Source organism: Manis javanica, chromosome X, assembly GCF_040802235.1.
Source record: "Manis javanica isolate MJ-LG chromosome X, MJ_LKY, whole genome shotgun sequence".
NCBI lineage: Eukaryota > Metazoa > Chordata > Mammalia > Pholidota > Manidae > Manis > Manis javanica.
Genome location: NC_133174.1, coordinates 106,236,032 through 106,308,120, shown reverse-complemented (window position 1 = coordinate 106,308,120; position 72,089 = coordinate 106,236,032). Strand labels below are relative to the sequence as shown.

The 72,089-nt window shown below is 40.5% G+C and overlaps 2 protein-coding genes across 2 annotated transcripts; one reads left to right on the top strand and one right to left on the bottom strand.

Moving 5' to 3' along the window:
- Positions 1–18,161: 18,161 nt before the first annotated feature.
- Positions 18,162–44,830, top strand: LOC108408825 (A-kinase anchor protein 17B). The gene is given in 7 exon segments (XM_017679083.3): positions 18,162–18,476; positions 24,221–24,324; positions 36,416–37,185; positions 38,635–38,765; positions 40,253–40,478; positions 42,104–43,545; positions 43,547–44,830. Coding segments are annotated over 5 exon segments (2,730 nt in total). The 5' UTR covers positions 18,162–18,476; positions 24,221–24,324; positions 36,416–36,432; the 3' UTR covers positions 43,725–44,830.
- Positions 44,831–51,600: 6,770 nt separating this feature from the next.
- PGRMC1 (progesterone receptor membrane component 1) lies at positions 51,601–59,426 on the bottom strand. The gene is made up of 3 exons (XM_017643234.3): positions 59,003–59,426; positions 55,550–55,705; positions 51,601–52,896 (listed from the first exon to the last, which is right to left on the bottom strand). The coding sequence occupies exons 1-3, from the start codon at positions 59,328–59,330 to the stop codon at positions 52,793–52,795; spliced, it is 588 nt and encodes a 195-aa protein (XP_017498723.3). The 5' UTR covers positions 59,331–59,426; the 3' UTR covers positions 51,601–52,792.
- Between the last annotated feature and the right edge of the window lie 12,663 nt (positions 59,427–72,089).

Here is a 72,089-nt window from a genome sequence, read left to right as displayed (position 1 = left end):
CCCTGCTGGCAGGAGAGAGGGAAAGTGTAGATCAAACTTCCCTAAGGTGTAGCTGGAGCTTGAAGGCTGTGGAGAGAAGGGAAGCTGAAAAATAAGTTGAAGGCAGGAATCAGTTTGGAGGTCTCTGTAAGAAAGGTATAAGATTACTACCTTGGGTTGCATGTATGTTAAATAAAATCGTATATGTAAACACACCTTAAAAATTGTAAACTCTACATAACTAAAAATATTTTTAACAGGCAATACAGGCATGTGGTAAAAATTCAGATGGCACAAAGAAATGGTATAAAGGGATAGACAGTGAAAAATAAGCCTCCTTCCTATCTTTGTCACCTGTTTGCTTTCCCAGAAACATCTGTTTCAGGTTTTTGTGTATCCCTCCAGAGATACCCTATTATTCTATGCATACACAAGTACATGTGTATATGTATATATACAAATATATATTCTCTCACAAATGATAGGATCTCATTCACATTGTTTTTTGTCTGTATTTGTTTTCACTTAACAATATGACTTGGAAATCACTCCTCATATTGATCAAATACTGTTCTTTTTTAATGTCTATATAGTATTTCCTTGTACTGCAATTTATTTAACCTATCCCCTCTGAAGGACATTTAGTTTGTTTCAGTGGCATCTGGTCTATCTTCTTAAAGTTCACTGCTGAACAGCAAAACCAGTCCCCAACAGAGTGTTACTGATAATGGTTTTTTTTTTTGTGTGTGTGTTTTTTTTTTTTTTTGCTTATTATACCAATTTACTTTTATTTGTATTTTTTCAGTAAGAGAAGTAATCTCAATATCCCCAAGACATTTAAAAACAACCTGGATTTTAATTATGCAATAAAGAGCTGCAGGTAAATCCTAGTATAAAATCACTTCTAAAGAACTGATTTGGCCTGGCCAAATAGGATCTACTAGGCTGGGCAGAGATTTCTACATATTCAGGCTCCAGCGTGGAAGGGAAGGGCAGAGCAAGATTTCAAGAACACTTCCCTGAAGGAGAAGAACCCAAGAGGTAGTGCAATGGAAAGGAAAAATTTCAGGGTCCAGAGTTAGAAGACTTGAGATCCAGCCCTGGTTTTGTCACTAACTAGCTGTATGGCCTTGGGTGAGTCACACCCTTAGAGGTTCAGTTTTCCTCACATGTTAAATAGGGAAAGAAATATCAAACTCATAATGCTGTTGTAAGAACTAGATGAACTAATAGTTTCATAAGGTGCTGTATAAATGTTAATTGTAAGTATTACCCGCAGGTACAGAGACATAAAACCAGAATAGCTAGAGCTTCAGTTAGAGTAGATACAGATACATGTACAAATCACAACCTGAAAACTAAAAGATGGGTTGAGAGAAAAAGAGGCCCTTCTCAGCTAGGGCTTAGCAAATATACTAATGCAGGACTTAACAAAGGGTAGGGTAACTCTTTTTCAAAAGTTCCTGTAGGTCTACAATTTAAGTGTCTATCCTTGTCACGAATTATTGGAAAGCATACTGCTTTTTTTAAATAAACAAATACTTTCTTCTTTCCCCTTTATAGTTCTCTGCATTACAACTCACCACCAAGGATATAAGCCCATAAGCGTCAGAGTGAAAGAGAGGATTTACATTTTGAGGAGACAATGCTGGGTATTTAGATATGCCAATACAGAGAAAGCCAGCAGATGTTTTTAAAGAGAATTGGACTGTTTGACGTTTCACTGCAAGGAGACCTAGAAAGAGTAGTAGGGAGGAAAACCAACTGGCACCCTGTGAGAAAAGGAAAGGAGAGGGTGAGGGAGAAAGACTAGAGTGTAAAATTGATGTAAGATTTTTGGAGAGTAATCTGGCTATGTATATATATGTATGATTGAAATGCACATACTCTGTCTTTCTGCCTCTCCTTCTTGAAAAATTCAGTCCTAAAGCCATTAGGTGAGGCACAGCCAGGTAGGCATCCATGGTGGGGAGTGTGGGAGGCCCAGGTTAGGGTGTCAGAGAGCAAGCAGGGTGAAAGGGGTGTCCCTGTGGAGGGGAGTCTGGTGTGAGCAATCAGAGTCCAAGCAGGTGGATGCAGGTATCCTCATGGAAGGGCAGGGTGGTATAGGGTCTCAGAGCCTGAAAGGGCTGACGAGGGCATCCCATGATGGAGTGGCATGGTGGAGAGGTGCTGGAGCCTGAGTGGGATGAGGAGGGTATCTATGTAGGAGCACCTGGTCATTGGGACTGAAAGGCTACAAGCAGGGAGAGCAGACATAATATCAGGGAGAGTGGCAGTAGAAGTGGAAGACTGATTACACTATTAGTTATCTATTTCTGGGTAACAGTGTACCCCAAAACTCAGTGGCTTAAAACAACAAACATTTATTATCTCAGTTTTTGTGTGTCAGGAATATGGGTGCAGTCTAGCTGGGTGCCTCCAGCTCAGTCTCTCACAAAGTGTTTCACAAACTACAATCTGAAGGCTCAACTGAAGGAGAATCTGCTTCCAAGCACAGTCATGTGGTTGTTAGCAGGGTTTAGTTCCTCATGGGCTGTTGACTGAGGGCCTCAGTTCCTCCATGGCTGTTGGCCAGGAGCCTCCCTCAGCTGCTTGCCACATGGGCCTTTCCACAGGGCAGCTAACTTCCACAAGAGCAAATGAGAGAGAGAGAGAGAAAGTGAACAAGAGAGGGTGAATTACACAAAAGTGAGCATCTTCTTAATCTTAGAAGTGAAATTCTATAACTTTTGCTGAATTGTGTCATTAGAGGTGATTCACTAGATCCAGCTCACACTCAAGGGGAGGTGATTACACAAGTGGATGAATACCACTAAGCAGGGAATGTTGAGGGCCATCTTGGAAAAAATGTTCATACTACCAAAAGTGATCTACAGATGTGACATAATTCCTATCAAAACCCAATAGTAATTTTCACAGAAATAGAAAAAAATCCTAAAACACATGGAACCACAAAAGGCCTTGAATGGCCAAAACAACCTTGAGAAAGAAGAAAAAAACTGGAGGCATCACATTTCCTGATTTCAAAATATATTACAAAGTGACAGTAGTTAAAACAATATAGTACTGGCATAAAAACAGACATACAGACCAATGGAAAAGAATAGAGAGCCCAGAAATAAACCCATGCATGTACAGTCAACAAAGGTGCGAAAAATACACAATGAGGAAAGGATAATGTCTTCAACAAATGGTGCTGGGAAAACTGGATTTGAAAATGGACCCTTATCCTACAGCATACACAAAAATCAACTCAGAATGGATTAAAGATGTAAATGTAAGACCAGAAGCAGTAGAACTCCCAGGAGAAAACAGGGGAAAAGCCTCATGACATTGGTCTTGTCAATGAGTTCATGGCTGTGACACCAAAAGCACAGGCAATGAAAGCAAAAATAAACAAATGAGATTCCACCAGTCTGAAAGACTTCTGCACAGCAAAGGAAACAATTAACAGAGTAAAATGTAACCTTCATAATGGGAGAAAATATTTGCAAACCATATATCTGACAAGGAGTTAATATCCAAAATATAGAAGAAACTCCTACAACTCAATAGCAAAAACACAAATAACCCAGTTAAAAAATGGGCAAATAGACGTTTCTTCAAAGAAGACATACAAATGGCCAACAGGTATATACAAAGGTGATGAACATTATTTTTTATGTATGTACTTATTTATTTTGGTGCCATTAATGTACAATTACATGAGGAGCATTGTGGTTACTAGACTCCCCCCATTATCAAGTCCCCACCACATACCCCATTACAGTTGCTGTCCATCAGTGTAGTAAGATGCTATAGAGTCACTACTTGTCTTCTTTGTGCTATACAGCCTTCCCCATATCCCACCCTCCATGTTATGTGTGCTAATTGTAATGTCCCTTTCCCCCTTCTCCCTCCCTTTCCACCCATCCTCCCCAGTCCCTTCCCTTTTGGTAACTGTTAGTCCATTCTTGGGTTCTGTGAGTCTGCTGCTGTTTTGTTCCTTCAGTTTTTTCTTTGTTCTTATACTCCACAGATGAGGAAATCATTTGATACTTGTCTTACTCTGCCCAGCTTATTTCACTGAGCATAATACCGTCTAGCTCCATCCATATTGTTGCAAACGGTAGGATTGTTTTCTTCTTATGGTTGAATAATATTCCATTGTGTATATGTACCACATCTTCTTTATCCATTCATCTACTGATGGACATTTAGGTTGCTTCCATGTCTTGGCTATTGTAAATAGTGCTGTGAAAAACATAGGGGTGCATCTGTCTTTTTCAAACTGAGCTGCTGCATTCTTAGGGTAAATTCCTAGGAGTGGAATTCCTGGGTCAAATGGTATTTCTATTTTTAGTTTTTTGAGGAACCTCCATACTGCTTTCCACAGTGGTTGAACTAGTTTACATTCCCACCAGCAGTGTAGGAGGGTTCCCCTTTCTCCACAACCTCACCAACATTTGTTGTTGTTTGCCTTTGGATGTTGGCTATCTGAATTTCTTCTTTGGAGAAGTGTCTGTTCAGATCCTCTGCCCATTTTTTAATTGGATTATTTGCTTTTTGTTTGTTGAGGTGCGTGAGCTCTTTTTTATTTGAACATTATTAATGATAAGAGAAATTCCAATAAAAATCACCTCAAGTGTGTTAGGATAGCTATTATCAAAAAAGGCAACAGATAACAAGTGCTGAGGATGTTGAGAAATTAGAACCCTGGTGTACTGTTGATGAGAATATAGAAGAGTGCAGCTACTATGGAGAACAATATGGAGATTCTTCAAAGATTTAGAACTAGAACTACCATATGATCCTGCAATCCCACTTCTGGGTATATATCCAAAAGAACTTAAGCAGGACGTCAAAGAGCTATCTGCACCACCATGTTCACTGCAGCATTACAACAGCTAAGATAGGGCAGCAACCCAAGTGACCATGGACAGATGAAGGCATAAAGAAAATGTGGTGTATATATACAATGGATGATTCTTCAGCCTTGAAAGATAATGAAATCCTGCCATTGTGACAGCATGCATGCACTTGAGGACATTATGCTAAGTGAAATAAACCACTCAGAGAAGAACAATTATTGCATGATTCCACTTATATGGGTTATCTAAAATAGTAAAATTCGGGGAAACAGAGAGTAGAATGGTGGTTGCCAGGGGTCCAGGGGAGGGGGAAATGCAGAGTTGCTGTTCCAGGTATGAAGTTTCAGTTATGTCAGAGGAATAAGTTCTAGCAATCTGCTGTACATCGTGCTTATAGTTAACAATACTATAATGTACACTTAAAAATCTGTTAAGAGGGTAGAGCTCATGTTAAGTGTTGTTACGACAATTAAAAAAGGAAGAAAAAAAGAATAGTACAGTGCTTAAGACGTCATCAAGACCTTTGGTTGAACGAGGCTCCATTTAAAGTAGGTCTCCTACCTTGAGCAAATTACCCTTTCTATGCCTCAGTTTCCTTTCTACCATGGGGATAAATCATGCCCATGTCACAGGGTATACTGAGAATGCAATTAAATTTTGGATGTAGAGCCGGTAGAACATGCTGAGCTTATGATAAGCAGTCAAGAAATGATAGTCATTATTAAAAAAGAAGAAGAAACCTCCCAGTACAGTTTCATATAGCGGGATTGATACAATGAGTAAATACATTAAGAATAATGGGAGTTCCTTTTCGTATTGTCATAAATTGTTATATATACAGAAAGAGAAAACTAGAATGAACCCTGTGGTGTTGGATGGGACATATCAGTGAATTCATGGTTAGCTAGCTGGTAGAAAGATGGATATAGATATAAAATATGTGTGTGTATAAGCATGTGAATAAAAATGTATAACTGAAGCCTCTGAGAGGGCTGGGGAGCAATAACACACCCATAGCAATATCTACACCTCATGCCCAGATTTGGCTTCTAAATACTATTTTCCACTAAACGGAACCACGGCTCCTCAGAAAAATGGCTGATTTCAGGACTGGATAAGTGAAAGTACAAGAAGAGCCTGGAGCATCGTCTGCCAAAAAGTAGGGAAGTGCTCAAAGAATGCTCGGGACACGTCACAGAGAATGCAAGGGACACAGAAGTCAGCTCGAAGAGGTCCCAGTGACCAAATCTAGGGCAACTTGAGCATCCAAGCAAACACTGGTAGTGCTGGATTATAACCCACTGAATGAAATAGGAAACCGTAAGTCTGTACTGATGTAAATAAGTGAATAAATTGCAAGTTTGATGAGAAATGGAAGAGTTACACAGTTTCAAAGCACTTCCCCTCAAAATACTTATTAATTACAAACAATAACTTCCCAGTAGAGAAGCCTGGCACATACCATTTTAGTCAACTAGTCAAAGTGAACATCACCAGTAGAGGGGCAATGCTGAATCATGCTCCACCTAACAGAATGCAGAGTGCAGTGTCACTTCTGTGACACCCTTGCCGGAGATGTGGAATCTGAATTTAATCATGAGGAAGCATCAGCCAAACCCAAATTGAAGGACATTCTCCAAAATAACTGGCCTGTAGTCTTTGAAAGTGCCAAGGTCTTGAAAATCAATGAAAGACCCAGGAAATATTCCAGAATGAAGAAGATGAAGGGGATGTGACAACTAAAAGCACTATATGGTTCTGAACTGGGTCCTCTTACTACATGAGACAGCTGATGAAACAACTGGTGAAGGGGCCCTAGGGCTAGATGTTAGTCATCTATTAGCGTGGATCTTCTGAGTTTGATGGTTGTGTCATAGATAAACAGGAAAATATCCTTGTTGGCAAAAAAAATCCCCAACCCACTAAATTGTTCATGGATTATGGGACAATGGGCTGGTAACTTACTCTCAAATGGTTCAGGAAGAAAAACCCAGGACATTCTATAGTGTTATTCCAACCCTTCTGTAAGTTTGTGATGGCTTCAAAATTTTAAAAAAGAGAAAAGAATGCCATGGTCTTGGAAGGTGAACACAGTCTGAGGAACTGTTTCAGATTAAAGGAGGCTGGAGGCTGGATAGAAATGACAAATGCAGTGTATGATCCTGAATTACATCCTGGAACTCCCCACCCCAGTTATTTTTGCTACAAAGAATATTATTGTATAACAGAGAATTATGAATATGGTCTACAGGTTAGGCAATTGTATTTTATCAAGATTAATTTCCTGATTTTAATATTTGTGCTGTGCTTATGTAAGCAATACTTTTTTCTGAAAGACACATGCTGAAGTATTCAGGATTAAAGGAACTTCATGGCTAAAATTCATTCCTATATACAATTTGGAAAAAAAAGGAATATGCATATAGGTTGGAAGGAAATGATAATGCAAATTAACAAGCTGTTAACAGTTGGGGAAACCGGATGAAAGGAATATGGATTTCTTGCAACTTTCCTGTAAGTCTGAAATTATTTTATAATAAAAAGTTACCAAAAATGCACATACAAGCCCTTGTCCTGGCAATTCCTCTGCTAAAATGTACCCAACATGCATATAAAGATATTCACACATGGATGCTCACTGAAGCATTATTTGAAAGAGCTGAAGACCAGAGTCCAATAAACTGTCCATTCACAGAGGTTTTTTCCTACCACGAAACACTATGTAGCTGTTAAAAACAAGGAGTAAATCACCTCATAAATCCCCTCACACGCCTTAGGATGGCTACTATAAGAACAAACAGAAAATAACAAGTGTTGATGAGGATGTGGAGAAATTAGAACCCTTGTGCACTGTTGGTGGGGATGTAAAATAGTGTAGTTGTGTGGAAACCAGTATAGAGGTTCTTTTAAAGTGAAATATAGGACTACCATATGATCCAGCAATCCCACTTCTGGGTATATATCCAAAATAATTGAAAGCAGGGTCTGGAAGAGATACATAAGAAGCTGTTAACAGCAGATACTTCCAAGAATGAGGCTGGGGGTTAAAGAGGGGAAAACTATTTCTATGTTTTCATTTTAAAGTCTTCTATACTGTTTTTTTAAACCACATGCATATATTATATTGACAATAAATGTTTAACATTTGAAGTAATGGATGACATTGAGTGCTTGCAATGTGCCAGACATCATTCTAAGCACGTGCACGGAGTAGCTCATTTAATCTGGAAAATTAGTCCATGAAGTAGGTCCCTTATTAGTATTATTGCCATCTTATAGATGGGCAACAGTCTCAGAGGGACTAAGTAACTTGGCCAAGGTCACACATGGTAAATTCACCTTGAGTCCAACTAAAGCAATCTAACTCTAAATCCTACCATTTTACCAGTACTCCATTCTGTCTATAAAAAGGAGTCACTCATCTTCCTTTTGTTAAAGATAAATGTATACATTTTTACTATAAACACAAAACATGTTCATCAAGTATAAAAAAAAAGTTAAAGTGAAATGGAAAATCTAACCCTCAATCTTGCCAGTGAAAGAGCAGCCTGTTAACCTTTTGGTTATGGCCATCCAGGCTTTAGTGTATGCACTAAATTTAAACCTAGTTGAGATTATATTGTACACACAATTTTGTGTTCTGTGTTTCTTCCTCTCCTATAATGTCATTTTTCTTTTAACACATCTGTGCTCAAGTCCTCATATAAATAGTCATAGTGTTTTTAGAGCTGGTAATGAGGGCCCCAGAAGCATTTTAGAGAAGAGACAGAGTAATAAAATCCTTGGAAAAGAAAAGCATGGAAAAAAAGATGGGAAGAGGAAAACATGGGTTTGCGATTACTAAGAAATGGCTTCCATTTGCTTGTTTGTGAATTTGAAAGTCTAGATTCTATTTTTTCCTTCTTTCAGTATCTGCATTATATTTTACACTATTGATGTTTGGACAGTTTTGTTGCTGTCATTATACCTAAGTGACTGTCTGGGGAACAGCAGAAACATTTTAGCAATGTTTCTAGGAATCTAATTTTAGGAAAACCAAAAGTAGATTATTGATGTTTTAAGCTACTTTTAAAAAAGATATAATGATGGTGAGTTCTAGAGTATTAGAATGTTAGACCAAAAGTATAGAGATTATCTAGCCCAATTCCTCCTCATTTTACAGATTGAGACACTGAGCCCCAGAGAAGTAAAATAAATCACTGTAGGCCACACAACTACTGAAGGCAAAGTCTGGACTAAATCTAGGTTTCCTGATTCCTAGGCCGCTGTTTTATAAAACTTCTGAAACCCTTTAGAATAGATTAATCCTTGTAAGAACTCAGTGAAGTAGGTTAGTGTTCTTTACTCTGACTTTAGAGCCATTTACTGGAAAAGTGATTAGATGTCTGTAATCCAAAACTGATTCTACTGTAATTAAACATGTTTTTAAATACTCCAAAAAGAACAGACTATTAAGTAGGCTTGTCATCCTAGGAATTAGCTTTCAATTTCTTGTGCAACCAGTTTAAAGATCATCATTTCTCACCTGGCATCTTTAATTCCTTTTATATTAGGCATAAAGCCTATATTTGCTTAGAAAGATTAAGCAAATATGTAGGCATTAGATTAGCTGCATCTCAGTGCTTCTGCAGTACAGACAAATGAATGAGTGGGGGGAGGTGTGTCATCACTGGACTTGCATAAATTATTAGAATGCATCCATTTGTCTGTTGGTTTTCCTTCCAAATGACTCCCTTAGGCTGCAGTTTCTTATCTGCCCTATTGCTATATGGAATAAGCAGGGGGTGCCCAATAGATCTCTTTATGTAATTTATTGTGGTAATAATTGTCTGAATATGATAAAATAGTTCACCAAAGTAGGCTTTAAATAAAGCTTGCACAGAAGATTCTTTAATCACTTCAGCAAATGAGTTGGAATCTTTAGTTCAAAATTTGAAATGAAGTGGTTGGATTATAGGCCTAGCGAGGAGGGAAGTTTGAATTCAGGGCTCCTTGTCTTCCTTCTAGTTATTCCCTGCTCTCCTGCCATCTGCTTGGGCATTCCACTGGAGCTTGGCCTTTCTTAAATGTTCCTCTAGTCCCCAAATTATTTCCTGCCACTATGATGATGACTAGGCGCTCAGTGTCCTGATCTCAGCTGGCAGCTGAAAGGAACCTTGAAAAGCCCCTCATTTGATTTTATTGATGGGGGAACTGATGCCTAGAGTGGCATGGTCACTTGCCAAGGTTAACAGCAGAGCTGGAATTAGAATACCCTGAGGAATGATGTAAGCAGATGAGTCTTAGCTTCCTCCCTTCAAGTGGAAGTCAAGAAATTTACTCAGGTTACTGTGAAGAACAAATACGACAAAACTGATGAGAACACTTTGAAAACTGGTATTTGTACAGGTACATTAATTGTTTTTTCTATTAAGCTATGCTGCTTCCCGTATGGTAAATGTTAATAACTAATAAATGTGAGCATGTGGTTCTTCCAGGTGGGATTTTCTTCTGAAAAGAGGAGGTCCTGAGCACACATCTAACCCTAGAGGAAATAACTGAACAGGGAAGCATTCTGGATGTCCCTCAAAGTACCTACCCATGTAGAACCATATATTTTAACAGTAAGAACAAAGCCTGCTTTTGGAGGCCAGGAAGCAAAGAACTCTGTAAAGAAAACTGCTCACACAGTAGTTCCAGCATCTAGGTGGGGTTTGATTAAATTAAGAGTCCCTTTCTAACACTGAGGTTCTGTAATTGTGTGATTCCAATGGATTCATTTTTACAATATACATTATTGTTTGAGTGCTCTATGGTGGAGGCTGAACAGCTAGAAATGAGTCTGGGCTGGTGAGGAAAAGTAACCAACGGTTTTATATACTATGGGGGGTGGGGATGGGATTCGATCTTATCCTGAAAGCAGTGGGGAGTGGAAAGGGAGTAGAAAAGGATTTGAAGCTGGGGTGGGCTTTTAGGTTGGGGCATAGCAAAAGAATTTTTAAAAAAAATTTATTTATTTATATATTTTTGAAGAACATTATGTTTATTAGGCTCTCCCCTACCCCAAGTCCCCCCCACAAACCCCATTACAGTCACTGTCCATCAGCATAGCAAGACCCTGTAGAATCACTACTTGTCTTCTGTGTTGCAAAGCCCTCCCCTTAACCCCACCCCCCACATTATACATGCTAATCATAATACCCCCTTTCTTCTTCCCAGCCCTTATCCCTCCCTACCCTCCCATTCTCCACAGTCTTTTTCCCTTTGGTAACTGTTAGTCCATTCTTGGGTTCTGTGATTCTGCTGCTGTTTTGTTCCTTCAGTTTTTCTTTTGTTCTTATACTCCACAGATGAGTGAAATCATTTGGTATTTGTCTTTCTCCATGTGGCTTATTTCACTGAGCATAATACCCTCTAGCTCCATCCATGTTGTTGCAAATGGTAAGATTTGTTTCCTTCTTATGGCTGAATAATATTCCATTGTGTATATGTACCACATCTTCTTTATCCATTCATCTACTGATGGACAATTAGGTTGCTTCTATTTCTCGGCTATTGTAAATAGTGCTGTGATAAACATAGGGGTGCATCTGTCTTTTTCAAACTGGAGTGCTGCATCCTTAGGGTAAATTCCTAGAAGTGGAATTCCTGGGTCAAATGGTAAGTCTATTTTGAGCATTTTGAGGAACGTCCATATTGCTTTCCACAATGGTTGAACTAATTTACATTCCCACCAGCAGTGCAGGAGGGTTCCCCTTTCTCCAACCTCGCCAACATTTGTTGTTGTTTGTCTTTTGGATGGTGGCCATCCTTACTGGTGTGAGGTGATATCTCATTGTGGTTTTAATATGCATTTCTCTGATGATTAGTGATGTGGAGCATCTTTTCATGTGTCTGTTGGCCATCTGAATTTCTTCTTTCGAGAAGTGTCTGTTCATCTCCTCTGCCCATTTTTTAATTGGATTATTTGCTTTTTGTTTGTTGAAGTGCGTGAGCTCTTTATATATTTTGGATGTCAAGCCTTTATTGGATCTGTCATTTACAAATATATTCTCCCATACTGTAGGGTACCTTTTTGTTCTATTGATGGTGTCCTTTGCTATACAGAAGCTTTTCAGCTTGATATAGTCCCCCTTGTTCATTTTTGCTTTTGTTTTCCTTGCCCGGGGAGATATATTCATGAAGAAGGCGTTAATGTTCACATCCAAAAGATTTTTGCCTATGTTTTTTTTCTAAGAGTTTTATGGTTTCATGACTTACATTCAGGACTTTGATCCATTTTGAATTTACTTTTGTGTATGGGGTTAGACAGTGATCCAGTTTCATTCTCTTACATGTAGCTGTCCAGTTTTGCCAACACCAGCTGTTGAAGAGGCTGTCATTTCCCCATTGTATGTCCATGGCTCCTTTATCATATATTAATTGACCATATGTGTTTGGGTTGATGTCTGGAGTCTCTAATCTGCTCCACTGGTTTGTGGCTCTGTTCTTGTGCCAGTACCAAATTGTCTTGATTACTATGGCTTTGTAGTAGAGCTTGAAGGTGGGGAGTGAGATCCCCGCCACTTTATTATTCTTTCTCAGGATTGCTTTGGTTATTCAGGGTCTTTGGTGTTTCCATGTGAATTTTTGAACTATTTGTTCCAGTTCGTTGAAAAATGTTGTTGGTAATTTGATAGTCATTGCATCAAATCTGTATATTGCTTTGGGCAGGATGGCCATTTTGACAATATTAATTCTTCCTAGCCAAGAGCATGGGATGAGTTTCCATTTGTTAGTGTCCACTTTAACTTCTCTTAAGAGTGTCTTCTAGTTTTCAGGGTATAGGTCTTTCACTTCTTTGGTCAGGTTTATTCCTAGGTATTTTATTCTTTTTGATGCTATTGTGAATGGAATTGTTTTCCTGATTTCTCTTTCTATTGGCTCATTGTTAGTGTATAGGAAAGCCACAGATTTCTGTTTGTTAATTTTGTATCCTGCAGCTTTGCTGTATTCTGATATCAGTTCTAGTAGTTTTGGAGTGGAGTCTTTAGGGTTTTTTATGTAGAATATCATGTCATCTGCAAATAGTGACAGTTTAACTTCTTCTTTACCAATCTGGATTCCTTGTATTTCTTTATTTTGTCTGATTGCCGTGGCTAGGACCTACAGTACTATGTTAAATAACAGTGGGGAGAGTGGGCATCCTGTCTTGTTCCCAATCTCAGAGGAAAAGCTTTCAGCTTCTCGCTGTTCAGTATGATGTTGGCTGTGGATTTATCGTATATGGTCTTTATTATGTTGAGGAACTTGCCTTCTATACCCATTTTGCTGGGAGTTTTTATCATGAATGGATGTTGAATTTTGTCGAATGCTTTTTCAGCATCTATGGAGATGATCATGTGGTTTTTGTCTTTCTTTTTGTTGATGTGGTGGATGATGTTGATGGATTTTTGAATGTTGTACCATCCTTGCATCCCTGGGATGAATCCCACTAGGTCGTGGTGTATGATCCTTTTGATATATTTTTGAATTCGGTTTGCTAATATTTTGTTGAGTATTTTTGCATCTATGTTCATCAGGGATATTGGTCTGTAATTTTCTATTTTGGTGGGGTCTTTGCCTGTTTTTGGTATTAGGGTGATGTTGGCTTCATAGAATGAATTTGGGAGTATTCCCTCCTCTTCTATTTTTTGGAAAACTTTAAGGAGAATGGGTATTAGATCTTCTCTGTATGTCTGATAAAATTCTGAGGTAAATCCATCTGGTCCAGGGGTCTTTTTCATGGGTAGTTTTTGATTACCGCTTCAATTTCTTTGCTGGTAATTGGTTTATTTAGATTTTGTGTTTCTTCCTTGGTGAGTCTTGGAAGGTTGTATTTTTCTAGGAAGTTGTCCATTTCTTCTAGTTTTTCCAGCTTCTTAGCATATAGGTTTTCATAGTAGTCTCTAATAATTCTTTGTATTTCTGTTGGGTCCGTCGTGATGTTTCCTTTCTCATTTCTGATTCTGTTGATGTGTGTTGATTCTCTTTTTCTCTTAATGCATCTGGCTAGAGGCTTATATATTTTATTTTCTCAAAAAACCAGCTCCTGGTTTCATTGATTTTTTCTATTGTTTTATTCTTCTCAATTTTGTTTATTTCTTCTCTGATCTTTATTATGTCCCTCCTTCTGTTGACTTTAGGCCTCATTTGTTCTTCTTTTTCCAATTTTGATAACTGTGTTGTTAGACTATTCATTTGGGTTTGTTCTTCCTTCTTTAAATATGCCTGGATTGCTATATACTTTCCTCTTAAGACTGCTTTCGCTGCATCCCGCTGAAGTTGGGGCTTTGTGTTGTTGTTGTCATTTATTTCCATATATTATTGCTGGATCTCCATTTTAATTTGGTCGTTGATCCATTGACTATTTAGAAGCGTGTTGTTAAGCCTCCATGTGTTTGTGAGCCTTTTTGCTTTCTTGGTACAATTTATTTCTAGTTTTATACCTTTGTGGTCTGAAAAGTTGGTTGATAGGATTTCAATCTTTTTGAATTTACTGAGGATCTTTTTGTGGCCTAGTATGTGGTCTATTCTGGAGAATGTTCCATGTGCACTTGAGAAGAATGTGTATCCTGTTGCTTTTGGGTGTAGAGTTCTATAGATGTCTATTAGGTCCATCTGTTCTAATGTGTTGTTCAGTGCCTCTGTGTCCTTACTTATTTTCTGTCTGGTGGATCCGTCCTTTGTAGTGAATGGTGTGTTGAAGTCTCCTAAAATGAATGCATTGCAGTCTATTTCCTCCTTTAGTTCTGTTAGTATTTGTTTCACATATGCTGGTGCTCCTGTGTTGGGTGCATATATATTTATAATGGTTATATCCTCTTGTTGGACTGAGCCCTTTATCATTATGTAATGTCCTTCTTTATCTATTGTTACTTTCTTTGTTTTGAAGTCTATTTTGTCTGATACTAGTACTGCAACACCTACTTTTTTCTCCCTATTGTTTGCATGAAATATCTTTTTCCATCCCTTGACTTTTAGTCTGTGCATGTCTTTGGGTTTGAGGTGAGTCTCTTGTAAGCAGCATATAGATGGGTCTTGTTTTTTTATCCATTCAGTGACTCTATGTCTTTTGATTGGTGCATTCAGTCCATTTACATTTAGGGTGATTATTGATAGGCATGTACTTATTGCCATTTCAGGCTTTAGATTCGTGGTTACCAAAGGTTCCAGGTTACTTACTATCTAAGAGTCTAACTTAACTCACTTAGTATGCTGTTACAAACACAATCTAAAGGTTCTTTTCTATTTCTCCTCCTTTTTCTTCCTCCTTCATTCTTTATATATTAGGTATCAGATTCTATACTTTTTCTCTATCCCTTGATTGGCTTTGGGGATAGTCAATTTAATTTTGCATTTGCCTTGCAATCAGCTGTTCCACCCTCCCTACCATAATTTTCCTATCTCTGACAACAGCTATCTACCCCTAGGAACACTTCCATCTATAGCAGTCCTCCAAAATAGACTGCAGAGATGGTTTGTGGGAGGTAAATTCTCTCAGCTTTTGCTTATCTGGAAATTGTTTAATCCCCCCTTCAAATTTAAATGATAATCTTGCTGGATGAAGTAATCTTGGTTCCAGGCCCTTCTGCTTCATGGCATTAAATACACCATGCCACTCCCTTCTGGCCAGTAAGGTTTCTGCTGAGAAGTCTGTTGTTAGTCTGATGGGCATTTCTTTGTATGTGATCTTATTTCTGCCTCTGGCTGCTTTTAGCAGTCTGTTCTTATCGTTGATCTTTCCCATTTTAATTACTATGTGTCTTGGTATTGCCTTCCTTGGCTCCCTTGTGTAGGGGGATCTGTGGATCTCCATGGCCTGAGAGACTATCTCCTTCTCCAGATTGGGGAAGTTTTCAGCAAGTACCTCCTCAAAGACAATTTCTATCCCTTTTTCTTTCTCCTTCTTCTGGTATCCCTATAATGTGAATATTGTTCTGCTTGGATTGGTCACATAGTTCTCTCAATATTCTTTCATTTTTAGAGATCCTTTTTTCTCTCTGTGCCTCAGCTTCTTTGTATTCCTCTTCTCTAGTTTCTATTTCATTTATTGTCTCCTCCACAGTATCCAACCTGCTTTTAATACCCTCCATTGTGTTCTTTAACGATTGGATCTCTGACCTGAATTCATTACTGAGTTCATGGATATCTTTCCGTACATCCATTAGGATGTTGATTATTTTTATTTCGAACTCCCTTTCAGGAAGAGTCATGAGGTCCATATCATTTAAATCTATCTCAGGAGTTGTATTAACAATTTTACTCTGGACAAGGTTCCTTTGGCGTTTCATGTTTGTATATGGTGCCCTCTAGTGTCCAGAAGCCCTATACTGGAGCTGCTGATCCCCTGAAGCAATGTCGGGGATTGCAGGGGAGCAGTACTGGTGCCTGGGGAGAGGAAAGAACTGTTCCCCACCTCCTGGCTCCTGTGCCTGTCTCCACTGCCTGAGCCAGTGGGCCGGGCACATAGGTATAAGTTTTTGTCCCAGAGCAGCCAGATATGGATCCCTGCTTTCCACAAGCAGCCAGAATCCCAGTCTCCCCAGGAACTCTGTCTGTATTAACTTTCCAACCCGACAGTCATGCAAATCTCATGAAAGCACTGTGAAATGTAGGTTTGTGCTCCCAGTGCAGATCTCCAGAGCTAGGTATTCAGCAGTCCCAAGCCTTCCACTCCCTCCCTGCTCCATTTGTCTTCCTCCCGCCGGCGAGCTGGGGTGGGGGAGGGGCTCATGTCCCCCGGAGCCACAGCTCTGGTACTCTTACCCCATTCGCTGATGTCTGCTCTTTTCTCCAGGTGTGTGCAGTCTGATGCCATCCTCTTTCCTGTTGCTCTCTCAGGATTAGTTGGTCCAATTAAAGTTTCTAATTGTATCCAGTTTTAGGAGGAAGCCTCTATCTCTCCTCTCACGCTGCCATCTTTATCCATCTGAGCAACAGAATTTTATTTGTGTTTTAGAGACAACCCTAACTTCTGGTGTAAAATGGATGAGAAGAGGAGCATTGGGAGGCCAGCAAGTGGGGTGCAGTCGTAAAGGTAAGGTGCCCAGTTGGGAGGCTTTTTGGCAGTAGTGCAAACAGGATGAGGGCCTTAGCAAGGCAGTGGTAGGACGAATTGGAGGGAGATTTAGGACAGAATGAACTGGCCACAGGTCTTGATAGAAGAGAGTGAAACTAGGACCCCACCACCACCACAGCAAAAGCAAAACCCAGTGACATTTACTAACTAATTAAATAGAAAACAGAGCCTTGCCAGAGCAGTAGCATTGAGAAATAGCCATGTGGTGGGCTGACAGTAAATCCAAAGTCGTCTTCCCTGTGATATGGTATGGCAGTCAGGGAAGTGAATGCCATCTTAGGGGGCTTGAGTAGAGAAGTCTAGTGTCTAGACAAGGGACATGACCATCCTGGTTTGCTCTGTGCACAGGAGTTAGGAGTTTGCGGGGAGGATAGACTGAGTTCCCACCTTCCATTTTCAAAGATATAAAGGAATTGGTATAACTTCAAAGAAGAGTCTTGAACCCAGGTTTTTGGAAGAAAAGAACCTGGAAGATCTAATGGGCCAGAAGATTTTTTTTCAAATTGTTGGATCACCACAGGAAGAGGGGCAACGCTGGCTTTGTGTGGCCTCGAGGAGCAGAAGTTACACGGGGCCTGTTTCACTCAATCTCAAGCCACCTAGGCAGAGACCCAAGCGGCGGTCAGTGGAGACAGTGAGTCGTCGTCCCTGGAAGTTGTCCAACCTGGAGGGCAGGGACTCCGTACATGGGACAAACAACAAAAACAAAACCCCAACACAAAACCCCAACACAAATAAAACAAAACAAACCAATAACGCAGGGAGACAGTCAGTGGATGACCTTCGCTGTCATCTTGCTGAAGGTATGATGTGTGAATTTCGGCCAAGCAGGTGTTAATTTCTCAGCAGTCCTGACTTGGATGAGGTGGACAACAGTACCTCTCTCGTTAGCTTTTTAATGCTCGTTTATTCAGAGGAAATAGGTCGCGTGGGGCCAGCTAACCAGTAAGTTGCAGTCTTTAAATCACTGTAACTTCATGCGGGGGTTGGGGGGTGGCGCCTGGGAAGAGCCTTTCAATCGTCAGGAGCAACCGCGCAAAGGGATAAACTTTGGCTCCTGCTTTGCCGCACGAGAGGGGCGGGGTTACTTGAATAGGTCCTCAGGGGAAGGCGATTGGCCTCTGGGGAGTCGAAGGGGCGGGATCAACCCATTGTTGCCATTGGTCCTGCGGGCAAGTTGAGGGACGGCAGCGAGGGGGCGGAGCCCGCGAGGGGAGGCAATTGGCTTGGCGAGAGTTCACTGAGGGGATCCCGCCGCCTGGAGGCGGGAGCCGGGACGCAGCTGTGAGGAGCTCGCGCGGGCCACAGGGGGGCGAGGGGCGCACGGGGCGTTGGCACGGGGGCGCGCGCCTGCGTCGCCGACTTCGATGCGGCGGGGACGGTTCTGCGCCCCGTGAGCTCGACGCGAGCCATTCAACAGCTGGCTTTGCGGGCCACTGTCTCGCGCAGCGACTGGATGTGTTGACTGTTGAGATTGCGGCGGCTGGAGAGAGGCGGCGGCAGTGGCAGTCCCGCTACCTCAGCGGAGACCAGAGTGAAGGGAGACGCGGCTCCTTAGGCTCCCGGTAAATGCCCCCCGCTCTGCTCGCCGAGAAGGCAGCTATGTCCCGCTGCGTCTCGGCCGGCTGGCCGCCCTGGCCTGTAGGGAGCTCTGGTATCTCTCACACAGGGCCACGTAGGCCCTCGGTAGGGACTGGGAAGGGGATGTGCAGGACTCAGGTCGCCCCGCCTGCCCCTGCAGAGTCAGGTTTTCCACAGATACGCCTAGGCTCTTCCTCCGGTCGTCTCCCTTCACGCTAGACCTTGCAGCATCTCCTCAGGTCCAGCGCCGCACTAGGGGGCGCTCTGGCAACCACTCCCGGGCTCCCTCAGGCAACTGCTCTGACAGAGGTCGCTCAAGGCATTCCCCTGGGCATATGCGGTTAGTGGTGTCCTGCTAATGGGAACTGAAGGTGCCCTCTACTGTTAGAGCCATATGCCAAGGGCCAAGATGTTTGGCTTTCTGCCGGTTCCTTCTGTTCTCGTTCAATTAATCATCAGCAGGGCTTCACTGCCCCCACCCCACAGTGACCCGGTCCTTGGGTTCAGGGACTTGTCGAGTCTCTCTTGAGGCTTCCAGCTCAGGTGGAATAAGACCATTTCTAACTGACAAGGAGGGCAGTGCTCGCCCACATGGCAAGGAGCATAGGGTCGTGAGCTTGGACTGGGGGGCATCGGGATGAGGGGAAGAAGCAAGTTGGAGAGGCCCAGGCTGTGGGAGAAACTGCCTCTTGAGTGCAGGGAAATCAGACAGGCTTGGTCCTTGGGACGAGAGTTGTCTTTATATGTGGTTTTCTGCTTTCTGCGATTTTACTTAAAGCCAGCACTACAGGAGAACTTTTGAATGTTGCTAACTCTGAGGAGTGACTTGTATTAGAACACTGGGTTCTAGCATGAGGGCTGGTTGCCCTTTGAACCTTTTCATTTTCTCTGTCTTTTCTAGATTGACAATAAGGTCCCAGAGATGATGCTCATTTTGTGCTGTTTTCCTGCCTGCCTCTGATCTAACTTTGAAACTTTACTCTATTGAAAGAGTGTAAACCTGGGCAGCATGATTGGTAGGGATTAGTCTTCATGCTGAGAAAACCCACTCTTTGGGATAATATAGTTGGGAACTCTCAAGCTCTGTTTTTTTGTTGTTGTCCTTTGCTTTTCAAAGAATGTGGCATTCCAGTAGCTCATTTTTCTGTGCCCTGTTTTTTGGTTTGAGAGGGAGTCACTCAAAGCATGGAGTAACTTGCACAAAGGTATTTTGACTCCTCTTGTTAAGCACAGAGAAAATGGAGGAATGGAACAGGCCTGCTGGTACTGGCCCCCAGAGGATCCCAGCTATCATGCATCTCAGAGGATGGGCAGGGCTGACTTGAGGTGGAGTAACATTGCAGGGACAGCACCTGCAGAGGCTATCTTGGCTCCTGTGGTGGGTTGTGGTCTTTCGATTTAGTCCTGGCCAAAGATCACCCACAGTGGGGCTCATTTCTCCGGGTTCCCCATCATACATTCATGTGAAGAGAGTGGCCTTTGACTGGCTTCATGTGTTACCTCCAGCATCAGGGGAGGCACAGAAACTAGAGAATTTGAAGGTGGTGGTGGAGTGTGTGTGTGTGCGAGAGAGAGAGAGAGAGAGAGAGAGAGAGAGAGAGAGAGAGAGGAGAGAGAGAGGGAGAGGGAGAGAGACTTTTGTTTTCACTGTCAAAGCAGCTCTCTGCCACTAAGACTGGCTACATGTTTATTTTCCCAGCACACCTTCCTGCTTTTGCTAGAGAGACGGACTTTTGCTGAGTTGTTTCAGAGCCAGGGTGGTGTTACTTGTGCCACTTTCTGATTTCATGTCCATTTGGGTCTCTGAGTTCTATGTTATATCCAACATGTTCCTGGAACTTTAAGAGCTTTAAAGCTAAGCTGTTATCTGAGGTAGACTAATGGCTGGGGCACAGTCTGAGCAAGTGTGGGCGCATGGAATCCAGTGGTGCTATGCTCAGGAAAGACAGTGTAAGGGCAGGAGCACTTTCAGGAGGAGAGGAAGATCAGCTGTAGGATCTAAGAGCTCACATTAATTGAGTACTTCCTGGGGGTTAGGTACTTTACTTGGCATTGTTTCCCTTAACCCTTGAAAAATTCTGTAAGGTAGGCATTATTTTCATCTTCTGAAGCTCAAAGAGGTTAGGTAAATCACCCAGCTGGTTAATAGCAGAGGTGGGATTTGAACCCAGGTCTGCTTGACACCAGGCCTTGAGCTCGAAAACATTTCACTATTTATTGTCACAGTGAAGGTTTCATGAAAGAGGTGGGATGTGCAAGGCTTTGAAGGGTGGGTGGGACTTACACACGGAGAGAGGACATTTGGCTGAAGGGATCAGCAGTTTTGAGTTTGAAGGAACTTAAGGAAAACTGGCCCAACTGGAATCGGGGATGGACAGGAATGGGGGATGGATGCAGGGGCACGATGAAATCTAAGACTGGTGAGGTGGGGTAGGCTCATAATGTGGAGAGCCTTGAAAGGAATTTGTGATTTGATGAAATGAGAATTAGGGAGATGGTGAGAATTTTTAAGCAAGGAAGAGCATAGCAAAACTAGTACCAAGCCCTTGGTGTGCCCTGCCTGGGTCTGTGAGTCTGTCTCTGCCTCACTGTTTTTTCAGAAACTTGCCCAGAGGTCAGCATATTTAACTCTTGCATTTGAATTTCCTGAACCCTTGGGGAGCACCAGGTGTATGCGACCAAACACATTCCTGGGTTCAGTGTGCAGAAGGACAAGCTAGGAGAGGGGCCCTGGGTCAACTTCAGCCTTAGGTCGTTGTGCTTCAGCCTACACAGTATTTTAAAAAGCCATTGAATACGAGGTTAACATTGAAAAGGCAAAAGATCTCAATAAAAATCTCTTGAAACACCAGAAGCATTGGTCTGTTTCACCTGCAGAAGGCAGAGCTTTGCAGTGCTGACTCCTTTAACTGGGGTCTGAGTGCTCCATGTTTCCCTAGTCCTGGGACTTATCAGACCCCGTGGGTCCCAGACCCCCACTCTAGGGAAACGAGGCCCCATTTGGGAAGATTCAATTTCAGGATTAGCTTCGTGTCTTACTGTGTAATTAGGGAATTGCTGGACATGCAGTAGATTCGACTCTGTGAAATGCAAATAATCTTACACACAGGGAATGCAGTAGACATTCGGGATGGGCTGATGGCCACGGACTGAGCATTATCCATGGGTGGTACCTTTCCCCTGGGCTGGAGTTGTAAAGCCTACTATGTATGCTAGGGTCTCCAAGAGACATTTTGCCAGGCCTTGTTGTTCTCCTTCACCCTTCACTGGGACTCAGAGTTTCTTTCTGTTGAATACTTGGTGTGTACAGGATGTGGGTCAAAATGATAAAAAGAGTTTAGGGGGGAAAAAACAACTCAGAAATAACTGCCTAAGAAGTAGTGTGTTACAAATGTTAACCTGGAAAGTCCCAGAAGGCACTCCATATGTACTAGATGAACAGGAATAAGCCATTTTTGTGTTGGCGTTGGGGGTGAAAACTTCTTTCATGTGTAGGTCTGTCCAGGCACTGCAGGACCTTCAGCAACTCTGGTTCTCTGCTTACCAAATGGCAGCGGTGCACCCCCCTATGCCAGTGACTGTGACAACCACAGTTAGCCGTGACTATCCCTGTCCCAGCACTCTTGAAGGGAGCAGTGCTAGCACATTTGAACAACACAGAAGCATGTTCCAAGGAACTCTAACACTCATTTCATGGAGAAGAGTGTTAAAACCATTATCACTTATCTGTAGCCCACAGTCTCCTATTTTTCTCATGGCACTCACCATTTTCTTCCTCAGATTCCAGTTAATTCTCCTAATTTCTTTTTCTTTCTAAACTCAGTTCTTTGAGGGTGACTCAGCACTGTCGCCCCCAAAGTGTTTTAAACATGGTAGATGTTTGGTAGGTACACTTGATTGATCTTGACATTCACTGATTAGTGGTAATAGCTCTAGGAGCCTGGAAGAATGAGCAAGTGTGCATTAGCATTTCACTATTGCTCTTTAGCTGCTATTATTACTATTTTCAATATGTAGGTAACACCTTTTTAAATGTAGTTGATGAGCAATCTCTGTTTCAGGTAAGGTCTAGCATTACTGGTGAGCCAAGCAGATGCAGTCCCTGCCCTCATGGAACTTACGCACTGGGGGGCCGGGGGGACAGATAAAAACATACTGACACATCATAGATTGGTCATTTCAGTGTTACAGTGAAAATAAAATGGGTTCATATGCTGCAATATGACAGGGGTGGGAACAGTACTATTTAAGATAGTGTTCAGGAAAGGTTTCTCTGAGGTGGTGACATTTAAGCCAAATCTGAAAAATGAGAAGGAGCCAGTTGTTAGAAAAATCTTGGGGAAGAGAGCACTTCAGCCAGAGGAAGGCACCAGTGCAAAGCCCTGGGGAGGGAACTTGATGCACTGGAGGAACTGTAAGAAGGTCATTATGACTGGGATGGAGAGAACAAGGACAGTAGTAGAGAACAAGGGTAAAAAGTGAGTTGAAAGAGGTGGGCAGGGACCGTATTTTGAGGGTTTGCAGTTTGGATTTTGTTCAAAGCATGTTGGGAAGACCCTGGAGAGTTTTGGAGGAGTGATGCAATCTGGCTTAAGGTTTGAAAAAATCATTTGACTGTTGTGTAGCATAGACTCTATGGGGGCAAGAATGGCAGAAGAGAGACTAGGTGAGCAGCTGTTGCAGAGTCCAGGTTAGAGATGATGGTGGCATGGACCTGGGGAGCAGCAGTGAAGGTGCAGATGGGTTTGAACATGTGGTACAGGTGGAGCCAAGGACTTGCTGAAGGGTTGGATCTGAGAGGAAGGGAAGAATTACTCCTGGTTTTGAGCCTGAGTACCTGGGAGAAGGCTCTACTTGGTGAGATGGAAATCACTGGGTTGAGGGGCAAGTTTGAGGTGGAGGGCAGGTGGGGGTTGGATGGAGATGAAGAGTTCTGTTGTACTTGTTAGGTTGAGATGCAAATGAAACGTTCAGCTTGGAGACATGGACTAGGCAGTTGAGTATCAGTGTAAAGTCTGGCTGGAGCCAACCGTTACCTTTTATTTAATTGAATAAAAATGAAATATAAATTAAAGCCACTTTAAGTTACCATTATATCCTGATAAAGGTAGCAGACAGAAAAATGATAATGATTTACTGTGAGCAGGGCTGCAAGGACTCAGGCATGTTAATACTGCTGATGGCATGATAAACCGCCAGTCTTTCAGGAGAGCAATTTGACAATACATAATGAGCCATATGAACTTATTCTGGTTGGAATAAGCAATTAATGCTGAAGTAATATGGTTTGGGGAAATCATTTTTTAAAAGATTTGTACAAAGATATCATAGTGATAGACTTTCTCACACTAGCAGTGTAGAGTGGTAGTGGTACTGTTTTGGAAAGAGAAGTGTTCTTTCAAAAAAATTGGAAAATGCAAATCCCCAGGAAGGGGGAATAGTTAACCAAATATGTAGCAACACTATAGAGTGTTTATAGACTTTCTCTCAATAGAGTTCCTACAGAAATTTGCTAAGCATGAAAAATGAGAAATGTGTTGACCCTGTCAATATCTGTAATTGTTATTAAACAGGTACAAAAACCAGATCATGATGGAATATAAGTACAACTGTGTACATCTCACATGCTGTTCGTGCCAAAAGTTGTAAACATACATTTATCTTATTATTATTATTATTTTTTACCATTTCATCTGCTTTTGACTTTGTACCTCTTTCTCTCTGGCAGTGTTCCCTGGTCAGGTTGCCACGACACGGTGGTCCACTATGAAGACTTCACATGAAGTGTGTCTTTTCCAATCTTCCCTCTCTTGATCACATTTTCTCTATAAGGTATTGTGTAATATTATATTCAAATAAGTTTACTTGGGATTTTAAAAAGGCTGGGAAATACTGCTGTTCTCAGAAATGGCTTAGTAGTGCACATCCAGGTCCCAAGTGAAGGCTGCTTTTCCCCTGTAGGTGGCGACTTGTGGGCAGGAATTTTGCAGGTAATATTCAGACTTGAAGATAAAACACTGGTGACTTCAGGATACACATTTCTCACAAATAATACTCTATTTAATGAGTACAGAAGATATTTAGCCACATTCCTTTAAGTCCCTGATAGCTTTTTTTTAATGTGACAAAGAGAAAGCAATGAGTCTACTTTAATAGCATTATAGTAAATTAATCCAAGGTATAAAGCAGTATTCCTGCTTGGAAGTGTCTGGAGAGAGGTGTCCTACAACAAAAATGTTTCTGGTACTAAAGGGACAAAAGACCAAAAGATTGGTGAGATGGGTCTGCCGACTGCTCTGTGCATATTTTAAAAAATAGCTTCCTCTCTATTAGTCATGTAATGACTTCTGCACTCACTAACATGCAGTTATGTAAATACATTTGCACAGCAAGGCCCAGCACAAACTATTTTGTAGGTTAATTAATCGATTAATTAATTAATTAATTTTTATTTTTATTTTATTTTGGTATCATTAATCTACAATTACATGAGCAATATTGTTTACTAGACTCCACCCATCACAAAGTCCCTCCCACAAACCCCATTACAGTCACTGTCCATCAGCATAGTAAGATGCTGTAGAATCACTACTTGTCTTCTCTGTGTTGCACAGCCCTCCCTGTGCTCCCCTCCTACATTATGTCTGCTAATAGTAATGCCCCTTTTTTTCCCCTTATCCCACCCTTCACACCCATCCTCCCCACTCACTTTCCCTTTGGTAACCACTAGTCCATTCTTGGGTTCTGTGAGTCTTCTGGTGTTTTGCTCCTTCAGTTTTTGTTCTGTTTTTATACTACACAGGTGAGTGAAATCATTTGGTACTTGTCTTTCTCTGGCTAGCTTATTTCACTGAACATAATACCCTCTAGCTCCATCCATGTTGTTGCAAATGGTAGGATTTCTTTTCTTCTTATGGCTGAATAATATTCCATCGTATGTATGTACCACATCTTCTTTATCCATTCATCTACTGATGGACACTTAGGTTGCTTCCATGTCTTGGCTATTGTAAATAGTGCTGCGATAAACATAGGGGTGCATATGTCTTTTTCAAACTGGGCTGCTGCATTCTTCGGGTAAATTCCTAGGAGTGGAATTCCTGGGTCAAATGGTATTTCTATTTTGAGCTTTTGGAGGAACCTCCATACTGCTTTCCACAATGGTTGAACTAATTTACATTCCCAGCAGCAGTGTAGGAGGGTTCCCCTTTCTCCACATCCTCGCCAACATTTGTTGTTGTTTGTCTTTTGGATATTGGCCATCCTAACTGGTGTGAGGCGATATTTCATTGTGGTTTTAATTTGCATTTCTCTGATGATTAGCGATGTGGAGCATCTTTTCATGTGTCTGTTGGCCATCTGAATTTCTTCTTTGGAGAAGTGTCTATTCATCTCCTCTGCCCATTTTTTAATTGGATTATTTGCTTTTTGTTTGTTGAGGTGCATGAGCTCTTTATATATTTTGGATGTCAACCCTTTATCGGATCTGTCATTTATGAATATATTCTCCCATACTGTAGGATGCCTTTTGTTCTATTGGTGGTGTCCTTTGCTGTACAGAAGCTTTACGCCTTGATATAGTCCCACTTGTTCATTTTTGCTTTTGTTTCCCTTGCCTGGGGAGATATGTTCATGAAGAAGTTGCTCATGTTTATGTCCAAGAGATTTTTGCCTATGTTTTTTTCTGAGAGTTTTATGGTTTCATAACTTACATTCTGGTCTTTGATCCATTTCAAATTTACTTTTGTGTATGGGGTTAGACAATGATCCAGTTTCATTCTCTTACAACTAGCTGCCCAGTTTTGCCAACACCAGCTGTTGAAGAGGCTGTTACTTCCCCATTGTATATCCATGGCTCCTTTAGTGTATATTAATTGATCATATATGGTTGGGTTAATATCTGGACTCTTTATTCTGTTCCACTAGTCTGTGGGTCTGTTCTTGTGCCAGTACCAAATTGTCTTGATTACTGTGGCTTTGTAGTACAGCTTGAAGTAGGGAAGCAAGATTCCCCCTGCTTTATTCTTCCTTCTCAGGATTGCTTTGGCTATTTGCGGTCTTTGGTGGTTCCATATGAATTTTAGAACTATTTGTTCCAGTTCGTTGAAGAATACTGTTGGTATTTTGATAGGGATTGCATTGAATCTGTAGTTTGCTTTAAGGAGGATGGCCATTTTGACAATATTAGCCAAGAGCATGGGATGAGTTTCCATTTGTTAGTGTCCTCTTTAATTTCTCTGAAGAGTGTCTTATAGTTTTCAGGGTATAGGTCTTTCGCTTCCTTGGTTAGGTTTATTCCTAGGTATTTTATTCTTTTTTGATGCTATTGTGAATGGAATTGTTTTCCTGATTTCTCTTTCTGCTAGTTCATTGTTAGTGTATAGGAAAGCAACAGATTTCTGTGTATTAATTTTGTATCCTGCAACTTTGCTGAATTCAGATATTAGTTCTAGTAGTTTTGGAGTGGCGTCTTTATGGTTTTTTATGTAGAATATCATGTCATCTGCAAATAGTGACAGTTTGACTTTTTCTTTACCAATCTGGATGCCTTGTATTTCTTTGTTTTGTCTGATTGCCATGGCTAGGACCTCCAGTACTATGTTGAATAACAGTGGGGAGAGTGGGTATCCCTGTCTTGTCCCCGATCTTAGGTGAAAAGCTTTAAGCTTCTCGCTGTTAAGTATGATGTTGGCTGTGGGTTTGTCATATATGGCCTTTATTATGTTGAGGTACTTGCCCTCTATGCCCGTTTTGTTGAGAGTTTTTATCATGAATGGATGTTGAATTTTGTTGAATGCTTTCAGCATCTATGGAGATGATCATGTGGATTTTGTCTTTCTTTTTGTTGATGTAGTGGATGATGCTGATGGGTTTTCGAATGTGGTACCATCCTTGCATCCCTGAGATGAATCCCACTTGATCATGGTGTTTGATCCTCCTGATGTATTTTTAAATTCGGTTTGCTAATATTTTGTTGAGTATTTTTGCATCTATGTTCATCAGGGATATTGGTCTGTAATTTTCTTTTTTTTGTGGGTGTGTTAATTTATTTTTATTAGCCCCAGAAACACTTTGCTTTCACAGACATTATTGCATACAGGAAACATTAGTATCCTCTTTTAAAATAGGGAAATGAAACAGAAATTAAGTTTTCCAAAGAGATGAATGAACATGAATCCAGTTTTCTTCATTTCAAAATCAAAGTTTTCCGTACTAGTAGGGAAATGCAAATCAGAACCACGAGGAGCTATCACCTCACACTGGTAGAATGACTATTATCAAAAAGATAAGAAATAACATGGGTTGATGAGAATATGGAGGAAAGGGAACCTTTATGAGCTATTGGTAGGAATGTAGCTTGGTACAGCCATTATAGAAAACAGAATAGAGATTCCTAAAAAAATTAAGAATATATATACCATTTGATCTGGCTATTCCACTACTGGGTATTTATCTGAAGAATAGGAAAACATGAACTTGAAAAGATCTATACACTCCTATGTTTAGTGCAGCATCATTTACAATAGCCAAGATGTAGAAGCAACTGAAGTATCCATTGATAGATGAATGGTAAAGGTGTGGTACATATATACAATGGGATACAACTCAGCCATAAAAAAGACTGCACTCTTGTCATTTGCAACAACATGGATGGACCTTGAGGATATTGTGCTAGGTGAAGTAAGTCAGAGGAAGACAATGGAAACCAAAACCAAAAACTAAACAAAACAAATGAACAAACAAAACAAAAACAAAATCATTCATATGGAGAACAGACTTGTGGTTATCAGAGGGGAAGGGAGTTGGGGGTGGGTTAAAGGGGTGAAGATGGTCAATTGTAGGGTGATGGATGGTAACTAGACTTTTGGGGGGTGATTACTTTGTAGTATATACAGATGTTGAATTATAATGTTGTACACCTGAAACTTATATAATAATTAAAAAAATTTCCCATACTAAACTTTACCTTAGAGCAGATTTTCTGTGAGTGGTGGTAGAAGAGATTCTCTCTCATTAGAACTCCAGTATTTCCAGTATACATACAACAACCAATGTTGAATGGTTGTGGGTCTACAAAAGTCCCCTGCTTTTTGTGCTGAAAGCCCCCAGTGTTCCAGTCAGCCCTTTAGGTCATCTTAATTTGGGAATTCAGTCATTTGGTGGGTCCTATATTGGCTATATTCCTATTATTGCAACACTGAGTCCCACTCATTTAATGATATGATTTAAAACTTTTTCAAGATCAGAACATATGGTCGCCCTCAGTTTTAAAATTGTTCAGGTTAATGATGTGTCAAATCACATGAATGTTCATCCAAGACCTCTTGAGTAAAGAGCCAGGGAATATTTCCATTTGGTCAAGACTCACTGGGATTCTGCACTAGCTGGGAAATTGGGAACTGGCTAGGTTGATTTGACCCAAATGAATTTTGGCTGCCCCACTGACTATAAATATATTGATACAATTTTATACATCTTAAATGCTTTCAAAATGACTAAATTTAAGGTTCAAAAGCCTGGAGGAAAAAAAAGTTAGCAAAGAACTACTTTGAAAGAAGATATTGAGTTGTGAAGATGGTCCTATTTTTTTCACTTAAAAAAATGCCTCATTCAAATGGCCTTGCTAGCACTCTAACAACAAGTATTTATGACAGTGAGAGATTAAATGGTGGATACTTTGCCTATGGCTCAAGGGCTTTTAAAGTCTGAAAGGCATATTTCTGATCTAAAACACCTTAGATGTAGCAGAGGAATCTCTTTAATATCTTCTGAAATGAAAGAAGATATTAGAGTGATTTTGGATACAGATGTTGTAGAATTTATTGAATTTGCACTGCAGCTTAAAACAACCGTTTTTGGCTTGTGAGAACAGCTCAGCACTGTTTCCCTTTCTCTCTTCTCTTATTCTAGTGTTATTCAGTCAGCTTTGCTACTAGGTATAGAGGTAGGAAAGATGAGGTGGACACATGACTGAAGAAAGCAGCCATGGTTTCTAAGAATATGCTAGAAATATTCTGGCATTGGAGCATGTTGAGTGAAGGGATTTGATAAAGCTATGCACACAAGATACTGCTGGTATGCACACTGTACAAATATTATTGAATTGCCATAATATTTTGAGGTTAGAGGAGCTCTCATGTGCCTCTGCAGAGGTGTTAAGTAATCAGTGATCTCAGTAGTGTTGCTTTGATCATAAAGCTATAGAAGAAAGATGTGTGGGAGGACTGGGAAGGCCATGGTGGAACATGACTAGAACATGGAGTTTTAAAAAATCCTTATTCAGTTCAACTTTTTGATAATTTATTCAGGCTGTAATTATGACATTCCTTGCCATTAGGGCTTGGTTTATACTAGGCTGTTTATTCAACCTTTGATAAATACAGTAATCTATGCATATGACAGTGATTGGTGAAAATGATGGTAAGATTGTTAATCAATTTTACTATTACTGTCAATGGAATCATAGACATATGAAAAGGGAATCTAGAGGGCAACTTAGGTTGTTCTGAAGAATTGCTTTTAAGTCATAGCCTGACAACTTGATTTCAGTGATCTCTACCTGTTTGGTAGATGTATATTTATAAATACATATAACTATACATAAAATGCTTAACTATATCTACTAATATATCTAATTTAAAACAGATTTTAAAATATGTGCATCTGATTTCAACAGGGTTAAAGACAGGGATTATATGGAGAGGAAAAGCACAAACCTTGTTAGACCTATTTTCAAGAGCAAAGTAGGGCCCTATATAGCTTTAAGTGGCTTCAAGAAATGGCACATTGAAGCTTGGAGTTGATGAAGTATCTGACTTAGGAGAAATTGCCTGTTAAAGTTGAGTTTTCAATGTAACTATGAGTATTTTCCAGAAACATCTATCTGCTTTTTTATAAAATAAATCAGTTATGGCTTGAGCATTCTGCAGGCAGATCAGTGGTTGCTGGGGTGGGGAAAGATTACAAAGTGGGCATGAGGAAACTTGTGGGGGAGGATGAGCATTTTCAGTATCTTTCCCAACAATTTTTTTGCCATTTTAATTAATTAATTTTTAAAATTGAGGTATAATTGGCATATAACATTATATTGCTTTCAGGTGTACAGCATAATGATTCGATATTTGTATACATTGTGAAATGATCACCACAATAATTCTAGTTACCATCTGTCTCCTTACATAGTTAGAACTAAGTTTTCTTCTTTCTTGATTGTAGTGATGGTTTCATAGGTATATATATATATGAGTTTTGACATATGTATATATATATGTAAGTTTTGACATGTGTATATATATATATACACATGTCAAAACTCATCAAAATGTACACTTTTGAGACATGCACTTTAGCATATTACAAAACATGGTTTATCGTATATTAATTATGCTTCAATAAAGTAGTTTAAAAAAATGACTTCTGCAGCCTATGGTGTAGCTAGTATTGAAGTGGCCAATGCTCCTGCATTATCCAAAGTTCTCTTCTAATCTCCGAGGCCTCAGTCATGGGTCACACAAACTTTGGCTGTAGGTTCAGATGCCTATGGGCATGAACAGTGAAAACAGACAGAGGGGTGTCTTTGGTGGGGGAAGGGAGTTGCTTTTGTACTACTCTGTTTTGATCCTTTTCTGGGCAAGTTTGTGTCAGTTGTTGTAAATTGATTATTTTTAATAGTTTGTTATTATCATGTGAGTTTCCTCTTTTTCATAAAGTATTAATACAGAATTAACACATGCTTATTGTAAACATTAAAAAATGGAAGCAATAAGAAGTGTACAAAGTAAAAAGGGATAGTTGACTCTTCTCTGTACTCTGAGTACATTTCCCAGGGGAAATGTTTGATGTATATCTTTCCAGGCATTATAGAGAGAGGGGTACGTGTGTGTGCATGCCCATAGATGAGTGTTTATATTACTTTTATTATTTTATTATATTATTTTTACAAAAACAAGATATATCGTACATTCTAATGCCACAACTTACTTTTTGTTTTTCCTGTAAAAAGTATCAGGGGCAGCCTTCCATATCAGTAAATACAGACCTACCCCTCCCTCCCTCCCTTCCTTTCTTCTTTTTCTTCTCCTCTTCCCCTCCTACCTGTCTTCATCATAGTAATCCTCCTCTTCCTTCTTCATTTTTTGATAGTTTTTGGCCTGAGCTGTCCTTGAGGAAAAAGTCTTACAGCAGGAATCAATCACTGAGCACCTCGGTGCCAGGCACTGTCTGGTTAATTTTTAGTGACCCGGCAGAAGTTGCCAACGATGTTGCTGTAGCCTTGGAGCCACGACACATGTAAAAAGTTTACTGCTTGGCACACGGTAGTCCTCGATATTTTTTAAAAACGAGGTTGGAAGGTCAGCTCCCTATTCTGGGAGAATATTTTAAGATGAACTATTCATAAACACTTAATTTTAAAGCCTGTGAACAACAGAGGAGGATATGAGAACAAATGTCTAACTTATAATTGTTGCTCTTGTTGGAAAACAGGAATTTAAGTTGAGGATTTTAAGGGAGGCCCGTTTTCTTATTCTTAAAAATACTCGGGTCCTCTTGGGAAAGTCAGAATATAACTTCCTAATCAAGGTATAGAATCCTATCACTGGAGAAAACAGCTGTGAAAAGATACTTCAGAGCAGAGGTCATGGACTGGCAGCTAATGAGGCCTGCAGATGTTTATTTGCACTTTGTAGTGCTTTTAAATAGTTTTAATTGATTGCCAGCATCCAAAACTCAGATTGCATGCACGAAGCTAGATTTCTGGCCTCTCTAGGATAATAGGAATATGTGGCCATCTGGGCCCTTCTTCCCTCGCTGCAGCTATAGCTGAGCAGTGGCCACCCCTTCAAACTGAACACTTCCTTAGTCTCTGCTCACGAGTCTTTGCTCACTGAGACCATCTTGCTGTTCACTGTAGTTCTCTGAGTTGTGACTTCTGCTATAGAATTTACTGCTTATTTTTGCTTTGGTGTGAGATGGTGGTGATTGCCAGTTTTCTTTTCTAATGTCAAAAATACAGTACATTAAATACTGTAAAAGAGCGTTTATCTCATTTCTCACCAAATTTGGTAAGAACCTTTTTTTACGCTTCAGGAAAGTGGAGATATCTGGCTAAAATATAGAAGCTAGGTTTAGAACTCGCACTTGTGAAGGATGCATATATTTGATACAAAAAAGATGATAATTTTTAGTAGTCTGTGAATTTAATCTTACATAGAAGAAAAAATTGAAGTTTTAAAATACATTCATAGTGATCATAATTTTTGAATGAATGACTAAAAAATGCATCTATTACATGTTTGATTAAATCCTTAAAAAGTGTTGTGAAAACCACTTTGCAAAAAATCATAACTCAATTTCTGAACTTTATTCCTATGTATATATAATTTTGACAAAAGGATATCCAAATGACGCTGCAATAGGCAGCTTTGAAAGTGCTTTTTTAAAATCATTTTTAATAATTTCTCTAGGATAAGTTTCTAGAGTAGTTTACTGGATTACAAGGGAGGAATACTTTTATGATTCTAGGTTTGTTTTGCCAAATTATTCTAGAAAAAGATGTAACTAATTTACACGACCTCTAGCACTGTATGAAGATGCCTGTTTTTCCTCCTTCCTAAAACTTTCCCAGGAATCGGTTTTTCTAAATTATATTTATTTGTGTGAAAACTATTAAAAGGAATTGTACCACAATGAGGTATCACCTCATACCAGTTAGGATGACGACTTTCCAAAACACAAGAAATAGCAAATGCTGGTGATGATGTGGAGAAATGGGAGCCCTCCTACAATGTTAATGGGATGTAAATTGGTGCAACCACTGTGGAAAGCAATATGGAGTTTCCTCAAAAAACTGAAAGTAGAAATACCATTTGATCCAGTAATTCCACTTCTAGGAATTTACCTGGAGAAAACAAAATCCCTGATTTGAAAAGATATATGCACCCCTATTTTTTTGATGCACTATTTGCAATAGCCAAGAAGATATGGAAGCAACCTAAGTGTCCATCAATAGATGAATGGATAAAGAAGATGTGGTATATAATGGAATATTATTCAGCCAAGAAAAGAAAAGAAATCCTGCCATTTGCAACAACATGAATGGATCTAGAGGGTATTATGCTCAATGAAATATGCCAGGCGGAGAAAGACAAATACCATATGATTTCACTTATTTGTGTAATATAGAAACAAAGCAGAACAGAAGGAACAAAACAGCAGTAGATTCATAGACACTGAGAAGTGACTAGTGGTTATCCAGGCAGAGTGGTTGGGGTGGGTAGGCAGTACGGGTGAGGGGCATAAAGGGGCAAAGTAATTTGCAATCACAATATAAGTTGGTCACGGGGACAGTAGTACAGCATGGAGAATATAGCCAATGATTCTGAAACATCTTACTACGTTGATAGGAACTGCACTAGAGGGGGTGAGGAGTTAATAGTATGGGTAATTGTTGAACCACTGTGTTGTACATTTGAAACCAATATAAGGTTGTATATCAATGATACTTTAATAAAAAGAACTATTAAAAGGAATTGTATATCTTGAAACTAATTAAAATATAGGTGTTTATATCAGCTAGTTATTGTGTAACAAACCATTCCAAAACTTAGTGACTTAAACAGCAACCACATATTATTTCTCACAAGTCATTCTGTTTGGCAGGCCTGTTCTGCTAATCTGTCATGGCTCCAGCTGATTTTGGCTGAGCTTGCTCATGTGTCCGTGGTCAGTGGTCAGTTGGTGGGTTGGCTAGGGGCTGGCTGGTCTAGGATAGTTCCATCTGTCACAAGTGGACTCTTTTTCATGTGGCCTCATCCTCCAGCAGGTGAATCTAGATGGCATGGCAGGGTTCTAGGACAGTTATGGGCCACTTGAAACCTAGGTTTAGAACTGGCACTCTATCACTTTTGTCACATTCTTCTGGCAAAGAAAAGAGAAGAGGCTGGCTCACATTCAAGGGCTAGGGAAAAATAGACTGTGTCTCTTGATAGCGGTAACTTAAAATCACATTCCAGAGGGTGTGGATACAGAACTGGGTGGAAAATCAGGATCATTTTTGCAACCATTATATCACAACATTCAATGAAAGTTGTCCTTCAAAGTTGTCATCTTGCAAAGCTTTATACTCATTCCAATGATGTACCCTGTAATTAAGAAAGGCTTTCTTGGTGTTATAGGCCGATTAAGAAGAAAACCAGATTGTTTTTTATAGTTGTTCATTTTAGCTAGCATTCTTGATTCTAGATAATTTTTTATGGTTTCTAAATATCAAATACCCGATAAAAAATTTTTTAATTGACCTTCAACAAGGCTATTTAAAAGAATGTAATCTAGGCCTGAAAAAGGGAAGCATTCTAAAATGTTTAAAACAAAGTATCACTGGAATAGTTGGAGAGCACAATGAACTTGACGCTTTGAAGGGATGAACTATTTTGTGTGTGTTGTTTCTGGAACGTTTTTAAGAAGCCAGTGCTTTTAAAATTAGGTTGTATAAATAAATACCTACTGGCTATAGATAAATTTGGGGGTTCAGTATATCTTAATTGAATATCAAATTAATTTTTCTCCTAAAGGAGCTTAGTGTTGTCTCTTATCTTAACCTATGTTGCAAACTGCAACAAAGTAATTAGATTTTTTTTCTTCATTTTGCTAGATAATGTTTTTGGAGAAAGAGAATATGCTTATTCTCATATAATCCCAGTTCAGTGTTACTATCATAAGAATTTCTAGGACCTAATATCTTAGATACCATTTTTGGTGGCCTTTAAAATAAACAGCCTCCACAAACTTTGTCTGCTAAGGGAAGTTCACTGGGATTGTCCTTCAGGGACAGTTACTAATGAATTGTGTACCTGTAAAGGTAACCAAGATGTAGTAAATTTTGTGTTAGAATTTCCATCACTGACTGTGTTTGGGTCTAAATCTCCCTGAAGTTGACATTAATGAGAAACTCAGGTGATGGAGACTCTGAATATACCCACTTTAGGAAAAAGACCTCTTTTATTGGAAAGTGCCATTTGAAGTCAGGAAACAGGAGCAGAAATCCCTAGTTCCCAGTATTAGTGATTGTATTCACCTCAGGGCAGCTTAAAACAGTTTGTTAACATGAAATGCCAGAAAGCACTCATATTTGAGGGGTTTTCCAGTCCCAAAGAAGAGGACAGTTTCACTCTGTCACCTATTGGAAGAGGTTGTCTCCTCTTCACTTGAGCTGAGAGTTCAATTTAGTTAAAGTCATTAAACTAAAGGAATAAGAGTAGATATGTTCATGTAAGGCTTAGAAACCAACCTGGACAAAGGATGCTAAATCAGGTACATGGGTTAGAACTCTTGGCTGGGTCCCAGTTCATGAATGTGCTGCATGTATTTTACCCATGCTTTGTTTCTGTACCCCACCTTCCCTTGCAGGCTTTTATGGGACTTTACATTTGAGACCAATTGGACAGTAGGTTGGAGATTTGGAAACTTGGGGTCTGATGTATGGGCATGCCATGTAATTTTCCCAACTCCCACTGAATTTCTCCATCTGTAAAATATGCATGGAAATACCTACTCACAGGTTGCTTCATGAATCAGATGAGATAAAGTAAGACTACTACAACTAATAAATAATAGCCATAGCTTATGTTTATTGAGATCTTCCTGTGTGCCAGGCATGATTCTAAGGATTTCACATGTACTTACTCATTTAATCCTCCCAGAAATCCTATAATCTCTATTTTTCAGTTAAGGAAGCTAAAATACAGCATATGGAAACTCTTCAAAACCTCCAAAACACATTAAACAAATGTGAGCTATTGTCTTCATTCTCCCCCGGCACTCGTTCCCCCATCAGTATGACCTAAATCCACAATGCTAGCACCATTCAAAATACAAATCTGTGTTTTCCTCCATCTGTATCAAAATGTTCTCTTTTGCTCTCTAGGGTTTCCTAAGGATACCATGATGGTCACGGTGGTATATGATAACTCAGAGGCAAAAGAGCTCTGTGCAGCTCAGCACCTCTACCTCAAGCCCATAGCAAAATTGATGATCAGCGTATTGCTCCCAGAGAGTATAGAACCTATGAGGCCCTTCTCTAACTGGGAAGTTCTTGACCAGCTGAAGAGTCTCATTTGCCCTGACCAGTTCACCACAGTTCGGCTCTCCAAGAGTACAAAGGACTTCATCCGATTCGAGGGTGAGGCTGAAACGCGAAGTTTGGTTCAGATCCTGAAGGCGAAGTTGCATGGGAAGATCATCAAACTAAATGGTTTGAAAACAGACTTAAAAGTAGTGGCTACAGATGCCCAGGGAGAGTGGGAACACTTCTCTAAGGAAACAGAGGCTTCCTCCAGTGACGGGGCTGAAGAGCAGGACCACGATAAGAGCCCAGATTCCATATACTTCGAAGGCTTGCCCTGCAAGTGGTTTGCACCTAAAGGTTCCAGTGGGGAGAAGCCATGTGAAGAGATCCTTCGGGTGGTCTTTGAAAGTTTTGGGAAGATAAAGAATGTGGATATCCCAATGCTTGACCCCTATAGAGAAGTGATGACTGACGGGAACTTTGGGGGTTTTAGTTTTGGCTTACAGACATTTGAGGCCTTCATACAGTATCAAGAGTCAACTGACTTCATAAAAGCCATGGAGTCCCTTCGAGGAATGAAGCTGATGCTTAAAGGAGATGATGGGAAATCTCTGGCATGTAATATTAAGGTAAGGAACCAGAATTTCTTTTGTTTCCCACTGTTCAGGTGGTCTTCAGTAAAAGCTAGAAGCATCTAGAATAAATTTCCTTAGCCCCCACTAGGCTCTCATCAATAACTAATGCAAAGAGTTGTTTTGTCATTAATAAATGGATGTTTAGGAAGGAAAAAATATCCTTCTCCTATGAGGCATACTGCCAGCTCTGATTTTTCAAGTGGTGGTTGTTATAATCTGGGACTCTGCCCTAACTTCTGGAAGGCATTAAAGGATTCTTCATGGCCCTTATGGAGCTACCTCATATGTTTAGTCTATTTGACAAGTTGCTGAAAGAGAGGGATGAATGCAATTTGAAACTGCACAAGAGCAGTTCACTCCCTCTTTACTCACCGGTCATGACTTGTATTTTCAGGATGTCTGACAGGTAAATTGCTAAAACATAATCTCAACAAACTTGGATCCTTTCCTTTCAAAATCATCCTGTCTGTCCAGTCATGCCACCTCATCCATGTCTCCATGCTTGGTCATCTCCTTCTTGAAGTGTTAATTCAGCAGAAGGAAACATGTGGCTAAACAGTCCTTTTTCTCTAAATCAGTCTGTAGCATGAATCTCGACTTTGGGCTTAAGCAGCTTTCTATGTATGAGAGAGGTTGGGTGGTGGGGTACAAAGTTATGTGTGAAGCTACTTATGTTAAAATGTATATTTTTAAATGATGAGCTATTTAGTCAGACAAAAGATATAGCAAATACCACAGTGACCCTCCATATACCACTGACCAGCTTAAAAAATAAAACATTACCGGTGAGATGAGAAACCATCCCCCTGTGTATACCCATCCTCAGTCACACTCTCCTCCCTCCCCTCAAAGGTAATGATTGTGAATTTGGTATTTGTCATTCTTGTGCATATTTAAATAGCTATTTCTGACTCATTTTATTTTTTAAATAAATGTATTTGTAGTGCCTCCATCTGACTTTCACTTCATTTCTAGGTTTGCAGTGTAGCTTAATAATCACTATAGTTAGATCTGGTGTCTCATTAAGTTAGTTTTCTTGAATCTTTGCTCCCCCCACCTCCCCCCAACCCCACACCCCACATTTTTGGACTATTTTTGTCTGTGGTGATTAAAAAAATATATTGACTCAGTTGATCTGTATAAATAACCAGAGGTAATACACTCACATTCCTCAGAGCCTGTGGCCATAATGGCGCTGTGATGCCACCTATGACTGTAAAGTGAGCTCCTCAAGGGTCTGACAAAGAAAATTCTGGAGCCTCAGGACTGTTTGGCAGGTGACTGAAGCAGTGGAACAGTATGGGTACTGAGCTGCAGAGAGGACATTTTTAATTCATTTAGTTTTGAATGGCCGTGTACATAGTAGTTTTCGCTCTCTGGCCTGGGACACATCCAGCCAGCTGGCAAACTTTTCTAATGAAACTTTGAATTGTTCGGGGGCAGGTTATGTTTGATACAACCAAACACTTCAGTGAAGGAGCCATAAGGAGGAGAAATCAAGAAAGGCTAAAATTACAAGAGCTGGAAGAAGAAAGGAAAAAAGAAAAGAAGAGAGAAGAGGAAGAGGCTGAAAGGTGAGGAGACCATTAGTCAATTTTTGACTTTTGATTATGGGTTTATCCCTTTGGGTGAATGGCTAGACTTGATAGATGACATTGATGTGAGGGTACAGTGGGCAGGAATTGGTGCAGACTAGTCTTTCATGGAAGCCTAGTCTTTCAACTGTGCTGTTACAAAACCAAAATGACCAAAAAGTTCAAAACAAGAGACTTAAAAAAGAGTATATTTGTCAGGGAGAACAAGTAATACTGAATAATGGGACTAGCCAGGTGAAGATGTCTAGGCAGAAACGGTTGGAAAAAAAAAGGATCAGGAAATTTTATAGTGGAAATCCTAGCCTACCAAGTTAAAAATTTGACCAAGTTACCTAGAATGTACCAAATTTTACCTTGCCCACCAGCTTTAATTTTTTTAAAAAGTTCTTTTTAGGTCTGGAAAGGATTTTCCTCCATAAAATGGTCGTAATCAAACTAACCCCTAGGCAAGAAGGCATGGATTTCTTCGCACTGTATTTCTTGTTGGCTTCCCTTCCTTTATGAATTTAAGGCACTCCATTTTTATTTCTTTGAGCTTATCATTGTTTCCCAAGTTAGGGACGTGAACCTAGAAAGGGCTATTGGATTGCCAAAGGCTTGCCAAGAAGGTACAAGTGGGCCAGAATTACAAGACTCTTAAAACCAGTTTTACCTCCCGGCCTTGTTTATTCTGCCAGTCTTTTATGTAAGTTATAGCCATTCAAATGAGGAAATGAAGAGTACCCTCCTTGTGCCTCTCACTTTTTTGTCTAGTGGGATGATAGGAGTTACCTGAGGTCACACTTGTGAAATCAAGCCCAGTCAAGGTAACTATTCCCCCCAAATTTCCAGACTGAACATGCTGTTTAGATAATCCTCCAGCTTTTGGCTAAGTCCTCACTCAGGTAATTGACGTTTCTTTCCCCTTCCCCACATTAAGGGCCTAACCAAAACAGTTTAAATTTTCAAAGAGCAGTTAAAAAAGCCCATATTCTTCTAAGCCAGTATGTTTTTATGACAGTGTACTGTGTTCAGTAATATGTACCAATTAGATTGGTATTGGTTTTCACCCTTAAGATTTTCAGAATGCCTTGACTTACCGTCGTTTCCCTATGTGACACCCAATCATGGAAAGTTCTGATCTCAACAGAAATGAAATCATTGCCATGAGAGCTGGAGTCATAGTCCCTGCTTGTGGTTTGGAAAGTGGAGGCTATAGGCCTCTCCCTTGAATTGTGCAGGCTTCTTTTTTGATACTTTCTGCATAAGGTCTCCTGTACAGCTTCTAACTGACCAACTCACTTGGGTGTCTTTCCTCTTTGATGTGTACAGTGTCTTTTATCCTAAGTTGTCTATGTCAGGCCCTGGGGTTGGCAGTGAAGGATCCCTAAGTGACCTGTCCTGCCCTGGCAGTGGGGAAGGAGTGAGGAGGATAGCACATGCCTAGTAAATTCCTTCTGAATGGCTGAATCTTAATCATTGTTCAGAAAAAGAAAAGAGGAGGAGAGAAAAGCCCAGGAAAAGAGGAAGAAGGCCAGGGTCAGGAGGCGAGCCCTGAAGGAAAGGAACAGACACCGGCAGAGGAAGCAGAAGGATGGAGGCAAAGCAGACGAGCCCCAGAAGCTCGAGGAGTGGGAGGAGAGGAAGTACCTGCTGGCTCAGCAGCGCTTGGAGGCCCTTCGATTGCTGCGCGTACTCCTGAGGAAAATTGCAGTAAGGCTCTTTCCCAGTTGGGCTTCAGTTCTGGTAGGTACTGACCTCTCTCTGAGACACAGGTCTTACACTGAAGCAGTGGCTGATTTAAAATGGACTCCATGGAAGACTCATTGCGTTGATTGGGGTTTATTTTCAATAGGCTTTTCTCTAATTACCCCAACTGTGGGCTTCCAAAAGAGGTATCCAAATAGTTTACAGGGGCATGTCTCACTCCTGCCTTCTGGCACACATACTTTGTTTCTACACTTCAGGACCATATTACCCAAGGCAATATAGCTAGTGTATCTACCTTCCTAAGTCCCTAATGCGTGTAACTGAAAATGCCAGGGGGAAGAAATGGATGGTGGGTGTGTTAGGTTTGTAATCTTCCATTTACTTGTCCACTCATTTGCAACAGGATAAGAAGAGAGAATCTTGGACAGAGACCTTTGTGTAGTAAGCTCCTGTTAGTCTAGTCTTAAACTCTTTGCTAAGGAGTTTATCACATCACAAAACAATTGCCCTGTTTGGGGAGCTGCAGTTTTAGAAGGCTTCTCTCCCCACTTACTGACCTAAAGACAGCTATACTCAACAGAGTTCCCAGAGTAAAGGTCAGAGAGGTTCTCAAAGTGCTAACTTAGAAATCCATATTTAGTGTTTTTAAATGCGAAGAGTGAATGGCAACAGTAATAGAGTTGATTTAATGTATATTTGCAGACGCAGCCTTTTGGTCATTAGTGTGGACAATCAAACTTAGTGAAGCCAGGATCAGAAAAGTCTCTTCTAATTAGGCTAGCTGGATCTTTTACAGTTTACCTTAATGACTGCTGAGAGTCACTCCTTCTTAAGAATTTCTCTTTAAATGTGTATGGTGCCTATTCTTGGCCTCCTTGATACCTTATACTGATTATGGTCCCCCAGGTTCTAATCCAGGTAATGGGTAAGCACACACCTGATTTGTGGCAAATGTGAGAGGGAGCATGGTGCTTACTCTCCTGGCAGGATGGGGCCTGGGGGTGGCACCTTTCCCTTGCCCTGCAGTTATGCAGAGCAGATAGCACCACAGAGAGAACCATTGTCATGGCCACATTCTCTACTTGGTCACCTTGCTTCTGACTGAGGCAAGTAATAGGTGCGGGGGCAGCTCAGAAACACCTTCCCCTGCAATCCACAGGAAGCAGCAGCAGTGGGAAACAGAAACAGTCTATCTTTTAAGCCAGTTGACTCTCTTTTAGATACACATTTCACCCATCAGTCTTTTCTTGTTCTAGAACTTCCTGGGAGGGCTATAGAGCATTTCTTATTCTTCCTCATATCTCCATCCCCTAGCACAATACCTGGAGCAGTAAGTAGGCTCATCAATTTGTGAACACATGACAAAAGGGTCATGTGTTTTGGAGATATGTAAACCATGGTACTTTGTAAGCTACGGATGGGCACAGACCTAGTAAAAGCAGCTCCACTATGTTGAGCTGTGTCATTTTGTACCTTTTGTTTCCTCAGTACAATGTTGGTCCTCATTCAGATCTATCCTAGCTTTTATTAGGAACTACTTCAGAACAATGTCAGAAAACCCAGTTTTCTTTGAAATTTTTAATCTGTTTAGTTTTTTCATGTGAGACTTTTAATCTTTTTCTTTGAAGGGATCCACACATTTTAACCCACAAGAGGTAGATGTTGCTCTGGGGAACACATTGGAAACTCTGAAGAAAGAAGAGTTAAACACTCAGTATCTTCAACATCAGGAGGAAATGCCAAACTATCAGGTTGCCAACTCAGACAATAAGCGAACACAAAAAATGAAGAAAAGTGCTAGGGCTTACTTACATAAATCTTCCCACCACCTTGGGAAAACAAAAAAAAGACATTCAACTAAAAAAGAGAGAACTGGAAATTTATTAACAGATGGATACAATCGCAGTTTGGTCTCTGGCCAGAATTCCTTGCAGATTATAATGACTCAAGGTCAGCTTCTTAAGAAAGATGACCACCACAATTCTGATAAATCCTATTCTTCCAGATTAGCTGATAGAGACTGTGGCAGAAAACAGAAGATCTATGAAACAGATGAATTTATTGATTATCTGTTAAACTATTATCAAAGTCCAAAACATACCCATTTCAGCCTAGAACCAAGCCACATAACAAGCACATGTCAGTGGCAGAGAGCTGTCCATGCTACAGGAAATGGATTTCAAATCAATTTGAGAAAATGTAAGGAAAGCCCAACCAGCTTGAGCCAGATGCAAAGCCTGGAAATGAGAGATCAGGTTCAAGAAGATGATTACTGGATGAAGATTTGTACTCAGGATCCTGAGAATAACCCACCAAAGAGAGGAAATGTAGAGTATGCCAAAGAATGTACTAAGGAATTTAAAAATCACTGCAAGGACACAGTCAATGAAGCTGGTGAGCAGCTGTCCCCAGCTGATGGAAAGAGCCCTCTGTTGGAAGACACCCATGCTTACCAGGTTGCAGATTCCAAATTCACCAGTGAAAGCCAAGTTTCCTCACCCAACAGGTCAGCACACTTACATTTGGAATTGACAGATTTCTTCGAGGAAATAAGTAGTGATTCTGAATGCTTTAGTGACACCCTTAGCATAAACAAAGAGGAGAAAGAGAAATCTGTGGCCACATATGATAGTTCCCCAGAAAAAAGATCTCTTGACGCTGATGAGATCATTACTTGCAATCGAGAAATTAGGTCAAGTCAGCAGACCTCATATTCAAAGTGGAAACATGATGGGGAGGAAAACTACTCTAAATACAAGTTTAGGAAACCAGGCAAAAAGTCCAACTATGAATGGAGATGTCCGTGGCTTGAAGGTGAAAACAATTACATTAGAGATGAGAAGAGCAACAGCAAAAAGAGGGCAATCCTAGCCCCCCAATACTTGTCTGATGGAGGCTACTGCCATGAATCTAGGCCTGGTGATCTATCAGACATCACCAGAAAGAGGAGGAAGTTTAGTGATAGTACATTTGACCAGATAGTGAATAGTCGGCCCTCTCGTGTGCCAATGACGCAATCAAAAAGTGCTGATACTTCCTATTTGGGAGATTTTCCCAAAAGAAGAGACACTCTGGAAGTCAGAATATATGGGCCAGGAGGCAAGAAGGTTTAGAAGATATGAGAATTTGGAAGATTTTACACTGAATTATGGCAACTATTACCTTAGACGTAAGAGTCAGGAGCACATTGACTACAGAAGCTATGTAGGAAATCACTACACTAGTTCCTTATGTTTTCAAATGTTTTGAAGGTCTCTTAGATTAGGAACACCCCTATTCATAATAAATAATTTGCAAGAAGAAAATTTAAAACCAAATAAAGCTGTGTTAGCAACCACAGAGCAAGAGAGTAACACTTAAAAGCTTGAGCAAGGTCAAATACAAAACCTTGTTTCTCTTGCCAAAGTATAAAGCATAGATTAAAATGACTGCAGGTGTGTTGGCAAGCTTTAGAAATACAAAACACCCAGATCCTAAAGCTTGGTAAAACAATGTGGTTGCAAAACTTCTTAATCCAAGGATGTTTCTACAGTTCAACTGCAACTTTAATTTGGTGCCAGTGAAGGAGCAAATTAACATTGAGAGTTGAGATAGCCATCTATGTCTCTTTAGCTGTCATAACACCATCATTTAGTATCATTTCTCTTCAAAGGGAACAACAGTGAACAAATTAAGGATCTTTTTACACATTCTTTGACTTGGTCAGAAACACCACGTGCAGCAACCAAGTTTCCTGACTTTTATGTAGAAATAACAGTAGGTAAAAGAAGAGAGATGACAGCTAGAACATACAGTAAACTTCATGACTTTAGAGGGTTTCATGATCACCCACCAGAAGGAAACTCATCTTATTAATATGCTCACAGTACTCCAAGAGTTGTTCTTTTAGCAGCAAAGTATTGGAGGAAGAATCTAAAAAGAGCTCAGATTGTCCTTTGAGGTTTAAATGGATAGTGGACCATTAGAAGAGTTGTTTTTTGAAGAACCCCATGTCGTTCCATCCTAGAAAAGCAACAGGACCGAAGTGAAGCAACCAGTGGGATTTGCAAAAGAAAATATTGAAAGATTCTGGGGCACCCATAATGGTACTTGGGAAGAGAGGACATGGCAGTATTCCATTTCAGGTTATGTAATCCTTTCACTCAGGGTTAGGTGACATCAGTTTTTAAGAAGCCACTGAATATCCCCATATTGACTTTTATAAACTAGTAACAAGTGCCTCCTCAATCCTTAATAATGCCATGCATGGAGTTAGGAAGAGTCAAGGGCAGAAAAAGCCCGGAGTTTTCAAGCTGGGGAAAACCTGTATGTGTGTAGGATTTATAAACTCTTTTATTAAAATTTATTAAAATTTATTATTTTGGTATCATTAATCTACAATTACATGAGGAACATTGTTTATTAAACTCCCCCCAACACCAAGTTCCCCCCACAAACCCCATTACAGTCACTGTCCATCAGCATAGTAAGATGCTGTAGAATCACTACTTGTCTTCTCTGTGTTGTACAGCCCTCCCTGTGCCCCCTCCCACATTATACATGCTAATCATAATGCCCCCTTTCTTTCCCCACTACCCCATATCCCTCCCTTCCCACCCATTCTCCCCAGTCCCTTCCCCTTTGGTAACTGTTAGTCTATTCTTGGGTTCTGTGAGTCTGCTACTGTTTTGTTCCTTCAGTTTTTGCTTTGTTCTTATACTCCACATATGAGTGAAATCATTTGATACTTGTCTTACTCCACCTGGCTTATTTCACTGAGCATAATACCCTCTAGTTCCATCCGTGTTGTTGCAAATGGTAGGATTTGTTTTCTTCTTATGGCTGAATAATATTCCATTGTGTATATGTAGCATATCTTCTTTATCCATTCATCTACTGATGGACACTTAGGTTGCTTCCATTTCTTGGCTATTATAAATAGTGCTGTGATAAACATAGGGGTGCATATGTCTTTTTCAAACTGGGCTGCTGCATTCTTCGGGTAAATTCCTAGGAGTGGAATTCCTGGGTCAAATGGTATTTCTATTTTGAGCTTTTGGAGGAACCTCCATACTGCTTTCCACAATGGTTGAACTAATTTACATTCCCACCAGCAGTGTAGGAGGGTTCCCGTTTCTCCACATCCTCGCCAACATTTGTTGTTGTTTGTCTTTTGGATGGTGGCCGTCCTTACTGGTGTGAGGTGATATCTCATTGTGGTTTTAATTTGCATTTCTCTGATGACTAGCGATGTGGAGCATCTTTTCATGTGTCTGTTGGCCATCTGAATTTCTTCTTTGGAGAAGTGTCTATTCATCTCCTCTGCCCATTTTTTAATTGGATTATTTGCTTTTTGTCTGTTGAGGTGTGTGAGCTCTTTATATATTTTGGATGTCAACCCTTTATCAGATATGTCATTTATGAATATATTCTCCCATACTGTAGGATGCCTTTTGTTCTGTTGGTGGTGCCCTTTGCTGTATAGAAGCTTTTCAGCTAGATATAGTCCCACTTGTTCATTTTTGCTTTTGTTTCCCTTGCCCGGGAGATATGTTCATGAAGAAGTCGCTCATGTTTATGTCCAAGAGATTTTTGCCTATGTTTTTTTCTAAGAGTTTTATGGTTTCATGACTTACATTCAGGTCTTTGATCCATTTCAAATTTACTTTTGTGTATGGGGTTAGACAATGATCCAGTTTCATTCTCTTACAACTAGCTGTCCAGTTTTGCCAACACCAGCTGTTGAAGAGGCTGTCATTTCCCCATTATATGTCCATGGCTCCTTTATCATATATTAATTGACTATATATGTTTGGGTTAATATCCGGACTCTCTATTCTGTTCCACTGGTCTGTGGGTCTGTTCTTGTGCCAGTACCAAATTGTCTTGATTACTGTGGCTTTGTAGTAGAGCTTGAAGTTGGGAAGCGAGATTCCCCCTGCTTTATTCTTTCTTCTCAGGATTGCTTGGCTATTCAGGGTCTTTGGTGGTTCCATATGAATTTTAAAACTATTTGTTCCAGTTCGTTGAAGAATGTTGTTGGTATTTTGATAGGCATTGCATTGAATCTGTAGATTGCTTGAGGCAGGATGGCCATTTTGACAATAGATGTATAAACTCTAAACCTAAACAATTTACCTTTTTACCTACTGGTTTTGAACTTCTTGAGTATGTTTTTAAATTGAGCTATTTTCTAGATTCGTAAAGACTTACATCTTAATGCAGTGAATATTCTTTTGAAAGTTCAGCTGATTCATTCTGCCTTATATTGGATTTAGGACCTCAAGGGCAGTAGATGACCCTTTTTCCTCCCAACACAACTATACCTGATTTGGCAATTGAACACATCAATGAGATTAGACTGCGGGCAGCAGGGAAAGGTGACTTTAATCCACAGAAGGAGTGAAAGGCAACATTTTCATATGATATGCTTTGTTTCAGTCTTAACTTGATGTTCTGCAGAAAAGTACTGGCTGATAGAGCTGACGTGGGATGCCAGGCAGTGTGGTTGCCCCAAATGATGAGGCACAGTATGTGCTCATAACCAGCCTCCAGAGCAACCTGAAGGGGTTACAAAATCTAATTTATCTAAAGAGCCACAAGTACACACAAAAGTTCAGAAGTGAATGTAACATAGCAGATTATGTTTATTACTAATAAGATAAAAGCCAATAAATGATTTATTGGCTCTGTTGTATTCAGTTCCACTTTCAAGCTAGTGACTCTGCCATCAAAACTAGGTTTGGCTTGTCAACTCTGAAAAATTGCTCATAGGGTGAGTGCCTTTTCTCCTCTGAGGACTAGCAGTGATGATTAATGTTCCAAGTACTGTTGTCCAGAGTAGCCTTTTAAACTGTGAATAGCTTGCATTTTGTCAGACAACTTTTGATAACTATGTATTATTCCCTTCCAGTGAGACCATGCCTCCTTATTTTTTCATGTTTCATGCCACTGAAACAAACAACATGGGTTTGTAATGGAAAGCAGCTATGCCTGTCTTGAAAAAAAAAATCTTCTGCCATTTGATAATTTTTCCTTGCAGAGATTTTGGGCATGAAAACAATTTGCTGCTCAGTAACCAGACATAAAAATAAATTGCAGAATACAGCATGTGCAGTTTTTTTTTTGTATAATAGAACTGGTGCTAAGTCATGTCTATATAATATTTTTTTGTCTTGTTTTGTTGATTTGCTAAATACTATCCCAGGACTGGTTTTGTGTTTACTTTCTGTACAGCCTTGGATTTTTATATGTCTTGTGATAATGCATCCTAGGTTTAAGTTAATCTCTTTTTTTGTGTAGACCTTGAATGAGAAAAACAACTAATTTTGTCCTTGTCAATTGAATGGCTTGGTAAGAAAGAAATAGAACCAAAAATATTGTGATCACCTCTTATTAGTTAACATTGTTTTCTTTGTTGTGGTGTTATTTAAGAGGTGCAAAAGTATTTTTCTCATCTTTTTTCCATGTTCTATTAAGTAGCTAAGGGCCTGAACTTTAAACTTTGTCTTTATAAATAGGTGTTTTCATGTTTTTCCTAGTGTGTACTGTTGACAGTGCTATAAGAAACCTAGAAATCTTTCAATGTGTTTTTGTTCAGTTTATTTGAATTTCTCAGGTAGGAAGCCATGTAACCTGGTAATTTTGAAAGTAAGAACCAGATAAATGTATTTTTATTTGTTGCAAGACTTTAAAATGCTAACTTTTAAATAAAAGCTGATAATTCCACTTTGGAGGGCAGGGGGAGTTTCTACCTGTAGTCTGCTGCTTTGCACTAATGTTGTGATCCTTTTTCTTATTTGCACTGTTAGAGAAATAACATATCTAATTTTCTGATACATTAAAAATAAAATTGTCTTAGTAAATAGTCTGTTCATTTGCCACATGTATTGGCTAGAATGTTGTACATTTACAATAACGTTTTCTGTGAGAATGTATGTCTAGTTTTAAATAGTTTCTATGCCCCTTTTCCCTTCACAATGCTAGTGTGTGGGAACTGACTCTAGATCACAGTTTTCTTTTCGTTTTGGGAAAATTGAAATAATGATATTTGGACTTAAGACTATCCTTCCTTCAGCAAGGGTTTTATCAGTGCTATTAGAAGGTAGCAAAATGCACTATGTGGAATTTAATCTCATCCCTTCAGCACTTGGTAGAAGTGTTAAAATTACAGAATATCCAAAAAGAAGTGTGGCTGTGTGATGGGGAGTCTAGGCAGGGAAGTGAGGGCCGTCAGTAGTCAGTCTTGGACCTTTCAAGAGTTAACTGTGCTTTCACAGAAAATGTACAGCAAACTGCCTTTAAGTGTTATGTAACAAAGGCAGACTGTACCTTAGAGTATAATCTGGGCACTTTAGAGCTGAAAGGGTCCTTGTTGGGTTCCAAGAGCCCTTTTTGAAATACCATGGGCTGTATGGATGCTTGTTCTGGATCTAGGATTTGCCTGTTTGACCCTTTGAGGTAAGGTGAATGTGACATTTTGCAGAGCAGCCACAGATATGGAGAGACACTGAACTGGCAGCAAATATAGCTTGGAACCCAGAGATGCTGGTACTGAGGATGAGCTACCTTTGCAGGGGTTGTATGAAAACAGGTGGAAGCAAAAGGGTGTTCACCTGACACCTCCCCCACTGGCGGTGCTGGTTGTAACCACACTCCCTCATCTTCTAAAATGGCATCTTTTACGTAATATGTTTTATGAATATGCCAGTTGGATTTGAGAAGTTTTTAGATCAGAGTCCTTTAGGTCAAAGTCCTGCCTTATAGTAATATCCCTTTACATGTAATCAATACGATGTTGATTTAGTTGTGAATGAAGGGGAATCAGGCTATTTGGGATTGAAGCTTTAACCAGGCTCTGGATGTTTTTTCCTCTTGGCATCAGATACACCTGTTTAATTTAGTAAAAGGAGTAGCCTAATCTTCACATCTAAATGAGATTTCAGGCTGCAAAGGTGGCCAAACTTCTCCCACCCTTTTTCCAAAGCATATGGTGTAACAGGTTGCTTGGCACAAAAGAGGATCTCGAATATTGTTGGATGAAACCTAATGGGGGAAATGAGCACATTAAAAAAGAACAAAAACAGCCACAACAGCAGAAGCAAGGACAACATAAAGTCCTCCAAATGAAAGCCATTGAGTTTACACAGATTATCTGAATTCTTCTGCTGTCCTCCCTTGGCTTTTTCAGCAGCCTGACCCAGGTGGCCTTCTTTAGCCAGCTGGCGCCCTGCTCTTCTGCAGCTGCAGCCCTGGCTCAGATCCGCAGTGCCCAGAGCCCTGGAGAAGCCCTGCTCCTTTCCTACCCTGCTGCCATCAAGCCCCTCTTCTCCATCCCTTTACAGCCTCTGGGGTTTTATGGACCCTTTACAGACTCCAGTCCAAGGAGAGTCCTATTTTCTCATTCCAGGGGAAAAACAAATGCTCCAGTGCTTTATATGCTTTAAAAATAAAGAACACTTCCAGTGCATTTAAAGACAAGCATCAACTCATTCTAAATGTAATACACCTTATTATCTTAATATTCTCTTCCCTCCTCTTGAATTGCTAAATGGTTGTTAAGAGAACCTTTAAAAAAAAAACTAGTGCAAAATGTATGCAGTTACATTTGGAAGTTCAAAACTTATCTTCAGAGATTTGGAGGGGACTGGTGGAGGATGCACTCACTGCACTGGGCATGTGCCATAAGTAACTTTTCTACACAAGATGCTTATAGCACAAGGTTAGTCTATGCCAAATTGCCCAAGGGCAAACAGCTGGAAAGGGCTTTCGGTTCTATAGTAACAGGCACATTGTGTGTTTCTCATGTTTCTGTGTTAGATGAAACAGTCTTTCGAAGACAATGCATGTAACCTTTTCATTTAATGGTCCCTTTCCATTACCCTTCCAGAGTATATCCTATGTGTGAGACAATTCCTAGATAACGTATACATTATTAGACAGCAGAAATCAAATAATGCTCATCAATCATATCAGCTTTTGATTGCTTGTGACTTTCCAAACAAGATTCAAGATTTTCCCATTTAATTATGACACAGAAGTAATAAGCTCTAAGCAATGAGTTTAACCAAACTCAAAATGACTTTGAACTGCTTCCCAGAAACTACCCTTTGAAATAAAGGCACTGTAATAAAAATAAAATGAAAACAAGAACAGGCAATATCATTTGAGAACAAAAAAGGAAACCTGTGAAGTTCTGTGGGTCAGGGAGTACATCCCTCTTAAAAAAACCCACCAATTTTAACATTAAAATGGCAAAACAGTAATAGTCACAGACAAAGGTTGTCTGTTTGTATAACTAACTGCATATGCAAACCCGATATCCTTTTTTGACATGAGGTGAGTTAGCTTTGCTGCTAGAATAGTCCCCTTTACCTGTGGAGGATGTTCCAAGAACCCTAGGGGATGCCTGAAACCCCAGATAGTCCCAAAGCCTATATATCCTGTTTTTTCCTATAGACATACACATGATAAAGTTTAACTTGTAAATTAGGTTCAATAATTAATAACTAATGATGAAATAGAAGAATCCTAACAATATACTGTAGTAAGTTATGTTAATGTGGTCTCTCTCAAAATATTTTATTGTACTGTGCTCACCTTTCTTGTGATGTGAGCTGATAAGATGCCTACATGATGAGAGGAAGTGAGGTGAATGACGTAGGCATTGTGACATACCGTTAGGCTACTATTGACCTTCTGACCATGTCAGGAGGATCATCTGCTTCTGAGGGCACAGTGAGGCTGACCGTGGGTTACTGAAGCAAGGAGAGTGAGACTGCAGACACGAGGGACTACTGTATAAGGATCCCTGATCAGATGATACATTAGAACAAGAACAGAACCCTGCCTTTGTTATCTCTTAATAACTTTACTACAGACCTGAAGGTGTTCTGCCTTTGACTTTAGAATGTTCTGACTTAAAGAGGTAGAATTTGATGAGTCACAAAAAATAAATTCAGCTATTTCTTAACAAGACAAGCTGGTATTTAGTTTCTGGTGAGGCCTCTATGAAGTTTTGCCCCTTTGTTTCCTTCAGAATACAAAAAAATTACTCAAAAGTGACACTCTGAGTATAAGCCAAAGTAAAATGATTGAATCTGGTTCCTCAGATTAAGGTTTAAAAACAGTAAAACCCACCACACCATACTGGGTAAAACCATTTTATTAACTGACCAAAGCACTTCATTTTTTCTGATTTGAGGTAAAACCATTAAACACGGGTTCACAAGAAAATACAATGACTATTCAACTACAATTACAGGAGTTTGAAACTTCACTAGTTGTTCGTGTAATACTTTTACAAATTCATACAGCTGTACAGTCTACTTAAGCTAAGTTTATTGTTAACCAAAAGACCAATATCAAAGACCTAGACACTTGACTACTACTCTTGCAGTAGCTATGATTTTGTAACATGAATAACTGTTACCTTAATGAATATACTTTAAAAACCACTTGGCTAGTGATGGGTACTTTCCTCATTCTTCAGCAGTGTGTGTGAAGGCTCTTAGGAGAGCTAATACCTATTCCTGTTCTGCATGCCTCAATCTCACATCAAAGTGTAAACAAACATTGTCCAGCCATGAATGCAGGGGTTGGTCAGATAGTCCTACAATATTCTTAATATATTTAAGGTTTTAGGCAAGCCAGCTGATTCTTCCAAAAAGCTTTCTTTTCAATGTTCAGAGCCTGTTTTAATCCTCACTGAAGATAACTGTGTTAGTGAGGGCATCTGAGTTGTCCATAGAACAATGCTGCAGTCTAGAAACAGTAACTGTATTTTTTCCAACTGAGTCCAGCTTTGAGATTTCATTTTGTTATGGGACAGCTCTCTTTAATTGATAGCAAAGCCTTTGAAACACTGCAGATTTGCCTCAGAGGTAGATATAACAGAAATCATGCAGTTAAGTCAATTGAGAAGTAAGGGATTTGCTGTCCTTAGAGAACATTCTGACTACAAGTTGATCCCTTTGTTCTGGTGCTTAAAGGACTTTGCACATTTAACATTTTTACCTGTCTGGGGAAATACCCAAGTCTTACCTGTCTCTCAGGAAAAACAAATTTAAATTCATCCCGTATCAGCTACAGATAGGAGAAAAACAGTAAGAACATTTGTATTACAGCACTGTGGTTCACTTTCTGGATTTGTGACACACAAACATACCATGCATTCTAAGACAAGTTAATTTTATCAGTCACTAGTGATGTTAATTTAAAAAAATTACAGCAAGTTCAAAACCTTTCTAAATATTGAAATCACCATGTTTTAAAGACAGACTGGAATGTTACAAATGATTCTGCAAAATACAAAAATAGATATGTTTCCACTGAATGCTTCAGTCATTTTTCCTAACATTCTCGTCTTTTGGCTCTTCCACATCCGAGTACACGGTGGGCTCCTCCCCATCCTTCAGCAGTTTGCCCACGTGATGATACTTGACTGCAGGTAGAGAAGAAAACAAATGGTCATTCTCATTCTTCATAGAAAATCACTTTTCATTTTAAAGCACTTATTGGAAGCTACAATCTATACAGCAGTGTGTTGGGCTTCTTGAAGGATAAAAAAAGGACTTATACCACAGTCCTTACCAACAGGGAATTAAGAATTTTGTTCAGAAGACATAAATATAGAACAGGTAGTGAATTCTGACAAGTGCTCAAGGAAATGTCCACATGAGCTGTGTTTGCATGTAGTTTAGGTTCATTATGAATTACTTCTTCAAAGGGCTACAGAACACTTCACAGAGGATATGCTTTGGAAAATGTGTAGGAGGATTCAGGGAGGGACGGATTTCCAGAAAATGAAACCACTACATGCACAGGCATGCAGGCGAGATTGACCATATCTGGGAAGCAATAAAGAGACCAAGTTGGCAGGAGGACAGTAGGAGTAGGAGTGGCTAAGCAGTGTGGGGAAATTTATGAAGGATGTGGAAAGCCAGCCTGAGGTGTCTGGACTTATAGGTGGCAAAGGTCACTGAACATTTACAACAAAGGAATGACACAGTAAAACAGTGCTTCATTAACAACGGTACCACAGTGTTTAGGGCAGATTACAGTGAGGAGACCAGGAGGCTAGCGAGTAGATCCACTTGTGAAGGAAAGACCCAGGAGCAGGGGACTGTCCCTGGGAATGGAAAGGGAAGGACTGAGCTATTTCAAAGGAAAACTGGGAACATGAGTCAGTGAAGTGAAAGCTGGAGATTCCATGGACTGAAACGGGGGCTCTGGAGAGGGAGCGACTCTGGAGGGGCACATGACAGAGACTTACAACAAGGACAGAGAAGTGAAGGTAGTATAGGCAAGAAACGGGTCCTTGGGAACCTGAGAAAGAAGTTCAATCCAACTGTGGGGACAGAAACTATACTGGAGGGTGTGAGGAGATACAGAGAAGAAATGAATCAGTGGTTACAAAAACCACTTCTTAGTTGTTTGATAGGGGGTGGAAGGAATGGTTAAGCCTAGTGGATGGAGTCAATAATAGGAGACAGAATGTTTCTCCACCCTAGAAAGCTGTGTGTAAAGAAGTGATAAAGGAGGCAGGAGAGCACTGGAGATAATTGGAGAAAACAGATTTAGGAGTGCAAACCAGAATGTAAAAGACTTGAGCAAGGATGGAACCAGCAAACCACCATCCTGGCTGCATAACTGACGCCAAGCTAATGCAGGGTTAATCATCTCAATGTCAGAGGCCAAGAGGACCAGTCTTCTCTGAGTATGGGTAGAAATTAGAGGAGTGACCAACCTGTCTAACCAGGTAATCAGAGATGCTTTTGTGTGAAATAATGGCTGGGAACAGTTAGAACTTCCCTATTTGAACATATTACAAAGGTCCCTAGAGTGCTTGGCATTGCAAGACAAATAAAAGCCAGGTGGCGCCTGAGAAAACTGCCTTAAGGGGAATCCACGCCAGCTTTGACTACAGCCAAAGTGTCTTAAACAGTATTCAGAGCTAGCCTTAGTTTAAGGGGAAAAAAATCCCACATTTTTTACCCTATTGATGAAGGCAAGCCCTAGAAGAGAGAGCTTTGTGAGTTATCAGTTATAATGCATTGGTTTCATATAGTAGAATCTACTGTTACAAGGAATCCTTAGGCTGCAAAAAATGAGGGACTACGTTAGATAGATGAATCATGTTGTCAAAGTAAAAAGACTCGCCTCTAGACTTGAAAGGTATACTTAGTGTGTTTGGGATCCAAACTCTAAAGGTGGAGCCTTATCTGGCTAATTATTAACCCAGAACTGCCTGAAGTCAGCATTATTTTCAATGAAAATGGTTGGATTTAGCCAAAAGAGCCAAAAATATTTAACTGATTACAGAGAAGAGCAAATAGAAAACTACATTTTAAATGAAAAATCTTCAAAGTGATGGTCATGGTCTTTATATACTGATTTGAAGCTGGGAAAGATTACTATTCAAATTCTTAGCAGGGAAAATGTTCCTAAAGTGGTAATAACAACACTTAGTTTTGACAAAAACCAATTTCTTAATTCTCAAAATTTGAACTTAACCCTCATCCTTATTCCCCAAAAGACCTCAGCCCATAGCATACGCCAGGAAACAAGTATCTCCTTTTTCCTTTCTTTCTAAATATGCAGACACCATTGTTGCTGGGCAGATTATAAGCATCATCTGTAGATGAGGCCTATAGTTAGGCTTAATTAGATTCAAAGAGAAGTTGTTTTGTAGAATACAAGTCTTCCATTCTTCAACAGAAATGTGGGTTGCTTTTAAACAGCAAGCTCTGCAAGTGAGGGCTTAGGAAAATCCCTTTCTGCAGCCAAGAGGGCCACTATCCTTTCAACACACTAAGCATCAAATCCTAGTGTAGAAGCTATGCAAACCTCTTAAAAATTAAAAAGACAGAAACCTAAGTTTCCACAGCAAATTAGCTAAAATTTGGTATGCAGTCATGGCAAATGACTTAGCACTGCTACCATTACTCTTCAAGCCACAAATTAGATCCAGTCAAGATTCAGGAGCCTATCACTATGCTCCCCAATTTCCGGCTGCTTAGTATTAACTATTGTATTTCTGTGAATCCCATTACTGGTAGGCATTTGATCCAGGCACAATTTAAAAAAATGCTTACAAGTAAACTGAGAGTCCCAGTCACTCAGGGTCTCCTGCTGGGCAGGAGTGAGGTCAGAAAGGTCATCATACTCGTCCTTCAGGGCTTCCTTATCCAGGCAAAAAGTGGCAAGGCCCCTGGATGCATCTCTTCCGGCAAAGACCCCATATGGCCCCTCTTAAAAACAAAATAAAAACAGAGAGGATTCTTTATTAAACAGTCAATTTCTCTGTGGTTCATACACATAAAATGGCTTCCTTACCCATTAACAAAGAAAGCCCCCTTTATGAATACCAAATTCCATTCGGAAACCATAGGTGATGTTATTACTCTGATCATTATGTAGTGCAATGGAAAGACATAGTCATTAAACCTTTTAGTTAAAACTAAATCAAGATGCTATACATTATCACCTATTTCCTGTGACTTTCAAATAGCTAACCAGAGCCGTAATGATTGTCTCCAGTGTGTGTGTGTGCACATGTGCTCCCATGCCAAATACCGAATCCATGGGTCCGAACTCATCTTTAGGACACTGAACCTGTGTTGTGCATGGCTCTGTTGTAGGCACTTGGGCTGTGTCAGTGAAAGTTATGTTTTTTTAAGATAATAAACATGAAAGTGTAACTGAAAAAATTTCCTTATAAATATATTCTGATGGGTTTTAATGAGTCAAAAGTATTTTATAGAGATCTTTGGTTGTGGTGTGTATTAAACATTAACATTTGGCAGGTACAGGAGAAATCATTTTATGAGTATCAGTGGTTCAGAAATCCATGTTACATAATCTTCACTGTCAATAGAGAGCACAGATCAACTCTGGTTTGGTGGTCTTGAAGAGACTCTACAAATAAAACTTTGATGGAAAAAAGGCTGAGTCAAAACCCTACAATAATTCCATAAAACATTAGAATGCTATTGTATATATTATACTGAACTTTTGTCTAAGAGAGCAGTGAATCATTTGGTAGGGACTTAAAGTGTATGTTTAGACTTATTTAAATATTGCACAAGTAAATGACAAGAATCCAGTGTACTTTAAACAATGTGTTGTTTCTCCAAAGGTAGACTGAGTAGCAACCCTCACATCAAGGTGCTTGTAGGTAACCACTATGCCAAGTAACAGAATGGATCAAGTTTCAGTATGGCCCAATCACCTGAAACCTCAATCCACCAGGAATTTTTTTTTTTAACAGATTAGATAGAATTTACCATCAAGTTTTAAATGCAAGTAAGATTTCAAAGAAAAGTGGTTGTTTTCAGTTATGATTACATGCTACCATTTCCACTAAAGGTTAAGAAAAAAGCCCTTCATTTTCACTGATGTGCACCTCTAGTGGGACTGGTAGAATCTACTTGAAAACAGGCCAACTGTCCTGGTTTGGACCTCACCCTTTCAGAAATTATGGTCACAGAATAGTGTTTAAATACTGTCTGAGGAGAGCTTTAAAATTCTTTGGAGAATATTATTTACCAGAATGTATATTCACTAGATTATAAACTCCATGAGCATAGATTTGTATGTTTTGTTCATTGCTATATTCCACAGAATAGGCATTTGAATAAATAATTTTTAGGAATTGTTTATAACAGGAAGTATTTCCAAATGATGCTGTCACCTATTCACGGGCTCACTTGGTGATACTTCAGGGCAGACTTAGAGATTTCACATGGGCCATCTTTACCATTTTCCAGAGAAACCACCAAGGCCCAGAGGGAACAATGCTTTGTACGAGGTCACACAAATGGTCAGTGATTCAACCAGGACAAGCACCAGGTTGCCTGACTCCGAGTTCTGTGTTCTGTGCACAGGCCTATATTCCTCTCAGTGACTTTGCAAACTGCAATCACATGATAGCCCATGTGTGCGTTTCAGTTACTTAATGGTGCGGCTCAGTAATAACAACTATTTATAGGATTATGTTTATTGGTAGTACCTCTAGGTTTGCCACAACCAGTGACAACACAGGAGTGGTTTTCAAATTATTTTGACCATTACATGCCTACAAGTAGGGCTTCAAAATTGTCCAGAAGGAAAAACTGCTAGGTGGGAGGGTTCCTTAAGAACCTAAGAATTTTGATTAGTTGGACTGTGCCAGTATAACAAAAGCAGGAGTGGGGATGGCCAGGCCTTTGCCCTCTGTACTTTTCTCTCCCTCCACACCAGTGGGAAAGAAAGCACAGTCAACATGGACACCCTCCCTGAGCTCCTTGTTTTAAGGGGAGTCCATATTGGAGGAGCTAAAATCTTTTCCTCCTCCTCTCCAAATATTCTAGAGAGCAGTGCTTTCCAAACCTGATTGCTCCTCAAATTTGCTTGGGGAAGCCTGTTAAAACGCAGATTCCTGGAGCTACCCGACAGAGACCTTTCCTCCGTTAGGGTGTTCAGGCCGGAATCTGTGTTTTTCCTGAAGCATATCAGGTGATTCTGATCCGCAAACAGGTTAGGGAAAAGCCTCTTCCCTGGGGCTGCTTCAAGCCTGCCCCCTCCAACAGCACAGCAGTCATCCACCCTCCTTTCCCCTCTGGTTGATTTTTCCTGAAATCCCCACACCCAGCGCCTTCATAGCCCTACCCCTTTTGTTTCTCAGTACCCTCCCACTTCTCCCTCCCTCCATTTTTAATTTTTTCTGGCTTCTAGTCCTTTCTCTGCTGCTATAGAGTAAAATCCTGTATTAGCTTCTCATCTTGCCACAGTCCCATTGTCCGTTATATTCAGCCATTATTTCCCCGTAACCAGCTTCTTTCCCCCTATGGGAACTCCCTCGTTCGCCTTCCAGCTTTCCCTGTGTGCCACACACAGCACACGCACACACATACCTGACACATGCCACATTCCAAGTGCACGCGCATACACGCACACACACGCCTGACAAGCCACATACACTGAATACGCACACACATCATTCACCACCACGCACAATGCTTCTATCTGCTGTTAATCCCATCCCCGCTTTCCGTCTCCCGCACCCCCACATTCCACCGTGGCTACTCCTGGCGTCATCGATCTTCGTGTCGTCTCTTTCAAGGCTGGGCCTCCCTCCTCCCGCCCTTCCCCCATGCCTTCCGACACCCTCATTTCCCTTCTCCAGCCCGACACCAACCCTTCCTTCCAGGAACCCCCAAACTCAATAACTTCGAAGCTTCCCTAGCACTGCGCTCTGCTGTGCCCCACCCCCACTCCCGCTTCCTGCCTGGCAATCGCACCTACCCACCCCTGACTTGAGCGCTTCAGCCCTCTCCTCCACTCCCATCCTGGCGCGGGCCGGCAACCCGCGTCCCCCACTGGCCCGCAGCCCTCTAGAGCGCCTCTTGGGCCCTGCCTGCCGGGGCGCCGCCCTGCCACGACCGCCCGGCTCTCCGCTTGCTCACCCTCCCAGGCTCACTGCCATGCTCCCCTCCGGGGCGCCCCACTCCCCCTTGCCTCTCCGGGGCCCCTTCTTTTGTCTGTTCCCCACTGGCGGGCCGCCGTACCCGGCCCGTAGAACTTGCGGCCTTTGGTCACGTCGAACACCTTGCCATTGATGGCCATGAGTATGCGCGGGTCCTGGACGCCGTCGAAGCGCCGCAGCTCGGCAGGGGTGAAGTCGCGCCGCTTAAGGCGGGGCAGAGGGGGCGGCTCGTCGTCGTCGCTGTCGCTGCTGGCCGCCGGCTGGTCCCCGCGCACGATCTTGTAGAGCAGGAAGATGCAAAGGCCAAGCAGCAGCAGGTTGAGCGGCGACGTGAAAATCTCGTTTAGCAGCCCGCCGCCCTCCAGCTCGCTCGGGTCGGCGCCCGTCGCCACTACATCCTCGGCAGCCATGATCGCTGGAGTAAAGGTTAGGCCGGGCTAGAGAGGGCTCCGGAACTGGATACTTTCTCCTCCCTCAGCGAGCAGTAGCGTGAGGCTCGGTGGACTAGGACTAGCCAATGGAGAAGGCGGGGCCGGGCGGGCCGGAGGCGGGCCCAAGTAGGCGGAGCCTCTCAGCCCCGCCTCCCTGCGCTGTAGACACGCTGGGCACAGCCCAGCTTAGGTTCCCCCATCTTGCCTCTGAAGCGTGGCTCCCCTTCCTCAGCCAGAGCCTGCTTACCCAGCGGCAGAGAGAGCGGAACCCAACGTTCAGCTCGACCTGCAAGGCCGGGGCCCCAGACTCACGCCATGCACACGCCATCCTCTAGCTAACCGCGAGGCAGTGCGCTGCCCTCCTCCGCACCCCCAGTTGCTTTTAGCACACCCACCCGCTACGGGAGCCTGGGCTTCGCCTGGCTCGGTGGTCCCCTCCGCCACCTGATGCACGCCAAACACCGACCCCATTCCTCTTACTTCCGACTTCTCCCCCACCTTCTGTTCCCAAGCGTCAGCTTCCCGGGCTATCCCCTGAGACCTGTCTCTCGGGAGACAGGAAACTTAATCCTCAAGGTCCTTTTTCCACTTGAGAGGCCCGAAGAACGCATTTGCACCTTGGGGACCCTCATTTTCTCTCCTTGACGACCCTTCTTCAGTCCTCCCCCCAGATGCCGTTGGGCGGACACCCCCGGGTGTCACGGCACCGGCTCCCATCTGACAGCTCTACTAGTATCTGGGGAAACGGATCGGATGTCCCAATTACTGTGGGTTTATTCTCGAAAAACTAAACCCTTTTGCAATCACTGATTTGCTCAGTCCCAATGCAGCAGCAAGCAACGTTCTGCTGCTCCTTTTTTTATTCCTTTTCAGAATAATGGCCAAAGTTTCTTTGTTTGGCAGTGTTTTTCTACTTGAAATCTCTCAGCTACCCTTGGCAGTCGCAATAACCCTGTGCTGAAGCTCAAACGAAGGCGCGAGTTTGGAAGGATCTTAGGATGGTGCCTTACTTTCCTAGGTATTTTATCCGGCCTTTGATGTGCTAACCCGCTGCACAGGAGCAGGCCTTGTGAAGGAAGGGCTGTCTATACCCTTTTGAATCCTAATCCAGCCGCCCTCTTTATTGTGGCAGGGGGAGAGGAGCGGAAGAAAGGATAGAAGGAGAAAAATAATTAAAACCAAGCCATGCACACATCTGCAGCCCAGAGCAGTACTTTTCCATCTAGAGTTCTCTTTGCTTGCACATAATTTAAGCCCCCCCATCCAAATATGCAGGAGACTTGAGAGAATTGGCTTCTTACCTCAGAATTCTAAAAATTTCTGGTACAAACTCCTTCCATCCTGTCCCCCTGCCCCCACCCCATCTTCTTAAATCATTTCGAAGTGCATATGAGCTGAACAGTCTTTAAATCCTGCCCACACATTTTTTGTCACAGATCTAAATTTAGGGTTAGCTGAAATGGCCCTTCCAGATCCTTTGTCAAACCTCTTCAATTTAATCAAGGGAAAATGAGCTCCAACTGAGAGCACTTGTCTGTAGTTAGAATCTAATTATCTTAAAAACACTGTAGGGTCAAGATACTTTTAAAAACAAACTTGTGAAAAGTATTTTTACTTGCAACTGATATGACAGAGGGCTGATATCTTTTTTTTCTGATGTTAAGCAGTAATTTTTTTTTATTTTGGTATCATTAATGTACAATTGCATGAGCAACATTATGGTTAGTAGACTCTCCCCATCATCAAGTCCCCATCACATACCCCATTATAGTCACTGTCCATCAGCATAGTAACTTGCTATAGAATCACTACTTGTCTTCTCTGTGTTGTACAGCCCTCCCGGTGCCTCCCCTACATTATGTCTGCTAATAGTAATGCCCCCTTTTTTTCCTCCTTATCCCTCCCTTCCCACCCATCCTCCCCAGTCCCTTTCCCTTTGGTAACTGCTAGTCCCTTCTTGAGGTCTGTGAGTCGGCTGCTGCTTTGTGACTTCAGGTTTTGTTTTGTTGTTATATTTCACAAATGAGTGAAATTATTTGGTACTTGTCTTTCTCCACCTGGCTTATTTCACTGAGCATAATAGCCTCTAGTTCCATCCATGTTGTTGCAAATGGTAGGATTTGTTTTCTTCTTATGGCTGAATAATATTCCATTGTGTATATGTACCACATCTTCTTTATCCATTCATCTACTGATGGACACTTAGGTTGTTTCCATTTCTTGGCTATTGTAAATAGTGCTACGATAAACATAGGGGTGCATCTGTCTTTTCCAAATTGGGCTGCTGCATTCTTAGGGTAAATTCCTCAAAGTGGAATTCCTGGGTCAAATGGTATTTCTATTTTTAGTTTTTTGAGGAACCTCCATACTGCTTTTCACAATGGCTGAACTAATTTACATTCCCACCAGCAGTGTAGGAGGGTTCCCCTTTCTCCACATCCTCGCCAGCATTTGTTGTTGTTTGTCTTTTGGATGGTGGCCATCCTTACTGGTGTGAGGTGATATCTCATTGTGGTTTTAATTTGCATTTCTCTGATGACTAGCGATGTGGAGCATCTTTTCATGTGTCTGTTGACCATCTGAATTTCTTCTTTGGAGAAGTGTCTGTTCATCTCCTCTGCCCATTTTTCAATTGGATTATTTGCTTTTTGTTTGTTGAGGAGCGTGAACTCTTTATATATTTTGGATGTCAACCCTTTATTGGATATGTCATTTATGAATATATTCTCCCATACTGTAGGATGTCTTTTTGTTCTATTGATGATGTCCTTTGCTGTACAGAAGCTTTACGCCTTGATATAGTCCCACTTGTTCATTTTTGCTTTTGTTTCCTTGCCTGGGGAGATATATTCATGAAGAAGTTGCTCATGTTTATGTCTAAGAGATTTTTGCCTATGTTTTTTTCTGAGAGTTTTACAGTTTCATAACTTACATTCAGGTCTTCGATCCATTTTGAATTTACTTTTTTTTTTTTGAGAGGGCATCTCTCATATTTATTGATCAAATGGTTGTTAACAACAATAAAATTCTGTATAGGGGACTCAATGCACAATCATTAATCCACTCCAAACCTAATTCTCAACAGTCTCCAATCTTCTGAAACATAACAAACAAGTTCTTACATGGTGAACAAATTCTTACATAGTGAATAAGTTCTTACATGGTGAACAGTACAAGGGCAGTCATCACAGAAACTTTCGGTTTTGATCACGCATTATGAACTACAGACAATCAGGTCAAATATGAATATTCATTTGATTTTTATACTTGATTTATATGTGAATCCCACATTTCTCCCTTATTATTATTATTATTACTTTTATTTTTTAATTTTTAATTTTTATTTTATTTTATTTTTTGAGAGGGCATCTCTCATATTTATTGATCAAATGGTTGTTAACAACAATAAAATTCAGTATAGGGGGGTCAACGCTCAATGTACAATCATTAATCCATCTCAAGCCTAATTCTCGTCAGTCTCCAATCTTCTGAAGCATAACGAACAAGTTCTTACATGGTGAACGAATTCTTACATAGTGAATAAATTCTTACATGGTGAAGAGTACAAGGGCATTCATCACAGAAACTTTCGGTTTTGATCATGCATTATGACCTATAAACAATCAGGTCAAATATGAATATTCGTGTGATTTTTGTACTTGATTTATATGTTGATCCCACATTTCTCCTATTATTATTATTATTTTTATTTTTAATAAAATGCTGAAGTGGTAGGTAGATGCAAGATAAAGGTAGAAAACATAGTTTAGTGCTGTAAGAGGGCAAATGTAGATGATCAGATGATCAGGTGTGTGCCTATGGACTAAGTATTAATCCAGGCTAGACAAGGGCAGCAAGACATCCACGGATGCAGAAGATTTCTCTCAAAGCAGGGGGGGTGAGGTTCTGAGCCTCACCTCTGTTGATCCCCAAATTCTCACCTGATGGCCCCCCTGCGACTGTGCCTGTCTTAGGTTGTTCCTCCCTTGAGGAATCTTACCCGTCTCTGGCTAACCAGTCATCTTCCGGGGCCATACAGGGAAATGTAAAGTTGGTAAGTGAGAGAGAAATCATATTGTTTGCAAAGGTTAGCTTTTTACTTCTTTGCAGATTTATGTCCTGTGGCTTCTATGCCCAGCACTTGTCTTGAGGTATCTTTACCACCTGGAGGAATTATGATACTCGGTAAATTCGATATGAGGCACGAATTCTATTTAAGGGTTGTAATTAGGAAGGAAGAAGAAAAGCTATAGATGTAGCATATGAAGGAAACATGGGAGGATTGATTATTTCTTTGACATATCTTCTTGTATAGTACCTTAAGTATGTATAGGTTTTAAACTACTAACTAATTTGCACACACATATTAACATAATAGGAATACGGTGACATAAACAAAGCAAATCTATAATTACCATCCATCTCCAGTGAAGCCAAGAAAACCATTTAGGCACCCTAGGCATTTGTGAAAATTTATCTATGATATGATGGATATTGTCCAACTGTACTTGAACCATCAGACAAATTAAAGCAGCCCATTTCTGGGATCTGTTCACATCCCATATGTTCTTTTAACCATAGATAGTCTATAGTCATGAGATTTTGGAGTGCTACAACTTGCACCCCTCCCAACTCCTGGTTGAGTTCCAACAGTACAGATCCGGTCAAATTCGTTGTCTCACTGTATGCACATGCCAGCCTAGACATCTCCCTCCTCATTCCTATGGCAAGTCCAGGAGACGGTGGGCTGGATGCAGCCACAACCGCAGCATCGTCCGGATACCTGTGGAGGCTTTTTGATGATCATCCCCCAGCACAAGTCCTCCAGAGAGTGCTGATGCCGGAAGCTCCTCCTCATATCGTATCTTAGTTCATTTTCTGGGTATCCAAGCTAGGCCTTGATCTTCTGCATAGAAACAAACAGACCCTTTGCCCACACTTTGACATGCCCTCTATACCACTGTGCAGAACTCATTGGAGGTCAGCACACAGTAACTGCTTTTTTTTTTTTTTTAATTAAGAGAAAGGAATATTATCAGAAAAGAGTACCTCCATAGCTGATCATCTGACACCCTTTAAGTGATCAACATTAAGGATATTTAAAGCATGCGTTAATCTTTGATTTACCAATAGTTTTATCCTGTCAAGGAGTAATCCCCCTTTTCTTTGTTACTTTCTTTTCTTTTTTTTTTTTTTTTAAATTTTTAATCTACACTTACATGAAGAATACTATGTTTACTATGCTCTCCCCTATATCAGGTCCCCCCTAACAACCACATTACGGTTACTGTCCATCAGCTTAGCAAAATGTTGTAGAGTCACTACTTGTCCTCTCTGTGTTGTGCAGCCCACCCTCCCCTTTCTCCCTCCCCGCCATGCATGCTAATCTTAATACCCCTCTTCTTCTTCCCCCCCCATCCCTCCCTGCCCACCCATCTTCCCCAGTTCCTTTCCCTTTGGTACCTGTTAGTCCATTTTTGGGTTCTGTAATTCCGCTGCTGTTTTATTCCTTCAGTTTTTCCTTTGTTCCTATACTCCTCAGATGAGTGAAATCATTTGGTATTTCTCTTTCTCTGCTTGGCTTATTTCACTGAGCATAATACTCTCCAGCTCCATCCATGTTGCTTCAAATGGTTGGATTTTTCCACTTCTTATGGCTGAGTAGTATTCCATTGTGTATATGTACCACATCTTCTTTATCCATTCATTCATCTACCGATGGACATTTAGGTTGCTTCCAATTCTTGGCTATTGTAAATAGTACTGCGATAAACATAGGGGTGCATCTGTCTTTCTCAAACTTGATTGCTGCGTTCTTAGGGTAAATTCCTAGGAGTGGAATTCCTGGGTCAAATGGTAGGTCTGTTTTGAGCATTTTGATGAACCTCCATACTGCTTTCCACAATGGTTGAACTAATTTACATTCCCACCAGCAGTGTAGGAGGGTTCCCCTTTCTCCACAGCCTCGCCAACATTTGTTGTTGTTTGTCTTTTGGATGGCAGCTATCCTTACTGGTGTGAGGTGATACCTCATTGTAGTTTTAATTTGCATTTCTCTGATAATTAGCGATGTGGAGCATCTTTTCATGTGTCTCTTGGCCATCTGTATTTCTTTTTTGGAGAACTGTCTGTTCAGTTCCTCTGCTCATTTTTTAATGGGGTTATTTTTTTTTTGTTTGTTGAGGCGTGTGAGCTCTTTATATATTCTGGACGTCAAGCCTTTATTGGATCTGTCATTTTCAAATATATTCTCCCATACTGTAGGGTTCCTTTTTGTTCTATTGATGGTGTCTTTCGCTGTACAGAAGCTTTTCAGCTTAATGTAGTCCCACTTGCTCATTTTTGCTGTTGTTTTCCTTGCCCAGGGAGATAATATTCAAGAAGAGGTCACTCATGTTTATGTCTAAGAGGTTTTTGCCTATGTTTTTTCCCAAGAGTTTAATGGTTTCATGACTTACATTCAGGTCTTTGATCCATTTTGAGTTTACCTTTGTATATGGGGTTAGACAATGGTCCAGTTTCATTCTCCTACATGTAGCTGTCCAGTTTTGCCAGCACCATCTGTTGAAGAGACTGTCATTTTGCCATTGTATGTCCATGGCTCCTTTATCAAATATTAATTGACCATATATGTTTGGGTTAATTTCTGGGGTCTCTAATCTGTTCCACTGGTCTGTGGCTCTGTTCTTGTGCCAGTACCAAATTGTCTTGATTACTATGGCTTTGTAGTAGAGCTTGAAGTTGGGGAGTGAGATCCCCCTACTTTATTCTTTTTCAGGATTGCTTTGGCTATTCAGGGTCTTTGGTGTTTCCATATGAATTTTTGAATTATTTGTTCCAATTCATTGAAGAATGTTGCTGGTAATTTGAGAGGGATTGCATCAAATTTGTATATTGCTTTGGGCAGGATGGCCATTTTGACGATATTAATTCTTCCTAGCCATGAGCATGGGATGAGTTTCCATTTATTAGTGTCCCCTTTAATTTCTCTTAAGAGTGACTTGTAGTTTTCAGAGTATAAGTCTTTCACTTCTTTGGTTAGGTTTATTCCTAGGTATTTTATTCTTTTTGATGCAATGGTGAATGGAATTGTTTTCCTGATTTCTCTTTCTATTGATTCGTTGTTAGTGTATAGGAAAGCTACAGATTTCTGTGTGTTAATTTTGTATCCTGCAACTTTGCTGTATTCCGATATCAGTTCTAGTAGTTTTGGAGTGGAGTCTTTAGGGTTTTTTATGTACAGTATCATATCATCTGCAAATAGTGACAGTTTAACTTCTTCTTTACCAATCTGGATTCCTTGTATTTCTTTGTTTTGTCTGATTGCCGTGGCTAGGACCTCCAGTACTATGTTAAATAACAGTGGGGAGAGTGGGCATCCCTGTCTGGTTCCCGATCTCAGAGGAAATGCTTTCAGCTTCTCGCTGTTCAGTATAATGCTGGCTGTGGTTTTATCATATATGGCCTTTATTATGTTGAGGTACTTGCCCTCTATTCCCATTTTGCTGAGGGTTTTTATCATGAATGGATGTTGAATTTTGTCAAATGCTTTTTCAGCATCTATGGAGATGATCATGTGGTTTTTGTCTTTCTTTTTGTTGATGTGGTGGATGATGTTGATGGATTTTCGAATGTTGTACCATCCTTGCATCCCTGGGATGAACCCCACTAGGTCATGGTGTATGATCCTTTTGATATACTGTTGAATTCTGTTTGCTAATATTTTATTGAGTATTTTTGCATCTACATTCATCAGTTATATTGGTCTGTAATTTTCTTTTTTGGTGGGGTCTTTGCCTGGTTTTGGTATTAGGGTGATGTTGGCCTCATAGAATGAGTTTGGGAGTATTCCCTCTTCTTCTATTTTGTGGAACACTTTAAGGAGAATGGGTATTATGTCTTCTCTGTGTGTCTGATAAAATTCCGAGGTAAATCCGTCCGGCCCCGGGGTTTTGTTCTTGGGTAGTTTTTTGATTACTGATTCAATTTCTTTGCTTGTAATTGGTTTGTTTAACTTTTGTGTTTCTTCCTTGGTCAGTCTTGGGAGGTTGTATTTTTCTAGGAAGTTGTCCATTTCTTCTAGGTTTTCCAGCTTGTTGGCATATAGGTTTTCATAGTAGTCTTTAATAATTCTTTGTATTTCTGTGGAGTCTGTCGTGATTTTTCCATTCTCATTTCTGATTATGTTGATTTGTGTTGATTCTCTTTTTCTCGTAATAAGTTGGGCTAGAGGCTTATCTATTTTGTTTATTTTCTCGAAGAACCAGCTCTTGGTTTCGTTGATTTTTGCTATTGTTTTATTCTTCTCAATTTTGTTGATTTCTTCTCTGATCTTTATTATGTCCCTCCTTCTGCTGACTTTAGGCCTCCTTTGTTCTTCTTTTTCCAGTTTTAATAATTGTGATGTTAGACTATTCATTTGGGATTGTTCTTCCTTCTTCAAGTGTGCCTGGATTGCTATATACTTTCCTCTTAAGACTGCTTTCGCTGCATCCCACAGAAGTTGGGGCTTAGTGTTGTTGTTGTCATTTGTTTCTATATATTCCTTGATCTCTATTTTGATTTGTTCATTGATCCATTGATTATTTAGTAGCATGTTGTTAAGCCTCCATGTGTTTGTGAGCCTTTTTGTTTTCTTTGTAGAATTTATTTCTACTTTCATACCTTTGTGGTCTGAAAAATTGGTTGGTAGAATTTCAATATTTTGGAATTTACTGAGGCTCTTTTTGTGAGCTAGTATGTGGTCTATTCTGGAGAATGTTCCATGTGCACTTGAGAAGAATGTATATCCTGTTGCTTTTGGATGTAGAGTTCTATAGATGTCTATTAGGTCCATCTGTTCTAGTGTGTTGTTCAGTGCCTGTGTGTCTTTACTTATTTTCTGCCCGGTGGATCTATCCTTTGGGGTGAGTGGTGTGTTGAAGTCTCCTACAATGAATGCATTGCAGTCTATTTCCCTCTTTAGTTCTGTTAGTATTTGCTTCACATATGCTGGTGCTCCTGTATTGGGTGCATATATATTTAGAATGGTTATATCCTCTTGTTGGACTGAGCCCTTTATCATTATGTAGTATCCTTCTTTATCTCTTGTTACTTTCCTTGTTTTGAAGTCTATTTTGTCTGATATTAGTACTGCAACCCCTGCTTTCTTCTCACTGTTGTTTGCCTGAAATATGTTTTTCCATCCCTTGACTTTTAGTCTATGCTTATCTTTGGGTTTAAGGTGAGTTTCTTGTAAGCAGCATATAGATGGGTCTTGCTTTTTTATCCATTCTATTACTCTATGTCTTTTGATTGGTGCGTTAAGTCCATTTACATTTAGGGTGACTATTGAGAGATATGTACTTATTGCCATTGCAGGCTTTAGATTCGTGGTTACCAAAGGTTCAAGGTTAGCTTCTTTAGTATCTTACTGCCTAACTTAGCTCGCTTATTGAGCTGTTATATACACTGTCTGGAGATTCTTTTCTTCTCTCCCTTCTTATTCCTCCTCCTCCCTTCTTCATATGTTGTGTGTTTTGTTCTGTGTTCTCTTTAGGGGTGCTCCCATCTAGAGCAGTCCCTGTAGGATGCCCTGTAGAGGTGGTTTGTGGGAAGCAAAATCCCTCAGCTTTTGCTTGTCTGGGAATTGTTTAATCCCACCATCATATCCTTGGTTCAAGGCCCTTCTGTTTCTTGTCTTCAGGCGCTGGTCCCAGGCACCCGCTCACCAGTCCCGCCGCCCTGCCTCCCTAGCACCGGGGTCCCTGTCCCTTTAAGGCTTCCAAAAAGCGCTCGCCAAAAAGAGAAAAAAAAAAAGGTGAAATACACGCGATTTCCTCCGTCCTCAGGCGCCGGTCTCAGGCACCCACCCACCGGTCCCGCAGGGAGAAACGCGGGATATTCTTTGTCCTCAGGCGCCAGTCCCAGGCACCTGCTCACCGGTCCCGCCACCCTGCCTCCCTAGCAACGGGGGCCCGTCCCTTTAAGGCTTCGAAAAAGCACTCGCCAAAAAAAAACCGCTCCGGTTTCTTTCCACCCGCCGGGAGCCGGGGGAGGTGCGCTCGGGTCCCGCCGGGCCGGGCCTTGTATCTTACCCCCTTCGCAAGGCGCTGGGTTCTTGCAGGTGTGGATGTGGTCTGGATGTTGTCCTGTGTCCTGTGGTCTCTATTTTAGGAAGATTTTTCTTTGTTATATTTTCATAGCTCTATGTGTTTTTGGGAGGAGATTTCCACTGCTCTACTCACGCCACCATCCTGGCTCCACCCCCACCTGAATTTACTTTTGTATATGGGATTAGACAATGATCCACTTTCATTCTCTTACAACTAGCTGTCCAGTTTTCCAACACCAGATGTTGAAGGGGCTGTCATTTCCTCACTGTATATCCATGGCTCCTTTAGTGTATATTAATTGACCATGTATGCTTGGATTAATATCTGGACTCTCTTCTGTTCCACTGGTCTTTCGGTCTGTTCTTGTGCCAATACCAAATTGTCTTGATACTTGAAGTTGGGAAGCCAGATCTCCCCCGTTTTATTCTTCCTTCTCAGGATTGCTTTGGCTATTTGGGGTCTTTGGTGGTTCCGTATGAATTTTAGAACTATTTGTTCCAGTTCGTTGAAGAATACTGTTGGTATTTTGATAGGGATTGCATTGAATCTGTAGTTTGCTTTAAGGAGGATGGCCATTTTGACAATATTAGCCAAGAGCATGGGATGAGTTTCCATTTGTTAGTGTCCTCTTTAATTTCTCTGAAGAGTGTCTTATAGTTTTCAGGGTATAGGTCTTTCGCTTCCTTGGTAAGGTTTATTCCTAGGTATTTTATTCTTTTTGATGCTAGAGTGAATGGAATTGTTTTCCTGATTTCTCTTTCTGCTAGTTCATTGTTAGTGTATAGGAAAGCAACAGATTTCTGTGTTTTAATTTTGTATCCTGCAACTTTGCTGAATTCAGATATTTGTTCTAGTAGTTTTGGAGTGGAGTCTTTAGGTTTTTTTAATGTAGAATATCATGTCATCTACAAATAGTCACAGTTTGACTTCTTCTTTACCAATCTGGATGCCTTGTATTTCTTTGTTTTGCCTGATTGCCATGGCTAGGTCCTCCAGTACTATGGTGAATAACAGTGGGGAGTGTGGGCACATCCCTGTCTTGTTCCCGATCTTAGAGGAAAAGCTTTCAGCTTCTTGCTGTTAAGTATGATGTTGGCTGTGGGTTTGTCATATATGGCCTTTATTATGTTGAGATACTTGCCCTCTATACCCATTTTGTTGAGAATTTTTATCATGAATGGATGTTGAATTTTGTTGAATGCTTTTTCAGCATTTATGGAGAAGATCATGTGTTTTTTGTCCTTTTTGTTGATGTGGTGGATGATGTTGATGGATTTTCGAATGTGGTACCATCCTTGCATCCCTGAGATGAGTCCCACTTGATCATGGTGTATGATCCTCTTGATATATTTTTGAATTTGGTTTGCTAATATTTTGTTGAGTATTTTTGCATCTATGTTCATCAGGGATATTAGTCTGTAATTTTCTATTTTTGTGCAGTCTTTGCCTGGTTTTGGTATTAGAGTGATGTTGGGTTCATAGAATGAGTTTGGAAGTATTCCCTCCTCTTCTATTTTTTGGAAAACTTAAAGGAGAATGGGTATTATGTCTTTTCTGTCTTCTCTGTATGTCTGATAAAATTCAGCAGTGACTCCATCTGGCCTGGGAGTTTTGTTCTTACGTAGTTTTTTGATTACTGATTCATTTTCATTGCTGGTAATTGGTCTGTTTTGATTTTCTGTTTCTTCCTTGGTCAGTCTTAGAAGGTTGTATTTTTCTAGGAAGTTGTCCATTTCTTCTAGGTTTTCCAGCTTGTTAGCATATAGATTTTCATAGTATTTTCTAATAGTTCTTTGTATTTCTGTGGAGTCCATTGTGATTTTTCCTTTCTCATTTCTGATTCTCTTTACGTGTGTAGATTCTATTTTTCTCTTAATAAGTCTGGCTAGGGGTTTATCTATTTTGTTTATTTTCTGAAAGAACCAGCTCTTGGTTTCATTGATTTTTTTCTATTGTTTTATTCTTCTCAATTTTATTTATTTCTTCTTTGATGTTTAATATGTCCCTCCTTCTGCTGACTTTGGGCCTCATTTGTTCTTCTTTTTCCAGTTTCAATAATTGTGACTTTGGACTATTCATTTGGGATTGTTCTTCCTTCTTTAAACAGGCCTGGATTGCTGTATACTTTCCTCTTAGAACTGCCTTTGCTGCGTCCCACAGAAGTTGGGGCTTTGTGCTGTTGTTGTCATTTTTCTCCATATATTGCTTAATCTCTGTTTTAATTTGGTCATTCATCCATTGATTATTTAGGAGCATGTTGTTAAGCCTCCATGTGTTTGTGAGCCTTTTTTGTTTTCTTTGTACAATTTATTTCTAGTTTTATACCTTTGTGATCTGAGAAGTTGGTTGGTAGAATTTCAATCTTTTTGAATTTACTGAGGCTCTTTTTGTGGATTAGTGTGTGGTCTATTCTGGAAAATGTTCCATGTGCCCTTGAGAAGAATGTGTATCTTGCTGCTTCTGGGTGTAGAGTTCTGTAGATGTTTGTTAGGTCTGTCTGTTCTAGTGTGTTGTTCAGTGCCTCTGTGTCCTTACTTATTTTCTGTCTTGTTGATCTGTCCTTTGGAGTGAGTGGTGTGTTGAAGTCTCCTAAAATGAAAGCATTGCATTCTATTTCATCCTTTAATTCTGTTAGTATTTGTGA

Bases quoted from the DNA above. Each gene is read 5' to 3' on its own strand.
- PGRMC1 (XM_017643234.3), bottom strand. From the start codon at position 59,330: ATGGCTGCCGAGGATGTAGTGGCGACGGGCGCCGACCCGAGCGAGCTG. The intron at 55,706-59,002 runs GTACGGCGGCCC...TTTGTTTTTAAG, and splicing joins CCGCAAGTTCTACGGGCCGG to AGGGGCCATATGGGGTCTTT. The intron at 52,897-55,549 runs GTAAGCATTTTT...CTCTACCTGCAG, and splicing joins CTGGGACTCTCAGTTTACTT to TCAAGTATCATCACGTGGGC.